This window comes from Eutrema salsugineum, unplaced genomic scaffold (genome assembly GCF_000478725.1).
Source record: "Eutrema salsugineum unplaced genomic scaffold, Eutsalg1_0 scaffold_8, whole genome shotgun sequence".
Classification (NCBI taxonomy): Eukaryota; Viridiplantae; Streptophyta; class Magnoliopsida; order Brassicales; family Brassicaceae; genus Eutrema; species Eutrema salsugineum.
In genome coordinates, this window is record NW_006256414.1 from 13,110,376 (window position 1) to 13,182,309 (window position 71,934).

The 71,934-nt window shown below is 42.5% G+C and overlaps 2 protein-coding genes and 1 long non-coding RNA gene across 9 annotated transcripts; all 3 read right to left on the minus strand.

Annotated features, from left to right (window-relative positions):
- Nucleotides 1-2,012: 2,012 nt before the first annotated feature.
- LOC18010253 (dehydrin HIRD11) lies at nt 2,013-4,524 on the minus strand. Of its 3 annotated transcripts, none has more exons than XR_002901014.1 (2): nt 4,153-4,523; nt 2,013-2,410 (listed from the first exon to the last, which is right to left on the minus strand). XR_002901014.1 is itself a non-coding variant. In XM_006392475.2 (2 exons), exon 1 carries the CDS (start codon nt 4,451-4,453, stop codon nt 4,154-4,156), a length of 300 nt encoding a protein of 99 aa, XP_006392537.1. In that variant the 5' UTR covers nt 4,454-4,524; the 3' UTR covers nt 2,336-2,428; nt 4,153. The 3 variants fall into 3 exon arrangements, 2 of the variants coding, with proteins under 2 accessions (XP_006392537.1, XP_006392538.1); XM_006392475.2 differs by having other exon boundaries at nt 2,336-2,428; nt 4,153-4,524; XM_006392476.2 differs by lacking the exon at nt 2,013-2,410 and adding an exon at nt 3,468-3,694 and having other exon boundaries at nt 4,153-4,524.
- Nucleotides 4,525-40,388: 35,864 nt separating this feature from the next.
- Nucleotides 40,389-45,758, minus strand: LOC112088924. Its single transcript, XM_024159446.1, has 2 exons — nt 44,463-45,758; nt 40,389-44,373 (listed from the first exon to the last, which is right to left on the minus strand). Exons 1-2 carry the CDS (start codon nt 45,756-45,758, stop codon nt 41,089-41,091), a joined length of 4,581 nt encoding a protein of 1,526 aa, XP_024015214.1. The 3' UTR covers nt 40,389-41,088.
- A 1,832-nt stretch (nt 45,759-47,590) lies between these two features.
- LOC18010245 lies at nt 47,591-50,153 on the minus strand. 5 transcript variants are annotated; one of them, XR_002900868.1, is made up of 6 exons: nt 49,605-50,153; nt 49,410-49,476; nt 48,960-49,000; nt 48,793-48,847; nt 48,634-48,660; nt 47,591-48,555 (listed from the first exon to the last, which is right to left on the minus strand). It is a non-coding gene; the product is annotated as an uncharacterized LOC18010245 (long non-coding RNA). The 5 variants fall into 5 exon arrangements; XR_002900867.1 differs by having other exon boundaries at nt 47,591-48,494; nt 48,960-49,476; XR_002900862.1 differs by having other exon boundaries at nt 48,960-49,476.
- Between the last annotated feature and the right edge of the window lie 21,781 nt (nt 50,154-71,934).

Consider the following 71,934-nt stretch of genomic DNA (forward strand, 5'->3'; position numbering starts at 1 on the left):
TAATCCTTACGACAATACATCAAATAAACCAAACTATAGCCAAAGCCCAATGTTTTAATAATTGTCTCGATAAAACCAAGAGAGTGCTTGTTTAAGAAAATCAAGCAACACCAATAAAGGAGGAGACGTTGCTAGCCAGCATGCAGTGGCGGATGTAAAAAAAAAAAAATTAAATTTACTTAAATTATTTATAAATAGTAGGGGACACATGACCCTGTGCCGCCTTCACTACCTCCGCCACTGACTGCATCATCTCAGAAGCTTGTCCAAGACAAGAGTCTCTCAGGCCGGGAATACGGATTCTGATAGTCACGTCAATGAGTATAAGAGGTGTTGAAGAACGGAAATGTTGACAATGGAACTGGGAGTTACGTTCAATCCAGATCAAGTATATCACACACTGAAACGTGATTCACACCAGTTTCTTTTTTACATAGATCCCTGAAGAGACCGCATAAGGTGCCAGAGAGTCCGACCTGGTTGGAGTGGGAGCAATGCAGCAGCGATGACTAATTCTTTCCTAAATTATCCAATTGAAGCAGCAATACATCAGCAACGACAAGGTTAAATTTATATATTTTTTTTCTATTTTTATTATTTTTATCGTCTTTTGACCTTTTTTGTCATTGTCATTTTCTCTAATTTTTTTTCCCAGTTTTTACTCATATTTTTTTGGATAAAAAATAATAATCATAAAAATGTGTAAATTGATTGAATCATGAGTTTTAGTGTTAGTGTTTTTCTCTTTTTTAAAAAAAATTAAAATAATAGTTTTTTTTACATCAAATGAAAATAATAGTTATTTTAAAGTTTATGAATTAATTGAATGATTTACTTTTGTTTTTGTTTTTTGTTTTATCTGCTAATATAGACACCCTAGATGTAGACACCCTAGATATAATAAACTTCTAGTTATTTATTGTTATATAACTAATTTTGTAATTAAAATATTATTTGATATAGAGTTGTGTTACCATAGGAGTATTTTTGAGTTTATAATGTCTAAAACAGACACTTTTGAGTTTTTTTTTAATAAAAATATATTTTTTTACTATTTGTGCACTGAAAAATGACTAAAAAATCTAAAATCATTAACACACAATTACTTATCTATATTTTTTATTTAATATTACATTAATATCCAACATCCTCCATAATTGTTTGTTGTTATTTATCTATTGTTTAGAGAATAATTGAATAATTATTTTGACACTCTAAATTATATAATTTTTTTCTTAATACCTTGATAGCCGTTTATATTTTTAACCTAAATTCTTTTATCGTTTAGTGATAAAGACATATGTATTCATATAGTAGGGTCCACGTAGACACAAATATATAGATATCTATGCAATTATATATATATATATATACACATATGTATCTATATAGTATCATACACGTGGACACAAATATATGAATATCTATGCAATTATCCACGTACATAGAGTATAGATAGATGTAACTATATAGATATATATATATATAAATATATTTACATGTGTATCCATAGAGTTGCATACATATTGACACAACTATATAAATATATATGTATACCCACATATATATATTATAGATGGATGTAACTAAATAAATATATATGCATATTTATATGTGTATCCATATAGTTGCATACATATAGGTGAATTCCGTGCGATTTAGTATGTGGAAGCTAATGAATCAAGGTGGGTCTCGAGCGATTTTGTGTGTGAACACTGATGAGTGAATTTAAGTGGGACGTTAATATTTTTCTGTAGGTAAATAAAATGTAAAATAGAAAGAATGGCAAAAAAGTCAAAAAAATGGAGCAAAGTAAGATAAGTGCCATATTTTTAAAAAGTGTCTTTTTTAGATATTACACTTTGAAAAAGTATCTCAAATGGTAATATTCTTTTGATATGTTATTTAGTTTCCTTTATTAGATTCATCAAGTTGATCTTTATTTAGAAACAAATTTCCAAATTAAAAAAAAACGTTTGACCCGATACATCAATTTTTATTAAGAGAAATTGCAGTTAATAACCAACAAAATTTAATATTTAAAAAATAACCATATGAAGATGATGGTTACTAACTTACTATATTCTACGTATTATATATAATATATACAAGTTTACCCTTGAACATTTTCACTCTTTCTCTCTTACAGATTTTCTACCTCTTACGTAAATAATAACCAACAATAATTCAATTATACTCACGCGAATGTATAAATCTTTTCCTAAACCTCTCATCTCCCTCTCTCCTACAGATTCTCTACCTCTCAATTCCTCACTGCTGCAAATTTGTTGCCACCATCGTATCGACAACCTCACGCGAACTTTTTTTTGGGTGCAGCTCCTCTCGCCAATAACAATAGTCTGCTATAGTCTCTCTTACCGAATCCACGTGGAATCTCATCGGAAATTAACTGAAATGAGTTCAATCACTGTTTTCCACATTAAGAGCCATATTAAAGAGTACCCAGATTCAAAAAAAAAAAAGAGATCAATTTAGACTTTTATTTTTCTATCTCCTTGTGAGTTTCACCTAATTTTCAAGTGTTAAATCGCCAACAGAGTCTTTTTTGGTGGAGTGTGAATTTTCACTCTTCGCTCTTTTGTAAATGTGTATAAAAGATCTAATATTTTATTGAATGTTTATATTTAAAATAATTTTAACATTGGAGTTAATATTAACAGGTCATTCAGATTGGTTATTCTCTTGTCTTGCCACCATTCTTCTCTTCCAGCGTCTTGTTCGATTGAAAGTTTAGAATCTCTATTTTTAAAATTTGTTTATAGAACGTCTATTTTTATAAATTTGATTTTAACAAAAAAAATTGATAAAAAATAACAAAACATGTAAAATATCATCTTTTGCAGTCTATTACACTTATCAAATCCATACTCAGTTGGAGATGGATGTAATATTGTAAATAATGGGTTAATATATAGATGAAAAAAATGCACAAAAGCTTCTATACATTTTTTTATAGACAGTTTATATTTTTAAATTGTTCGATTTGTTATCTCTTATATTATTTTTAAATAGTCATGCTATATTATTAATAAAAATAGAATTTTTATGTTATAAGTATCATTATTGACGTATGAATAAAAATACGGGTTTGTTTTCCGAAATTAGAACTATGTTAAACGTGAAGTAAAATCAATATTTTTTTGTATTAATATATGGCTTAAACAGTTAACAATATCTAAGTTATGCAAAAAATAAAATTTACGGGATAAATATATGTGTGTCAAAATAGATATTATTAATTGTCTATTTTTTCTTACTAATATCTGTTATGTTAGTGATTAGAGTGTCTTGACACACACGCTGCGCATCTGCGAAGTAATTCTCTCTCCAATTATCAATTTACCCATTCATACCTATAAGAATATTTTCATCTAAAAAAAACTCCACATTGTTACTTAGTTATCTGATTTTCATGGCTGTATTTTTCATCAATTATTAGATTTTGGTTATTCATTTAATTAACCTTTTATTAATATAGATAAGATACAAGAGTTTTTTTTTTTAATTTTTTGACAAGAAACACAAGTGGTAAAAATGAAAAAAAAAAAAAAACATAACAGAGACATATGCACTCTTCTCTTCTTCTTTTAAAAAAGTATAGGAATAGACAACACCATTAATTAATAGTTAGAAGCAGATCTGATTTATTTTAGCAACCTCCTCACTTCCTTACCTACAAATTAAAAAAAAATTATTCAATACAGACCGGCAGAATCATCTCATATATATAATATGTATACTTTCTTTTTGTTTTTTTCATTCCAAACTGTATGGATTTCGTTCAAAAATAAATTTAAAAACACGCTGAAAAAAATCTCAACATTCCTCACTCTAAGTTTTGTTAGGAAAGTTCAAAATACCATGTTTCATTCCAAAATTTTTTTACAGAAAAACAAATACAAATGAATAGGGAAAAACGCGTTTATAAAACTTAGAAATTCACTAAAAATTCGTTTCTATTTAATTATAATTAAAAACAGAGAGTAGAATAGAGAAATGAGGTTTATCCCAAAGTTGGGAGACAAAGACTCGAGTCTTCCAAAAAATATACGGTTCTCTACAGATTATTGATTTGGCTAAGTTTCAGTTCGGATCCCTGGCTATTGAAATAGAAATAATGAAGAAAAAAACCTTAATCGCTGTCGCTGTCACTGCTGCTGCTGAGGTGAGTCTGGTGACCATCGTCATGGTGTTTCTTCTCCTTCTTGTCCTTCTTCTTTTTCTTCTCACCGTCATGTTTGTGGCCGTCTCCGCCGCTGTGGCCTTCTCCGCCGTGGATCTTGTCTTTGATCTTATCAACGATACCTTCTTTGTGCTCTCCGCTCTTGTGCTCGTCCACGTGTTTCTTGTGTTCCTCTTTCTTGTGCTCGTCTTCCTTGTGGCCTCCTCCAATGTGGAGTGCATCTCCGATCTTGTTGATGATTCCTGCCATCTTCGATCTTTTTCTTTTCTATTAATTAAGTCTCTCTTTATGGATTTGGTTGCTTTGTCGATAAACTAGGATCTAAAGGGTCTCTATTTATAGCCTCGACTGGTAATTAATACCGTAATCAACCAGCGAGATATTTATTTTATCCCATTGAAAAACAAATGAGATAATGGCGTGGTGAAGATAAGATCTACTTTTCCCAAAAGCTTAACGGGTCCTACATGAGAATAAAATAATGTATAATTATTAGGGTAGATATATATTCCTTTAAAAAAAAGAAGAGAATTGTATTCTGTTAGATATTTTCAAGAGTCAATTAGGTGTATAATTTTGGTTAGACTGGACATTTCAGTCTAATTTGAGATTCCGTTCGAATTTGGTTTGGTGTGTATTAGTTTTGTTTAATTCGGTTTGGTTCAATCCAGCTGGTAAATGAGATGGTAGGCGTCAGCCCTTCATGATCTGTGCAATCCAAATCAACTTCTTAGTACCAAACGTCATTGATCTGTATTCGGCTTCAGGAGTACTGCAAACAACAATTGGTTCTTTCTTCAATCTCCATCAAACAAGCGCTTCTCCTATGAACATACAATATCTTAAAACAGATTTTCTTGTCTCTGGACATACCGCCTAATCAGCATCAGTAAACTATTAAAGAAAGATCTAAGATCAGAAGAGCAAAACAATCATTTGCCTATGGTATCCTAGAACTTTGTAGACAGCCTGAAATTGAACTTCACGAGGGGCAGAAGAGAATTGGCAGAGCTTGGTAACTGTAAAAGATAAATCTGGCCTTGTGTTACACATATAAAGTAGTTTACCAATCAATCTTCTATAAGATTATGCATCCTGTAACAAAGGAGTATCATCTTTGTGGAGTGACTGGTTTGGCTCTATAGGAATAGTAGACGATTTACAGCCAAGAAAACCAGTATCTGATAATAACTCCAAGACATACTTGCGTTGAAAAATAGAAATTCTTATTGAACATCGAGCAATTTCTAAACCCAGAAAGTATTACAACAAGTCACCCAAATCTCTGAGTTTGAAAAAAATTATGTTGAATCTTCAATGAAGGAATCACACTAGCATCTCTACCCGCAATAATTATGTCATCGACATAAATTATAATTGTTGGTGGTACGCTCCGCTCCCCGGTCCGGACCGGTTAAACACCGAGACCGGCCCAATTGACCCCGGTTTACGATGGTCTTAGCCGAAATGGGCCTGGCCTGACAGCGCGGCCCATTAGAAAGAAGCCCAGCGACGAGAGGCGGTGAGAGCTGAACGAGAAGCCTTAGAACGTCTCCTCGCTTGTGTACTATAAATAATAGAATTGTTACTGTAGAAGGGATCCTCTTTCGGACCCTGAGAATAGAGACCTGAATATTGTATCGAGTTCGCCGAGAATCCTCCGAACTGAACGAACTGTAACTGAGAACTTAATAATATCTGATCAACTTAAGACCTTTCGAACTTAAATTATCGGACCGACCTCGAATAGTTGAATATAATAATCAACAATTGGCGCCCACCGTGGGGACGGTTCGGTAAACGGCCAAGACGATATGACAAATGATGATAGACAACCGACCTCAGTCCAGGTCGGAAGTCAGATGACCTGTGCAGATGGAATCACCCAGGTCGGAGGACCTGCGGGCCAGGTCGGAAGGCCTGTGGAGGAATGCGAACGCAGCCCCGTACAACCCCAATCGGAAGCGCAACAAATCAGGACGGAGCCGAGCTCAAGCGCCGGGGCGCACCAGACCTCACCAAACCGAGCTCAAGCTGCCTTCGATCCAACTGCGCTTATGAACGCCTTCGCCGCGCAGATGCAAGAGTTGGTCAGAAGCAACGACGCGAAGTTCGCAACCCTCACCGCACAGATCTCCAGCCTACAGCAAGAGAGTCCGATCAGAAGACGGAACCTCATTAGTGACTTCCAAGAGGAGCGAGACCCGCAATGCACAGAGGCACGGTCAGTAGTTCAGCAGTACCAGCAGACAGAGAGCCCATCTCAGCACGTGCGAGCTCAACCAACAGCACGCGACCTGGAGATTGAGAGGATGCAGGCTCAACTGCGAGAGATCAGTTCAAAGTTTCACCAAGCCACCAGCTCGGCACCCGAAATCGACCGTGTAATCTAGGAAGCACATAAAACACCGTTCACTTCTCGGATCACCAACGTCCCCGTCCCAAACTTAGAAAAGTTTAAGCTACGATCGTACGAGGGGAACTCCGATCCAAGGCATTTCCTTACCTCGTTCGGTATCGTAATTAACAGACTGAAGTTTACCTCGGCCGAACAGAAGGACGCGATTCAATGCCAGTTGTTCGTCGAACACCTCGAAGGCATTGCTCTAGACCGGTTCTCAAGATTGGAGGCCGACTCCATCGACAACTACAATGAACTCTCGACGAAGTTCGCTAAGCATTTCTCGATGTTCATCGGGCAGAAAACTTGTAACTCCGAGCTGTGGGAGATATCACAGGGCGAGAATGAGTCGCTCTGAGACTTCATGGCACGTTTCAAACAGATCGTAGCACACTGCACAGTGGACGATGAAGCCGCTCTCGAGGCTTTGTATCAGAAAACGTGGTACCCTTTCACAAAGATCTTCGCAGGAACAAACCGCTCGCCCTCGAGGACGCGCTCTATAAGTCAAACATCTTCATCGCGGAGGAAGAAGAAGAAGCCGCCAAAGATCGGCAGTATTCAACGACGAAGCCAGGCCAAACGCCAACCCCTAAAGAGAGCTCAGATACAAAGGTCCAGCCCGGGAAACCGCGCGGAGTAGTAAACCAAGCAGGACCGTCGAACCAGAGAACAGGACGACCTCCAAAATCTTGGAACACATGGCACAAGGACGACGATACGCCACTGAGTGAGCGTTTTTGCGAGTATCACGAGCGATATGGGCATAGCACGGAGGAATGCCGACATTTGAGGGATTTCTTACTTCAACAGTTCCGCAAGGGCGAGATCGACACCACAGATTTGCCTAAACCAGGACCTCGGCGGCCGAACCCGCGACCAAACAAACCTGGCAATCAGGAAGCGGCCAAGGCAACCGACTCCGATGACGAACAGGTCGCTCCCCCTAAACGAGATCGCGAAGCACCTAATAGAGAGGCGAACGTGCCCAAAACCAGGAAGAAGGTCAATATGATTATGGGAGCCCTCGAATCATGCAACTACTCTGTCCGAGCTCTCAAAGAATACAGTCGGCAAGCGTCGAGTTCACAACCCCAGACAACGGTCACAACCGTACCACTGTTATTCACCGAAGCCGACCTGCGGGGAGTGCACATGCCTCACAATGATTGCCTCGTCGTCGAACTCCAGCTCGGAGATGTCGAAGTAAGCAGAATCTTAATCGACACAGGGAGCTCGGTAAACGTCATATTCAAAGAAACATTAAAGAATATGGATTTTCCGGACTCCGAGATCAAGCCCTACATGGAATCATTGACCGGGTTCACCGGAGAGAAAACAAGGACAGTAGGAACAGTGAAGATACCCATCTACGTCGGCGGGTCGGCTCGAATGATCAAATTCTTGGTCCTCAACAAACCGGCGATATACAATGCGATTTTGGGAACGCCCTGGCTGTTCGACATGAAGGCCGTCGCTTCAACGTTCCATCAATGCGTCAAGTTCCCGACCCCGTCAGGGATTTTCACCCTCAAAGGAAGCCAGACCGCGTCCCGATTATGCCATCTCACCGAGTGCAAGCTAAGAATGGCACGGACATGCGTCATAAGCCCCTCTCAGGACGGTCGTACGGCCGCAGAAAGCCAGTTTGGTCCACCCAAGCAGAGCCAGGTCGACCAAATCGGCATTGACCCAACAGATCCAGCGAAATGTGTCGGCATAGGGGCCGAGCTCGACAACAGTATCCGGGAAGCACTCATCAGTTTCCTCCAGAAAAACGTCTCCACATTCGCATGGAATATCAGCGACATGCCCGGAATCAATCCCGACATCACTTGCCACGAGCTAAACATCGATCCCACATATAAACTATCAAACAGAAGAGACGCAAGCTCGGACCCGAGAAGGCACGAGCAGTAAACGACGAGGTCGAAAAGTTACTCAAGGCCGGTTCGATCACAGAAGTTCGATACCCGAACTGGCTAGCAAACCCGATAGTCGTGAAGAAAAAGAATGGAAAGTGGAGGATCTGCGTCGATTTTACCGACCTGAATAAAGCTTGTCCCAAAGATAGCTTCCCACTGCCACACATTGATCGGTTGGTAGAGGCAACTGCAGGCAACAAACTGTTGTCTTTCATGGATGCCTTTTCGGGGTATAACCAAATCCTAATGCATCCGGATGATCGGGAAAAGACTTCGTTCATTACAGATCGAGGGATCTACTGTTATAAGGTCATGCCGTTCGGCCTCAAAAACGCGGGAGCTACCTATCAAAGACTCGTGAACCGCATGTTCGCCAGTCAGCTCGGAAAAACGATGAAAGTATACATCGACGACATGCTGGTTAAATCCCTGCACGCTAAGGACCATATATCGCACCTATCGACGTGGTTCGACATTCTGAACGAGTACGGGATGAAACTCAACCCCGCCAAGTGCACATTCGGCGTGACAGCAGGCGAATTCCTGGGTTACATCGTCACCGAGCGCGGCTTCGAGGCTAACCCGAAGCAGATATCCGCAGTTCTAGACCTACCTTCTCCGACTTCAAAAAGGGAAGTGCAAAAACTCACAGGCCGAATCGCCGCCCTGAACAGATTTATCTCCAGGTCGACGGATAAATGCCTGCCTTTCTACCAGTTGTTACGAGGTAACAAGCATCATACCTGGAGCGCTGAGTGCGAAGACGCCTTCAAGCAGCTGAAAACGTATCTCTCAACCCCCCCCCCCCATTCTAGCTAAGCCCGAGCACGGCGAGACGCTCTTCTTATACATCGCTATCTCCACATCGGCAGTTAGCAGTGTTCTAGTTCGCGAGGATAGGGGAGAACAGCGTCCAATATTCTATGTCAGCAAATCGCTAAGTGACGCCGAGGCCAGGTATCCGATCTTAGAAAAATTGGCGCTTGCAGTGGTAGTTTCTGCTCGGAAACTTCGGCCATATTTCCAGTCTCATTCAATTACGGTCTTGACCGACCAGCCACTCCGAACCATTCTACATAGTCCAAGCCAATCAGGTCGCCTCGCGAAATAGGCCGTCGAACTAAGTGAATAATTCATAGAGTACAAGAATCGAACCAGCGCGAAATCCCAGGTACTCGCTGATTTTCTGATCGAACTTCCCAAAGAGTTCGTCGTCGAACAGCCGCCTCGCGAACTATGGATTCTGCATGTCGACGGATCGTCATCTCACCGGGGATCAGGTGTCGGAATCCGCCTCAAGTCCCCTAACGGCGAGATCCTCGAACAGTCGTTCCGCCTCGAGTTCCCAGCATCTAACAATGAGTCTGAGTACGAAGCTCTACTTGCCGGGCTGCGATTGGCTGTCGAGCTCGGCGTACGACACCTTCACGCTTTCTGCGATTCGCAGGTCATCACAAGTCAGGTAAGTGGAGAATACACGACCAAAAACGAACGAATGGACGCATACCTAACAGCGACTAGGGTACTCATCGCCAAGTTTGAGACGTTCGAACTCACGAAAATCCCTCGCGGCGAGAACTCGTCCGCCGACGCGTTAGCCGCCCTGGCATCTAGTTCTGACCCGCATATGAAGAGAAGGATCCCGGTCAAAAGTATCTCAGAACCAAGTATCAAAACCGTGCTGAAATGTAATGTTGCTAACGGAACTACGACGAAAATCCGACCTCGGCACGTACGCAAAACAGGAAGTCGACCCGGACGAACAAGAATGCCGAGCAGGAACTTAAAGAAAACGCCGAGCACAATCCAGAAGACCTAGCCACCGATCACGACTTCGAGCACATAACCAAAGGACTCCACAGTCCATTAACCAGCGAAAGCCAGGAAAGCGAGTCCGCCGAAGATTAGACATCTGAACTGCGAGAGTACCTCCTCAACGGCAAAGTCCCCGAAGACAAATGGGCTGCTCGCCGTCTGAAAGTCCGGGCTGCCCATTACACAATGCATAAAGATAAGCTGTTCCGTTGGAGTGCATCCGGAGTACTCATGGCCTGCGTTTCCGGGAATGATACAGTCGAAATCATGCGCAAAATCCATGAAGGGTCCGGCGGCAATCATTCCGGAGGTCGATCTCTCGCTCTGAAAATAAAAAAAGCCAGCTATTTCTGGCCGACGATGAACGCGGACTGCGAGAAGTTCGTCATGAAGTGCGATAAGTGCCAGCGCCATGGCCCAATGATTAACATGCCGACCGAGCTGCTGCAAACCAGTACGGCCCCTTACCCGTTTATGAGGTGGGCTATGGACATCGTTGGCCCTTTATGCCGATTAACAAATCAAAAGCAGTATGTCTTGATTATGACCGACTACTTCACCAAATGGGTCGAGGCCGAAGCGTACTCGGAGATTACCGCACTGGACGTACAAAAATTCGTCTGGAAGTATATCATTTGCCGACACGGGGTCCCGCACGAGATCATCACGGACAACGGACCACAATTTATTGCGGGGACGTTCAATGAGTGGTGCACAAAGTTCAAAATCCGCCTTAGTTTCTCTACCCCGCGATATCCGCAAGGCAATGGCCAGGCCGAGGCAACCAATAAGACAATCCTGGACGGCATAAAGAAACGTCTCGATGCTAAGAAAGGTACCTGGGCAGACGAGCTCGACGGAGTCTTATGGTCGCACCGAACTACTCCCAGACGATCGACCGGACAATCACCTTTTTACTTAGCGTACGGACTCGAAGCCCTCTGCCCGGCAGAAGTGAGTATTCCAACCCTAAGGTACTCAGTGCTCCCCGAGGATCCCGATCTCAACGACCAGATGATGCTCAACAACCTCGATAACTTGGAAGAGCAACGCTGTTTAGCTCTCCTCCGAATTCAGAACTATCAAAACCTCGCTGCTCGGTACTACAACAAAAAAGTCCGAGGTCGGCACTTCGATGAAGGCGACCTCGTCTTACGCAAAGTGTTCCAGAACACTGAGGAGCTGAATGCAGGAAAACTGGGAACGAACTGGGAAGGTCCATATCAGATAATGAGAATCGTCAAGCCTGGGGTTTACGAACTCATGCAGCTCGACGGAACGCCGATCCCGCGATCCTGGAACTCAGCCAATCTCAAGCGATATTATTACTAAGTCCCAGCCAACATGTGCATGTGCTAAAAAAAAAAAAAAAAAAACCAGTCCGGCTCCGCCCGAACTCACCCCTGTAAACTGAAATACGAATGGCTTGATCCCTTGCAAAAGGGTACGTAGGCAGCTCGATTTCAAGTCCAGCTACAAATCCAATAAAAATCCTCTTTTTTCATTTCTATAACTAACTCCATAAATCGACTCCCCGGCCAGGAGATCGAACTAAGTATTCCCCATGAATACAATCTCAAAAGCCGAGATCCGTCTCACCCGCACCCCCACGGTGCCCACTATTCAAAGCCAGAGCCCAACCCGCACTCACTCTTTCGAACAGCAATCTGCCGACCGCGATTCAAGTTCGAAGAGTTCCCCGAGTTCGTCTGCATCGTCGCAATAACATCACGAACTCCAAATTTAATCAAAACAAGCCGAACTCCCAACAGTCCGCAGTGAAATATCAAAAGAAAATTCTAAGTATAAGTCGAGATAAAGGGAAACCATGTTCATTTCATAAAGATATCCGAGTTTGCCGAACTAGACGGAAACAAATACAACGCCTAAAAACGGCGGTCAAAATAAAACACTAAGTAAAAAACCCGAGCTACGCGGGCAGAAAAGTCTTTACAACATCAAAATAAAAAAAAAAGAAAAAACTGAGAGGATGATTCATTGACGGGCAACGGACGCCGGACTCTTGAGACTTGCCGCCCGATCAGCCGAGATCGACTTGGAGTTCGAGCCGAACTGATCCAAGCCCTCTGGAACCTGCGTCCCCGGTGGAAGCACAATCCTCGGGATGAGGTCGTCGTCGCTTGGGAGGAGGAAATCTTCGTTCTTGAACCGCGGAAGGGGGATGCCATCGACCTCCTTTGTGCAGTTCCTGATCCTGCGCTCATACGTCTCCACGATGTAGGACGGGACGATCATGTTGTGCTCCCTCTTGAGGAAGTCGCAGAAGCCGACCAGAGCGGTCGCCTGGTTGAGTTTGAGGAATGGCACTTTCCGGAGTTCGGACTTGTCCATGAAGTCCTTCATCTTGGAGAGCTTCCCCTCGCACTTGCCTCTAAGGGCGGCCAGCATCTTCCTGCCCTTCGACTCAGCGTCCCGATACCTCCGCTTCTCAAGCTCGCTTGTCTTGAACGACTTGGACAGAGCGTCCACGTCCCCCTCCAGCTCGACAGTTCGCTTCATCATGGCCTCGACTTGCTCTTTCAGAGCCGCGTTCTCCTTCTCCTTTTCGGTAAAGGCCAGTACAGCAGCCTCGTACCTCCCCTTTTCGTCCCGGTACGACGTTTCCAGAGACGCCCTCTCAGCAGCGACCTCAGCATTGATCTTCCTCAGCCTCTCGACCTCGGAGTCGTACTCGCGAACGAGCTCATTGGTATCGCAGACGAGCTGAAAATAGAACCCAAGTCAAAACACTTCAAAAATAAAAAAGTTTAAGCATTCAAGACAAAGGGAAACTTACAGCAGAGGCAGATTTCGCGACCCGAGCGTAAGACTTGGGGCGGAAGAGGTCTTTCGTCTCGGGCATCGGAGACGAGGCCGGCACGATCTGCCTGAAGAGCTCGGCGCAGGCAGACGAGTCGTCGAAGAAAGACCGGTCCTTGTTGTACTTAAGTCGGACCGAGAAAGAGGACGAGTCGGAAGTCCGACGCCTCTTGGACGACCTCGGGTTCTCCGTCTCGGCAGTCGGATCCGTTGGAGGAACCTGAGAAGCATTAGGTGAGTCATGAAGGACCAAAGTCCCCTCACTCGCAGCCGTCTCAGGCTCACCACCCCTCTTCCGAGACGACTTCTTCAAGGACTTGCCCTTCTTCTTGCGGGCACGGTCGGCTATGGTGAGCTCGTCTTCATCCTGCTCACCAATTTCCCCCCTCCTCCATTTGAGGCTGAGGAGTCGTCTCGGGAACACTAGTTCCCGCCACATCACCCTCCGGTTCCGCGACCGGGATCAGCGGGTCAACCGGGCCAACCGAGACGTTATCGACCTCAACAACAGCTTCGACACCGTCATCAGCCTCGTTCCCATCGAGACCAACGATGTCGATTGGGGCATTGTCGTCTTCCTCGTCAGCCCCAAAGTTCATGATTGGGATATCCGACCTATCGAACGCCATTCTCCGACGCTCTTGGTGCTTTTCCTCGATTTCTTCTTCTTCGGGACCGGTCTCGATGAACTGGGTTCCTCCTTATGTTTAGCTACAAAAAAAAAACAAGTGTCAGCCACAGTCTAAGTGATAGCAAATTCAAGATGATCCGAGAACTCATACCTCTGTCTTGAGCCCTCTTTACCCGGCGGTCAATCTTCTCCCGGTAAGCAATTGGCCAACGACGCTGTCCGGCGATACTCAATTGCTTCGCAAGGTCGGACGTGAGGGAGCGCTGAATAAATCCTGGGACGTGGCGATCTGCATGAGCATAAAACGTTTGTTAGTACCGACCAAAAAATAGAGGAGTCGACCGTGAGATATGTACCGAAATCGATACTCCAGTCAGTCCGGAACGTGCTCTCCGGATTCTCAGCAGATACCGAGTCCACACGGACAAAAAAGTAGCTTTGATCCCAATTCGGAAACTTGCTAGCCTTGTTCCCAGTCACCAGGTCGAACTTCGGGTTGCAATTCACCGACAGAAACCAACTCTTTGCCGCCGAGACCTTCATGATAAAGAGCTCCTCGAATTGAGCTACGTTGATGTGAGCCCGGATGTCGCGCCCGAGCTGGAGAATCCCAACAAAATTCACTATTGACGCCGGCTGAAGCTGCGAGATCGCGCACCCGCGACGATTGTAAGCAAACAACAAGCGAGGCAAGGGAAATTTCAACCCGGCCTCGCGAAAATAGGCTTCATAGACACAGATGAAGTCCTCGGGTGCGTCCCATGGACGCTCATCCGGCTCGGGGACCTGGATAATGATCCCGGGAGGGGTTCCGCTGATCAGCATAGCAGCCCGAACTGTCTCTGGAGATGACAGTGTGGATTTTACCGGAGCGCATATACACGGCCGATCCGCGATCGGCATCATATCGTCGTCATTAGGATCCTGTGCCCCTCCATCCCCGACCTCGCGCAATGGAGCGTCCTCGTCTGTCTTCAAGTCAGGTTCCTGTTCCGGTGCCAAATCGGCAGGAACTTGGCCCTCGGGTTTGCGGAGATTTGGATACATCCGTTCCGGAGCCCGAATCGGAACTCGGCTACCAGAGCTGACCTCGATGACCCGAGAGTTCTTCCGAACCAGAGAAGCATTTGAGGAATGCTCCGTAGACCCCGAGCTCGAGATCTCGGTAGAAGTTTCCTCCCTGAGGTGTTCGGGAAGGATCGCGACCTCGGAATTGGAAGAAGAGTCGGAAGACATCGTCGGAGAGTTCGAGAGAATGATCGTCGACGAGAGAGCACGGCGGACGGCGACCGGAAACTCTAGAGAGAGAAAGAAGAAAATTTAGAGAGAAGGGAGAGCAAATACCTTGGCAGTAGGAGCGAAAGTAGGAAATGGGGAGAGCTGAACCCTATTTATAGAAGAAGAGCGAATCATTGCGACTTCTCGAGTACCGCGCCTCGTAACGTCTCGATTTCCCGCCTAAACCGACGCGTCTTTTCAATTTCCCGCAATCGAAAATACTTAAGTACCCTTGCTAGGGCACCAGGGAAGACGAAGGATGTAAGCCAAGAACTCGACGTCGCCGACCTCGGCCTGTAACCGATCCAACTCTACTTCGGGAAAAGTCAGTCAGGTGTGTTTACCAAACTAGGGGGGGGGACATACTGTTGGTGGTACGCTCCGCTCCCCGGTCCGGACCGGTTAAAGACCGAGACCAGCCCAATTGACCCCGGTTTACGATGGTCTTAGCCGAAATGGGTCTGGCCTGACAGCGCGGCCCATTAGAAAGAAGCCCACCGACGAGAGGCGGTGAGAGCTAAACGAGAAGCCCTAGAACGTCTCCTCGCTTGTGTACTATAAATAGTAGAATTGTTACTGTAGAAGAGATCCTCTTTCGGACCCGGAGAATAGAGACCTGAATATTGTATCGAGTTCGCCGAGAATCCTCCGAACTGAACGAACTGTAACTGAGAACTTAATAAAATCTGATCAACTTAAGACCTTTCGAACTTAAATTACCGGACCGACCTCGAATAGTTGAATATAATAATCAACAATAATCATCACAAAAATGCCATCAGAAAACCTTGTAAATGAGGTATGATTTCCATAAGAATTTTCAAAACCCATTCCACACAGAATAGAGGAGAATTTAAAGAACCACTGACGATATGCCTGCTTCAAACCATATATCGACTTCTGCAATTTGCAGACTATTTTCCCTTTAACAACAACATCCGAAGGTATCTCATATCCAGGAGGAAGGTCTATATAAATCTCTTTATCTAAATCTCCATTTAGGAATGAATTTGACAATTCCAGCTAAGTCAAATGCCATCACAACTTGGCAGAAATTTCTAAGAGACTCTTTACTGTCCCAAACTTAGCTACCGGATAGAAAGTATCCACAAAATCATTTCCTTCTTCTAGAGTATAACCCTTGGCTACAAGTATAGCCCTATACGTTGATATACTCATAATTTCATAGGTTTTAGCATGCATTTACTTATCATATTGTGTATCATGCATGCATTCTTGTAATTTTCTTAGTTTTTTTTGTCCCAATTGTGTCACTATAGGTTTTGCATTAGGTCCTAGTGCATCTATGCATGGTTGGAGTGTTATTTGGTGCTTATGGAGGCTAAAGGAGACATAGAGACAATGGGGATGGAAATCTTTGTATGAAAAGCAAAGAAGATGGTGAAAATGATCAAGAAAACTCTGAGGGATTGTGTTCACACCGGAAAACACACCAGACCATTCATCAATTGATCAGTTCAGAGTGAGTGCAGCAGCATCTCAAATCGAGCAAGACGGATGGCTTAAAAACCGATTCAGCTTCAGAGCCTTTCATAAAAATTGTACACAATTGAGTCAGTGTTCTAATAGAGGTGGACTCGAATCATTCTAATAAGTGGTTTGAGAGATAAAATTATTCTAGCAAGCTCATATCCGCCTAGCACCAAGCATCCTGCAATGATAATGATAGCATAGATTTCTCTAGCGGAAGCATCCCATACTACTCCACCCAAACAATTCCCTACTATTATTGCTCTCGACTAAGGTATAAGGCTTTTCAACCCGTTCTCAAGCCGAGAGTTAGGTTAGCCCGACAAATCTAATACATCCTAGATGCTTCTCCTTAATCTCTAGACAACTTAGAACTATTTCCATAATAGACAAACAATTCCTTCTCTTCTCCTCATTCACTTAATCCCTCAGCCGACTTGATGAAAGTTTCATTGCCAAACAAAACGTGGGTGGACTACACTGATGTGGTCGTGCATGAGGGTGTCAAGTTTTACCCTAAATGAAATCAATAGCCGCAAGTGCACAGCTGATCGATTGTAGTACTTAGGGATCGAATCCACAGGGAAAGAGGTTATTTTCTGCAAAAGTCTTCGAAAGAAATGTGAAGTCAGGAAGTATAGAACCAGACGATTTTTGTACGGGTTTTGGTGGTGTCTTTAAAACGTAAAAACTAATCTTAACTGGAAAATACGAGAATTAAAATGACCTAATAACTAAACCTAATGAAATCGACTAAAAACGGAAAAACGGCTAGACCTAATTGCTCGTATGAAAATTGGCTGAATGAAAATCGGTTAGAACAATATAAAAGAGGCGCTGGGTTTTCAGGGAAAATTCCCTCCGGCGGATGAACGATTCAAAACATTGCTAAAAAGTAAATTAAAAGATCCTAGCTAAAACTTTTTAAACTCGAGTCACGAACGTATGAATACGCCACTGTCGTGATCATAACCAATTATCTATCGCAACCCTGTTCAGTAGGTTTCCACTCTGGCCCTTGAAGAGAAAAGCTGTAGTTTGCTTAAGACTCGTCAACATTCACAGCTCGCCCATACGTAGGTTTCCACTCCTATGGTTGATCTGCTTTTCAAACTAGATCTGACCCAGGATGAAAACTTTTGCAATGATGGTGTGACTTGATGTGGTGTGTCGAGGGTTGTCAAGTTTTACCCTAATTAAAATCAATAGCCGCAAGTGCACAGCTGATCGATTGTAGTACTTAGGGATCGAATCCACAGGGAAGGAGGATCTTTTGGTGCAAAAAGCCTTTGAAATAAGTTAAAGTAAGGAATTCTAGAACAAAAACGGTTTTGTGGGGGTTTGGTAGTGTGTTTAAAATGTAAAAACGAAATATTAAAAGAGAATACGGAAATTAAATGACGTAATAGCTAAACTTAACGAAAATAACTAAAAATGATAAAAACGGATATTCTAATGCTTAAATGAAAATGAACTAAAAAGGAAAGACAATATTGAACTAAAGCTTTAAAGAAAATCGGTGTAAAACAATGGAGAAGAAAGCGTTGGGGTTCAGGGAAGTTTTCTCAGGGGTACGAACGATTCAAAACATTGCTAGAGAGGAAATTTTGTAAGATCTTAGCTTCAACTTTTCTAACTGGAGTCACGGACGTATGAATACGCCACTGTCGTGATCATAGACAACTATCTCTCTCAACCCTGACCAGTAGGTTTCCACTCTAGCCCTGGAAGAGAAGAGATGCATTATGTTTAAGACTCGTCCTAATTCACAAATCGCCCATAGGTAGGTTTCCACTCCTATGTTTGTTTTGCTCTCCCAAACTAGATCTGACACCGGATGAACACTTTCGTGTCACCAAGCATCTGGATCAGATTGTAGTTCATGACGCTACTCTCATGCAATAAAAACGAATTCAAAAGAAAAAGTTCTAAGATTCAGCTCAATAGCCAATGGAATCCTCATCGAACATATAAATCCCCATCGAAAATCCCTAAATCCCAACAATAAAACTACTCAGACATAATAAACGAAATCAAAGACATAGTATTAAGAAGTAGAATAGAAACTGAAATTGAAAAAGAAAGAACAAGGGTTCAAGAGAACAAATCTCTCTCTCCCTAAAAGCTAAAGCAAAAACAATAAAAGTATGAAGTAATGATAGATGGTATTCGGTTCCTCTCTTCTAGGGCTCCTAAGACATGTATTTAGAGTGCTCAAGACCTCTCTGGACGTCACTTAGGGTTTCTCCAAATGTGGGCTTCAGAAATGGGCTTTTTGGGCTTGGAGTTGGCTTGCCGCGGTCGGGAGTGCTCTGACCGCGGGGAATGGGTGGTTTGCCGCGGTCGGGATGCTCCTGACCGTGGGAAATTGCTTGCTGGCCGCGGGTGGAAGTGCTCGCCGGCTGGTTTACGGGATATCTTGCTCTTCGCGTATCTTTTGATTGAACCGTTGGATTGCCAAGCTGTAAAGTGCACTGGAAAGCTGATACTTCCATCTTTAAGGTCTCCAAATTTGAGCTGGATCAGACGGTGAGAAAGCCTTCAATCAGGGGTGAACTTTTGACGGTTTGACTCTGAGCTGAAATCTGGTTTTCTATCTATTTTGTTAAGCTTTTCCCTAAGTTACCTGAAAAGAGTCTTGGAACTACAAATACTAGAAAAACGTAATAAAAGTACTTAAAAGCAATTAAAACATAGAAAAAGTATTTCAAAACGATCCATAAAAGTGGTTAAAATACGGTGTTATCAACTCCCCCAGACTTAAACCTTTGTTTGTCCTCAAACAAAGCAAAAGCCTAAACTGGTTAAGTGAAAACAAAAATAGGGAATGCACAAATCTCATAGACATGAACTCCTAAACTAGGACCAAAGATAGTGCATCAATCCACAACTTAGTCTAGAAAATTCTCACCAAAGCACAAGAGATACTAGTCCACTTTTTCCGTCATGCAAAACTTAAACAATATAAATCTTGATTCCAGTCAACTAGCTCTCTACATTCATTAAGTTCAATAGTGAGTTCTCATTAAAGACATCATCCAGGGTAGACGGCGTTTGGCATTAAAGGGCTATTTAAGTGGTGGAGTTAAAGTGTTTCGGATTACCTGAAGATCTGGAGGATGCAAGATAATATGCAAAACCGCAAGAGAGATAAGGACCTGTTGATGACCACAGTTTTCAATCACTTCTTCTTGCCAAATGTTGTGCATAATCTTTCCTCCTTTGTTGTAAACAGCTGTTCCCCCAGACTTAGATTCTTTCCGGGAATCAGAAAACAATCTCCTAAACTCCATAAAATCGAACTCCAGTTGCCTTGGGACTTAAAATTCGACCTCTCTAGACTCCCTAAGGCTTTTATTTCCTTTCTTTTCTTATTTTGGGATTTTTTTTTATTTTATTTTTTTTGAAAAGGAAATGCCTTTTAAAGAGAGAGAGACTAGAGGACGAGATTGTACCAAAATTTGAGATTTTTCTAAGGCAAACTGAGCTTCCTCTTGTGTTGAATCCTTCCGGGAACTTTTCCGGCAAATCGCAGGTCTCTGTCCTTGGTGACTGAAAACTGCGTCGTTCCTCTTTCTCTCCAACGTTTTTGCACTTATCTGCATATAAGATAATAGAAAACAAGAGTGCATGTGGTTTGAAAGAGGATTGGTTAAGGTGGGGAACTAGCTAAAGATGAACTAGCCATTCAGGATCAACAGAGAGTGGTAAAAGGATAAAGGAGTCCTGAATGTATGATTCGTTTCCCTGGTCTAATGCTTCGATGAGAAAATTAAGTCCAAATAAAACAGAGCTAGTGTATCCCTTCATCTAAATCGAAATCATTCAAATTCCTCTGGGGTACTTCGTTTCAAATGTGCTTAGCTACCGCCTAGTCTAGTCCTAAATCATGAATGAGCAAGTCACTAGGAACAATCTAAAGCACACAGTCAACTATCATTGATTCATGTTCACCATTCCCTTTTAAAATGTATTTTGTTTTGAAAACCGATTTTGAAAAACTTTAAGGAAAATGCAAAACGTGTAGATAATGCAAGACTCATGAAAGAAAGGTGGTTAGAAAGAGATGAAATCCTCCCCCAGACTTAAATCACACTGTCCTCAGTGTGAAACAAGTCGAGATTGGATGAGAAAGATGCATAAATAATCGAATTGGTAAGGACAAAGAGAACTTACCTGGATCCGGGATGCTGGTGGAGATGAACCGGATTCATTCGAAGGGGTTTGGGAAGGTGATTAGGTGGTGATGAAGGTGATGGAAGGTGATGAATGAGGTGGAGGGTGATTGGTGAGGTGAAATGGGGTGAAAGGGATGGTTTGGAGCGGGTTTGGATCTAAACGACCAAGTGCCGCGGTCAGGGGCTGCACGACCACGGCAATCAAGCACTTGGCCGCGGTCAAGACTACGCGACCGCGGCCGACAGTAGGCTTCCCGCGGTCCAAACACTTGCGACCGCGGGGGCTTATATCGCGGCCTCTTCCTGCTTCTCCTTGGTTCCTGCTGGGCCGAGCAGTCAGGTACCATCCTTCTTTTTGGTTTTTTCTGGTTTTTTGATTTTTTTTTTGGCTTTTTTGTTTTATAAGAAACACCTGCAACTAAGAAAAAGAAAAAGATCAAAAGAAAAAGAAAGAAAAATCCTAAAGAAAACAATACCTAAATGGGTTGCCTCCCATTAAGCGCTTTTGTTTTAAGTCGTTTAGCTCGACTTTTGGTGTTGGACGTGACTTATTCCAATGAAGAAGACCTTGTCCTGAGACAAGTCTTTTTCGACATCTCCTTGCTTTGCTTAGCAGGTTCTTCGTCACTCCAAAGTTCTTCTTCAAACTCTTCTGCTGCAGAATGTTTTTCTGCTTTGCTGTTGTATGGGACAGCTGCTGTGAAGACATCTTTGTCGATATTAGCAAATGAAATCCTCCGGTTTGACCAGTCCATTATAGCTCCGGAAGTTGCTAGAAAAGACCATCCCAGAATCACTGGATATGTTGCATCTCTCGTTTCGACAATGTAGAAGTCGACATGCACTATGCAATCTCCTATTCTCAAAGGAATTTCATGAGCTATTCCTTGAGGTGTTGCATTTGAATCATCAGCTAAGCTGATCTTTGCTCTAGTCCTGCGCAGGTGTCTAATACCAAGTCTCAAAGCAATTGCCTTGGACATCATGTTAAGACAAGCTCCAGAATCACATAGCACGTTTTTAAACATTTCTCCTATAATAGAACAAGAGATAAGAAACTGACCTATACCTTCTATTTTATGAAGTGTTCGAACAGGTTTACCTCTTCTGGCATGATTGAACAAGTCTTCTATCTCAGGGATTGATTCTTTGCTCTCACAGAAGTAGTGGCCTATCATAAAGTCCTTGCAAGCTCTGGCAAACGTGATTCCTTCAGGCAAATTTCGAACCACATCATTGAATTCATCGAGCTTTTCTTTGCTGATTTTGTTGGTGTAGTGGCTGCACTCTTCCGGTCTTTGGAGATGGATTGAATAAACAGCAGCATCAGGGGATGTTCTGGGGAAAGTCAGACGTCTGGCCCTCCCAAAATAGGTTCTGATATCCTCCTTTGTCTCCTTGTTGTACCTAAAGAAAACTTGCAAACAACCAAGATGCCATATATCATCGAAACCTGTGTAAAGAGGGATCGATTTCACAAACTTGTTGAATTCAATGAGCCTTTCTCTGGAGATTGGTGCTTTTAATTCCACCATTTTGTCTGGATTTCCTCCTTCTATGAACAGACGATACTCTTCATCTTCGAGGTAGTGCCCTTCATATTCATCCTCATATGCTAAGACTATGTTGCAAGGGAGTACCTCATTTTCTTCTTGAGATGTTTTGGAGTTGATAGCATACACCGTTTGCTCCTGAAGAGGGGTTTTGACCATCCCAGCAGATGTATCAGATGAGCATTGACCTGTAGGAGTGAAAAAGGGCTGAAAGGCATCTGAAGGAGTGTTGGCCGCGGGTAGAAGCTCCACGACCGCGGGTGAAGAGGGCTTTGCCGCGGTCAGGATGCTTACGACCGCGGCTGGAAGCTTGTTGGCCGCGGTCACGTGAGTTCCGACCGCGGGAATGGGGCTCCGAGTTGTTTCTTCAGTTTCGTCTGCTCCTCTGCCATCTGAACTGATTTCTGCACCTTCTAACTCCGTCTCCTCCTCTTTTAGGCTAAGATCTTTGATGAGAAGCGTCGAACCATTCGTTTCACATCCTTGCATAAGCTTTTCGACCTTCTTTTCGATTTCGTCGAGGGTACAGACTACTTCGTCCACAGTTGAGTCTATTGTCTCTGCTTTCTCTTGAACCTTGTGTACTCCATCCCAAATCTCTTCCACACAGGAATAGGTTTGGTTGTTGTGGTAGTTAATGGTCTCTTCTGCTTCACCAAGTTTGATCTCTAAGGTGCGGATGCTCCAACCGGCTTTGCGAATGCGAACTTCGTGTGCTCTGACTCGTTCTTCGATTGCTTTCATCCTCTCCTGGACGGTTTCAGCACCTTCGTTTAGCTGGCTTTCGACGGTTTTGACTTGAGCTGAAAGATCTTCAAGCTTTCTGTTAAAGCGTATTGACAAGTCGTCAATTCTCTCGTCAATTGTGGATCTGGCTTGAACGTCGAGTAAGTGCGAGACCGCCAATTCTAGTAGCTCCAATCGGTGAATGGGTTTGACATTTTCATTCTTGTGAGGCAACCGACGAGCAGGTTGTTCAGGGTTGGCCATTTGAGGTGCGCAGGGTTCCTTCTGGGATGTTCTGTTGTCTTCGCTTTGAGTTTTTTCGTAGAGATCGCGTAGATGCTTCTCTCTGCGTCTGGTGGCTTGAGGAGTGTTATAGAAACCTTCCTCATAGTGTATATTTTGATTTGTAGGATCCATATCTTCTGAAATGGAAACAAAATAACCGAAAAATGGAAAGTTGTAGAAAAGGGGGTTCTACAGTCGATTTACTAACCTTTCTCGGGGTTTTGCAGAAAAGAAAACGCGTGCCTTCCCCGGCAACGGCGCCAAAAACTTGATGGTGTGACTTGATGTGGTGTGTCGAGGGTTGTCAGTTTTACCCTAATTAAAATCAATAGCCGCAAGTGCACAGCTGATCGATTGTAGTACTTAGGGATCGAATCCACATGGAAGGAGGATCTTTTGCTGCAAAAAGCCTTTGAAATAAGTTAAAGTAAGGAAGTCTAGAACAAAAACGGTTTTGTGGGGGTTTGGTAGTGTGTTTAAAATGTAAAAACGAAATATTAAAAGAGAATACGGAAATTAAATGACGTAATAGCTAAACTTAACGAAAATAACTAAAAATGATAAAAACGGATATTGTAATGCTTAAATGAAAATGAACTAAAAAGGAAAGACAATATTGAACTAAAGCTTTAAAGAAAATCGGTGTAAAACAATGAAGAAGAAAGCGTTGGGGTTCAGGGAAGTTTTCTCAGGGGTACGAACGATTCAAAACATTGCTAGAGAGGAAATTTTGTAAGATCTTAGCTTCAACTTTTCGAACTGGAGTCACGGACGTATGAATACGCCACTGTCGTGATCATAGACAACTATCTCTCTCAACCCTGACCAGTAGGTTTCCACTCTGGCCCTGGAAGAGAAGAGATGCATTATGTTTAAGACTCGTCCTAATTCACAAATCGCCCATAGGTAGGTTTCCACTCCTATGTTTGTTTTGCTCTCCCAAACTAGATCTGACACCGGATGAACACTTTCGTGTCACCAAGCATCTGGATCAGATTGTAGTTCATGACGCTACTCTCATGCAGTAAAAACAAATTCAGAAGAAAAAGTTCTAAGATTCAGCTCAATAGCCAATGGAATCCTCATCGAACATATAAATCCCCATCGAAAATCCCTAAATCCCAACAATAAAACTACTTAGACATAATAAATGAAATCAAAGACATAGTATTAAGAAGTAGAATAGAAACCGAAATTGAAAAAGAAAGAACAAGGGTTCAAGAGAACAAATCTCTCTCTCCCTAAAAGCTAAAGCAAAAACAATAAAAGTATGAAGTAATGATAGATGATATTCGGTTCCTCTCTTCTAGGGCTCCTAAGACATGTATTTATAGTGCTCAAGACCTCTCTGGACGTCACTTAAGGTTTCTCCAAATGTGGGCTTCAGAAATGGGCTTTTTGGGCTTGGAGTTGGCTTGCCGCGGTCGGGAGTGCTCTGACCGCGGGGAATGGGTGGTTTGCCGCGGTCAGGATGCTCCTGACCACGGGAAATTGCTTGCTGGCCGCGGGTGGAAGTGCTCGCCGGCTGGTTTACGGGACATCTTGCTCTTCGCGTATCTTTTGATTGAACTGTTGGATTGCCAAGCTGTAAAGTGAACTGGAAAGCTGATACTTCCATCTTTAAGGTCTCCAAATTTGAGCTGGATCAGACGGTGAGAAGGCCAGGGGTGAACTTCTGACGGTTTGACTCTGAGCTGAAATCTGGTTTTCTATCCATTTTGTTAAGCTTTTCCCTAAGTTACCTGAAAAGAGTCTTGGAACTACAAATACTAGAAAAACGTAATAAAAGTACTTAAAAGCAATTAAAAACATAGAAAAAGTATTTCAAAACGATCCATAAAAGTGGTCAAAATACGGTGTTATCATGCAACACTAAGGACCTAGATCAGATTGTAGTTCATGACGCTACTCCCATGCATTAGAAATAAATTTAGAAAAAAAAACTCTAGGAGATTTTGGCTTCAATAGCTAATGAAATCCTCATCAAACATATATAGCCCCATCAAAAATCCCATAAACCCAACAATAAAACTACTCAGACATGATGAAAGAAAGTAAAAACATTGTATTGAAAAGCTGAGCAAAAATCAATATTGAAGAAGAAATAAAAAGGGTTCAAGAGATAGATCTCTATCTCCCTAAAAGCAAAGTATTGAAAAACCTAAAAAGTATTATAAAACATAAAAAACATAAAAGATAATACGACTTAGGGTTCCTAAAACATGTATTTATAGTGCTCAAACCATTTATGGGCTTGAAAATGGGCTTCGGGGTCGGACAGACCATTCTCCGCGGTCGGGAAGGTTGGGACAGGTGTGAAATGGTTGTTGACCGTGGGTAGGAATGCTTGCCGGCTAGTTTACGGGACATCTTGCTCTTCGCGTAACTTTTGATTGAACCGTTGGATTGCCATTCTGTAAAGTGTGCTGGAAAGCTGGTAGTTCCATCTTTAAGGTCTCCAAAATTGAGTTGGATCAGACGGTGAGAAGGTCTTCATTTGGGGGTGAACTTCTGATGGTTTAACTCTGAGCTGAAATCTGGTATTCTAACCAATTTGTTAAGCTTTTTCCTAAGTTTCCTGAAAAGAGTCTTGAAACCAAAAATACTAGAAAAACATAATAAAAACACTTGAAAGCAATAAAAATTTATATAATTAAAAAGCATTTCAAAACGATCCATAAAAGTGGTCAAAATACGGTGTTATCAAACTCCCCCAGACTTAAACCTTTGTTTGTCCACAAACAAAGCAAAAGTCTAATCTGGTTAAATGAAAACAAAAATAGGAAATGCACACATCTCAGAGACATGAACTCCTAAAATAGGACCATAGATCATACATCAATCCACAACTTAGTCTAGAAAATTCTCACCAAGGCACAAAAGATACTAGTCCACTTTTTTCGTCATGCAAAACTTAAACAATCTAAATCTCGATTTCAGGCAACTAGATCTTTACATTCATTAAGTGCAATAGTGAGTTCTCATCAAAGACATCATCAAGGGTAGACGGCGTTTGACATTTAAGGGCTGTTTAAGTGGTGGAGTTAAAATATTTTGGGTTACCTGATAAATCTGGAGGATGCAAGATATTATGCAAAACCGCACGAGAGAGAGTGGACCTGTTAATGACCGCAATTTTCAGTCACTTCTTCTTGTCCAATGTTGTTGCATAATCCTTCCTCCTTTGTTGTGAACAGTTGTTCCCCCTGAATTAGATTTTTTCCGGGAATAAAAAAGATGATCTCCAAAACTCCATATAATCGAACTCTAGCTTGCCTCGAGGATAAATTCGATCCTTTTAGACTCTCTAAGGTTTTATTTCCTTCCCTTTCTTATTTTTATTTTCTTTTTCAGATTTTTTTATTGAAAGGGGAAATAACCTTTTAGAGAGAGAGAGTCTAAGGGAAGAAAATGTACCAATGTTTGGCAATTTTTCTGAGGTAAACTGAGTTTTTTCCTTTGTTGAATCCTTCCGGTAAAGTTTCTGGTAAAATCGCAGTTCTTCGTCTTAGTGACTGAAAACTACGTTGTTCCTCTTTCTCTGCGACGTTTTTGCACATATCTGCATATAAGACAATGAAAAAAAGAGTGCATGTGGTTGGAAAGAGGCTTGGTTAAGGTGGGGAACTAGCTAAAGATGAACTAGCCATTCAGGATCAAAAGAGACTGGTAAAAAGGGTAAAGGAGTCCTGAATGTATGACTCGTTTCCCAGGTCTATTGATCTAATGAAAAAATTAAGTCAATGTTAAGTCCAAATAAAACAGAGCTAGTGTATTCCTTCATCTAAATCGAAATCATTCAAATTCCTCTGGGGTACTTCGTTTCAACTGTGCTTAGCTACCGCCTAGTCTAGTCCAAAATCATGAATGAGCATGTCACTAGGAGCAGTCTAAAAGCACATAGTCAACTATCATTGATTCATGTTCACTATTCCCTTTAAAACGTATTTTGTTTTGAAAACCGTTTTTGAAAAAATTTAAAGAAAATACAAAAAGTGTAGATAATGCAAGACTCATGAAAGAAAAGTGGTTAGAAAGAGATGAAATCCTCCCCCAGACTTAAATCACACTGTCCTCAGTGTGAAACAGGTCGAGATTGGATGAGAAATGTATAGATATATCGAATTTGGTAAGCCAAAGAGAACTTACCTGGATACAGGATGCTGATGGAGATGGACTGGATCCATTCGGGAAGATGCAGGAAGGTGGTAAGTGGTGATGGGAGGTGGTGGGAAGTGATGAATGAGGTGGAATGGGACTTGGTGAGGTGGAATGAGATGAAGTGGGTGGTTTGGGGTCGGGGGTCGTTTGAACGACCATTGGCCGCGGTCTGGGCTCATTCCAGGGAACTAGGTCTGTGGATGAATGTTTTGAGGAGTTTGAGAAGCTAGTGAACCTGTTGGAGCTCGAGGAGACTGAGGAGGCGTTGATGGCTCAGTTTATAGATGGTTTACAAAAGCGTATAGCTCATAAAGTGAAGCGATCTCAATATAGTGGGATGGACGAACTGTTGCACCTGTCAGTGCAAGTGGAGCAGAAGATCAAACGCAAAACAGCCATGTCAAACAGGAATCGTGCCCTCAAACCTGGAATGCAAGTAGCTCTATACCGGTGGACAAAGGAAAGTCTTGTGTGATGTGGTGCCGATGCAAACCGGGCATCTTTTGCTAGGGAGGCCTTGGCAATTTGATCTAGCCACCTTACATAATGGGCGCACCAACTTTTACTCATTCACACACCGAGACCATAAGTACAACTTAGCTCCATTCTCACCCTCCGAGGTGCATGAGTTACAAGCTAGAATGAGCAAGAAGCACCAGGTAAGTAAGACCAACTTATATCTCACTTCTTGAGCCGTTTCAAAAACTTTAAGTGCCAAGGGCACAGTGCTACTAATGGTCTACAAACAATGTTTGAGCACAGGAAGCAAGGAGTTAGATATACACCCAGAGATTCAAGCTCTCATTGACAGATTCAAGGATGTGTTCCCTGATGAGATACAAGCTGGCCTGCCTCCCATTCGAGGTATTGAGCATCAAATAGGCCTCATTCCAGGCACAACATTGCCCTACAAGCCAACCTACAGAATGAACCCCGAGGAAAGCAAAGAACTTGAGAGGCAAGTAAGAGATCTGTGGACAAGGGCTATGTGCGAGAGAGCCTCAGCCCGTGTGCGGTCCCTGTGTTGGGAGTACCTAAGAAAGATGGCACTTGAAGGATGTGCGTCGACTGTAGGGCTGTTAACAACATAACAATCAAGTATAGACACCCTATACCTTGTGTTGACGACATGCTTAATGAGCTAAGTGGTGCAACTATCTTCTCAAATGTAGATCTCAAGAGTGGGTATCACCAAGTGCGAATGCGTGAAGGAGATGAGTAGAAAACCGCATTTAAGACCAAACAAAGTCTTTATGAATGGCTGGTGATGCCATTTGGGCTGACAAACGCTCCCAGCACCTTCATGCGTCTAATGAACCAGGTTCTAAGGTCTTTTATTGGTAAATTTGTTGTAGTGTACTTTGATGATATTCTCATATATAGCAAGAGTTTACCTGATCATCTCATGCATCTAGAACTAGTTCTTAAAACACTTTGAATGGAAGGGCTCTATGCCAACCTTAAGAAGTGCTCATTTTGAACTAACAAGCTTGTGTTTTTAGGCTTTGTTGTCAGTGAACAGGATTTACAAGTGGATCAAGAGAAGATCAAAGTTATACAAGAATGGCCACTCCTTCCACCATCAGCCAAGTTTGGAGTTTTCATGGCCTAGCCAGTTTTTACAGCCGGTTTGTGCGAGATTTCAGCACAATAGCTGCCCCACTCACGGCTGTTATCAAGAAGAACACACCGTTCACTTGAGGAGCCGCCCAAGAAACAGTTTTCAACTCCCTTAAAACTCGTTTAACTTAAGCACCTGTTTTAGCTTTACCTGTTTAATGTAACTTTTGAAGTTGAGTGTGATGCTTCAGGTTTAGGGATCGGAGCCGTGTTACATCAGAGGCAGAGACCAGTGGCTTACTTCAGTGAGAAGCTAAGTGGAGCCACTCTGAATTATCCCACATATGATAAAGAGCTGTACGCGCTTGCGAGAGCATTGGAGTTTTGGCAACATTATCTTCTTTCCAAGGAATTTGTGATACACACGGACCATGAGACCCTCAAGCACCTAAGAGGACAAACAACCTTAAAGAGGAGGCATGCCAAGTGGATATAATTCATCAAGACCTTTCCCTACATCATTAATTACAAAAAGGGAAAAGACAATGTGGTGGCCGATGCATTGTCTCGGTGACATGCTTTGATTTCAACCATGGAGGCCAAGGTCTATAGATTTGAGCACATCAAGGTTCTATACGAAGAAGATCCTGACTTCTCCGAATGCTTTAAGTCAAGTGGGAAAGAATTTTTTGGAGCATATTACTTGCACGATGGGTTTTTGTTCAGAGACAAGAGGCTGTGCATTCCACAAAGGATCCATGCGAGACTTGCTAATGAGAGAAGCTCATGGTGGTGGCCTCATAGGTCATTTCGGCGTAGATAAGACTTTAGATGTTTTGGTGGATCATTTGTTTTGGCCACACATGAAGAAAGATGTGGAAACGTTTTGCTCAAGATGCATCACATGCCACAAGGCAAAGTCCAGGTTACATCCCCATGGCTTATACATTCCTTTGCCTATTTCTAATGCCCCTTGGGTGGATATTTCCATGGATTTTGTACTAGGTTTACCCAAGATCAGGCACAATGACTCTATATTTTTAGTTGTGGACCAATTTCCAAGATGGCACACTTCATACCTTGTGCCAAGGTGAATGATGCCACACAAACAGTCGATCTATTCTTTATAGAAGTGGTGCGTTTACACGGAGTCCCTAGAACCATTGTGTCTGATCGAGACACCAAATTCTTGAGTCACTTCTGGAAGACACTTTAGAGGAAACTAGGCACCAAACTGCTATTTTCCACCACATTCCACCCTAAAACGGATGGGCAAACCAAAGTGGTGAACTGCACACTCTCGACCTTACTCAGAGCCACCATCGGTAACAATTTAAAAAATTGGTTAGAGTGTCTTCCCTTTGTTGAATTTGCTTATAACCGAGCCACACACTCTGCTACTAAACTGTCTCCTTTTGAAGTTGTATATGGATTCAATCCATTAACCCCTTTAGATCTCTCACCACTGCCTGAAGTGGAACAAGTTAATCTAGATGGCTTAAAGAAGGGAGAGTTCATCAAGAAGCTTCATCAAAAGGCAAAGGAGAACATAGAGAAAAAAACTGAAGGGTACAAGAGGAGAGCTGACAAGGGCCGCAAAGAGCTAGTCTTTGAACCCAGAGAATGGGTTTGGCTTCATATGAGGCCTGAGCATTTCCCACACAAGAGGAACTCCAAGCTAGCACTGAGGGGAGATGGACCATTCCGTGTTTTGGAGAGGATAAATGACAATGCCTACAAACTTGAGCTGCCAGGTGAGTTTAACATTTCACATAGTTTCAATGTAGCTGATTTGTCCCTTTTTGATGCAGGTGAACCAGTTTTGAGGGCAAAACCTCTTGAAGAGGGGGAGAATGATGAGGTCATCGAGCACCCTAAGGAGGATCCCAACATCCCAACATATCAAACAGGTCCCATGACTCGATCCAGAACCAGGAGCCTGCGTGAAAAGATCAACTTAGCCGTGTCTAAGTTCATACAAGCACCCAAGGAGGAACAAGCAGAGGACACGGCTTAAACTCAACTGAACCAGCCCCAGTCCAGCAAGGAAACAGGAAAGAAATATCTCTTGACTGGACAAGGAGTCGAGACCATCAAAGAACCAGAGGAGATCATCACTCAAGAGTCGAAGACAAGCAGCACCAAACACTTAGCCGTTAGCGATCAACCTGAGTTCTCACAAGAGACACTAGCTGAGGATGAGGCTGCCAAGGGAGGGATTCACGCCTTTGAAACAAGCATCATCAACACTACCAAGACCACAGAAGACCACTTGAAGATCGCCTCAATCTACGTCAAGAACAACTCACTTCTCTCATGGCCACTTGATGTTGTGGTGTGTTGGGGGTGTCAAGTTTTACCCTAATTGAAATCAATAGCCGCAAGTGCACAGCTGATCGATTGTGTTTAAAATGTAAAAACGAAATATTAAAAGAGAATACGGAAATTAAATGACGTAATAGCTAAACTTAACGAAAATAACTAAAAATGATAAAAACGGATATTCTAATGCTTAAATGAAAATGAACTAAAAAGGAAAGACAATATTGAACTAAAGCTTTAAAGAAAATCGGTGTAAAACAATGGAGAAGAAAGCGTTGGGGTTCAGGGAAGTTTTCTCAGGGGTACGAACGATTCAAAACATTGCTAGAGAGGAAATTTTGTAAGATCTTAGCTTAAACTTTTCGAACTGGAGTCACGGACGTATGAATACGCCACTGTCGTGATCATAGACAACTATCTCTCTCAACCCTGACCAGTAGGTTTCCACTCTGGCCCTGGAAGAGAAGAGATGCATTATGTTTAAGACTCGTCCTAATTCACAAATCGCCCATAGGTAGGTTTCCACTCCTATGTTTGTTTTGCTCTCCCAAACTAGATCTGACACCGGATGAACACCTTCGTGTCACCAAGCATCTGGATCAGATTGTAGTTCATGACGCTACTCTCATGCAGTAAAAACGAATTCAGAAGAAAAAGTTCTAAGATTCAGCTCAATAGCCAATGGAATCCTCATCGAACATATAAATCCCCATCAAAAATCCCTTAATCCCAACAATAAAACTATTCAGACATAATGAACAAAATCAAAGACATAGTATTAAGAAGTAGAATAGAAACCGAAATTGTAAAAGAAAGAACAAGGGTTCAAGAGAACAAATCTCTCTCTCCCTAAAAGCTAAAGCAAAAACAATAAAAATATGAAGTAATGATAGATGGTATTCGGTTACACGATTTCTAGGGCTCCTAAGACATGTATTTATAGTGCTCAAGACCTCTCTGGACGTCACTTAAGGTTTCTCCAAATGTGGGCTTCAGAAATGGGCTTTTTGGGCTTGGAGTTGGCTTGCCGCGGTCGGGAGTGCTCTGACCGCGGGGAATGGGTGGTTTGCCGCGGTCAGGATGCTCCTGACCACGGGAAATTGCTTGCTGGCCGCGGGTGGAAGTGCTTGCCGGCTGGTTTACGGGACATCTTGCTCTTCGCGTATCTTTTGATTGAACCGTTGGATTGCCAAGCTGTAAAGTGCACTGGAAATCTGATACTTCCATCTTTAAGGTCTCCAAATTTGAGCTGGATCAGACGGTGAGCAGGCCTTCAATCAGGGGTGAACTTCTGACGGTTTGACTCTGAGCTGAAATCTGGTTTTCTATCCATTTTGTTAAGCTTTTCCCTAAGTTACCTGAAAAGAGTCTTGGAACTACAAATACTAGAAAAACATAATAAAAGTACTTAAAAGCAATTCAAAACATAGAAAAAGTATTTCAAAACGATCCATAAAAGTTGTCAAAATACGGTGTTATCACCACTTTTGCGTGTAAACTAAGTAAGTTTTACTTATGAGTTTTGTGCAGGAACAGGTGACCAGCCCAGTGGTGATTAGTCTAAGGGGAGACAGAGACACCAGAGTCCAAGTCTCGCCCAAGGCTTAGTAGTTTATTTCTTTTTATTTCATTTAAGTAGAATTTTCCTTATTTGTGTACAAATGAGACAACTCACTGTTTACTTTGTTTTCTTTGCCGTTTTCTTTTGTTCTTTTGCAAGTCCTATGGTTTTTGAGACTTTTCTTTTCATTTGAGTCGAACCCTAGAAGGTTCAAGCTGACGGACTGTTTATAAAGTCCCCTTGCTGCTTTGTAGTTCGATACCCTTTGCTTATCAATAAAATAACGCTGTTTTCTTTGAAGCTTTTGCTTGAGAGAGTTTCTTGCCTTTCCGTGTGTGTGATTCCACTCAAAGGCTAGTGTTTGCTGTATCAGAGAGTCTTTCATCCTCTCTGTGGTGCCATCGATCCACCCTCACTTCCCCTGAACCGATCCAACAAGAGAGAGTGAAGGACAGCTTGTTAGATCTCCATCAACTTGTGAGACACTCCTCCGAATCTTACACCATTTGGTGTCAGAGCCGAAAGGTTCTGCCATCGGGTGATATATATCCATCTCTAGTTTATCTTAATTAGTTGTTGTTTGCTCTATTTTTGTTCTAAAAAAAAATATATAGATTGCTTTTTGTTTTGTTTTAGGTTGTTAATCATTCGCATCATTCAACTGGTTCCCTTTGTTGTTGCCTGTGATTTAGTTGTTATTTCATTCTGTTAGAGTCCTTAGTTGATAAAAAGAAAAGAACTGAGACAGAAGTTTTCCATCTCCCTCATTTGTGCTATTTCCTTTTACTTAGCTTTCACGCGTTTTGTCATTTGCAACTTTTTCTTTTCACATTCTTGTGTCTTTAACTCTCTTTTACGAGGTACCATGATTCCTTTTTGTTTCATTGTGAGCACAGGAACAACTTCGATACACTATGGCCGAATATCCCGTATCACAAGAAGCACTAATGTAAATGCTTACGGCAATGCGAGAAGAGATGAGGACGATGAGGCAGGAGTTTGGGGATCGTGTTGGTCGTTTGGAGCAGCCACTGTTGATATATAATATCACACTAAGGGGTAAAACAGTAATATTCAAATCAAAAGTCTCGTTTATTAGAAGATAGTTCGGAAAAATACAACTTGAGTTAAGGTCGTCGTAGTTCCGACGACCTCGTTAGCAAAGGGAGAACTCGAAATAAAGTTGACGATCTCAAAGTTCTTCAAAGGTCTCTCTGTGGTGTTGATTTGCGGATGCCTTGAATGAATGAAGCTCTCCCCTATTTATACGAATTCTAAGGCGGTTTGAGAAGAACTTTCCTTTTCCTTCTTGATGTGGGATTTAACATTTTCTTCCCCGATATTTCCGGAAATCCTCCGTGAAATTCGGGAAAGTCGGCCAATTTCGTAAATTGGACTTTGATGGACCTTCTAGAAAGTCATACGTCGGCCCAGCCGATTTAACCTCGATTTCAATTTTCGTAAACCGAGGTCTTTCCGAACCGGTCTCGATTAATACCGAGTTAACCGGGGGTGCGAAGTACACCACCAACAGTAGGTCCCCCCCCCTCAGTTCATCGAAGGAGTTTTTTTTATATGAGTTCGGCGAAATTCATGGACTCTTTTAACTCGGTTTGGATCAAGACCGGAAATAACTTGGCGAAAAAAAATCTCTTACTGCTTTTATCTTGTGCTACTTGGCATAACCTCCATCTTTTGACTGCTTCCTTGTACGGACTTTATTTAGACCGGGCTTCCTAACGGACCTCAATCCCTTATAAATACTCCTCTTCATTTTCACTTCTTTACTTCTTCTCCACCATTTTAAGGTATAAAGCTCTACCTTCTCTCTATAATTTTCTCTCTCTATTTCTCTTTTTTTTTTTCTTTTAGTTCGTTTTTCTTCAAGTTCGGCAATTTTAATTGTTAGTATCACAACCCAAAATGGGCGAACTGCCCCATTTTCTTTTAAAACTTAGTGGAGCTCATTTTGTGAAGCTCATTTTGTGAAGCCCACTTTGTGAAGCCCAATACCGAAATGGCTGACCTTCATTATCAGCGAACTTAAAGCCCAATACTTCCATCCGACCTCCATTTTGTGAAGTCCACTACGTTGAAGCCCATTTCTTTTAATTATGCTGAGCTCTTCTAAACATTATTATATCATTACTTTTTCTTCAATGTCGACATGAGCTGTCCTCCACTTCCACTTTCTTTCTCCTTTTTCTTTTTTACAGAGACTCAACTCCTTTCTTCAATAATGATGGCGATCTTCTTTTTTTTAATTAGTGTCATCCTTCTTCTTTCCTTTACCTAAGTCGCCTTTTTCTTCAAGACCAGATGTCCTTTTTCTTTAATGTCGCCGACCCTTCCTCCCTTGTTCGCCGAGTCTCTCTTTCATCTTAATTAAGCTCACCTGCTTTCATTGAGGTCAAAGTAAATTATCCGACCTACTCATCGCTGCTCTTTTTTAAAGTCGCCGGCGACCTCTTTGGAGCAGATCTGCCTTGTCCGTTTTTGAGATCTCTAATTACAGACCGACCTCCGTTACATTCAGCTGCTGCGGTTTGACCTGCTATCGAGGTAGATGCTTATAAATTATATTTTCTCCTTTTGTATGTTCTTCCAAACTTTGCTGAACTTGCTCCTATATCTGACCTCTTTATTTTTTTTTTTTTTACTTATCCGAGCTTGAATCCATCCGATCTGTCTTCTGTTTTGAAATTGATTTGCTCAAGTTTCTAAACTGAACCAATCCCTTATCGCTCTTCGCTGTTAAGCCCACCTTTGATCTTGACACCCCTTTGAGTTCCATTTCGCCAAAGTTGATTTGTTCATATTTCCAGAACTCTCTTCCTCACCAGCTTATGGTCTCCATTTTTTTGTCGACCTTGTTTCTACTTACCCCGAACTACTGTCCAGTGAAATCTTCTGATGTTTCCTCTAAATTTCATTCATCGATTCTCACAGATGTCTCCAAACTCGACCGATTCTACCAGTTCTTCCAGTTCGGATTCTTCAAGCTCTTCCAGCTCGCCTGATTCTTCGCCGAGCCAGAGTGATCCTACTGAAAAACGAGTGGCTTCTCCTGCACCTGCTCCATCCGATCCGACTTCGTCTAGTTCCTCCAATTCTTCTCAATCCTCGCTGAGCCAGAAAGATCCGAAAGGAAAACATGTGGCTACCTCGGGTTCACCGTCCTCGTCTAGTTCTTCCTCGACATCTGAAAAAGATTGCCGTAGAGAAGAAAGCAGCTGCTTCAAAGGCAACCTCTGAGTTGCTGATAGTAGGAATTTTTCAATCCTTGATCAATTCCTCAACTACTCATGTCATTGTAGCACTTGAGGTATCAATCCAAATGGAGAGATTCTAGACACTAGAACTATGAGGATCAATTCTTAATCCAAGTCTAATAAGCAGATGAGTTGGTAACCAAGATTATCTAAAAGCATATAACAAAACAAGCAAGAACAAACAGTAATTAAGAATTAAACAAGCAAGAGAAACTAAACAAACACTCAAATTCAAATAAAAAGAAAGCTAAACCTCTAGATGTGATCATTGATTAGGGTGCTTTAAATGTGAATTCATGATGCTAAGCAAACAATGCAACACTTGCAAATCTTTAGTCTAGACTTCCAATTCAGATTAATTCATTCTCATGACAGAAATCCCTTTGTTAATTACCAATTCAAGACTAATTCTCATTAGTGAATAAGCAATTAACAAGCATAAGGTTCCAAGTCTAACATGACCAGACAGCCTCTTTGTGCATCAAAATAAGAGCCAAGAAAGACTGAATCTTATACAGAAAGATAAAGCAAGCATCACATGATCTCAAATTCCAATTAACTTAGAACTCTAATCTAGATTAATCCTCTCATGAAGGCACTAACCTCTACACTAATCCATTTTCAAACCAAATCATCATTTGTGAAATATGAATCAATGAGCATTAAGAAACAGTTCTAATATGCCATTCATGCATTTAACAATCATTCCCATGACATTAATGCATAAACCCTTAGTTAGCTTTCATTCAGGCATTTCATCAAACACTTTTGGTGCATGAAAAACCCAGATTCTAGACCCAAGTGATGTGCAAGGATCTAGCATTAGGATCAGCTAACTAAGGAAAGGAGAAGAGAATCTAAGCTTAAACAATCATTAATCTACATCTAAGCACCCTAATCTACACACCTAGAAGCTTAAAAGATGACTACTCACTAATCATGAAGAACACATCTAATCTTTTGCAAGAGATGATGTTAATCATGATTAGAAGCAGAAATGAGATGATGAGATGATGAGAAACAGACTTAGATTGATTAAATCCTTGAGATCTCTCTTAATCAAAAACGTTTTTACACTAAAAAGGAAAGAAAACTAGAGAGAAAACTAAGAGAGAAGATGATCCCCTTGGGTTTTTCTCCCAAAAAACTATATATACCTAGTGCTAATGGACCGGGTCAGCCCAGGACAAACTGGGTACTGACCCGGCTCAGTTGGGTCAAGTGGAAATCCTGCGGGTCAGTCCAGTATGTCCCAGGTCGCACACCTAAGTCGCAGTAGATGAAGACTTGTCTTGTGAAGCCTGAATCGCCTTGTCTTAGCCGCACGCCTAAGTAGGAGTGTTTTGCGAGTGTTGCTGCGGCTTGGTCTCCTTCCTCTCCAACTCGCAGGGCTAAGGCGGTTTCTGGGGAATGTACAAACTGTGCGGGTTGGTCTCTATTGCACCTAGGTCGCAGGCTCAAGTCGGAGTGATTTGCGAGTGTTGCTGCGGCTTGGTCTCCTTCCTCTCCAACTCGCAGCATCCAGAGCAGCTTAGACCACTTCGCATTCCGGAGAGTGTAACTCCTATGAGACTTGTCCGAATTGAATGATTTCGGTTGCAGAAGACAGAGGACTCATTTATCTCCAACTTTGGTGAAGAAAGCTTCGGTGCTTGGGAAGTGTAAGGCTTCCTGGAGGGCACATCTTTGCAGTGCATGTACACGACCAGAGAGAGGCGTCTAGACATGTGTCCATTCCGGAGACTGTATCTTTCTGCTCATAGATCCGAATTGAATGCTCTTGGACGTTCTGGAAAGAAGACTCAAATTTCTATGGTTCTCATGAAGGACCCGGAAACTAAATCGGCCTGGAAGTGCACCGTCCTTCGCATCCTTTAGAACTGATCTGCTCGGTCAGGAATACCTGCGAGACTGGGGTTCCTTCCGACAAGCTTATCTCTCTGCTCACGCGTCCGAATTCCACGATTCTACTTGCTAAGAGACCGTGATGCAATGCTCTCCAACTTCTATGAAGCACCCGCCGTCTGAATCGGACCGGAAGGCTCCCCGGACAGGTGATCATTCAGGGGTATCGGATTGCTCCGGAATGAGTGGGAGACCTGTTCGTCTTCCGATTACCATATCTTTCAGTTCTATGGTCCAAATGCCTTGATTCCAACTGTTATGAACTCTTGACTCAATTATCTCCAACCTTTATGAAGACTCCGATAGCTGAATCTGACCGGAAGGTTCCCCGGACGGGCGATTTCGGAAACGTGTCTGCACCCGGAGATTTTGGCCGAGAGACTTGATTCGCGGTACATGAAAATGGCCGGTAAAGCTTCCCGCGGTACATGGAAATGGCCGGTAAAACCTTCCTGGCCAGCGAGAATGGCCGGTAATCTCCCAGGACCCAATTTTCCACTTTTTTCAAGCTTTGCTCACCATTCCACCTCCTGGATTCATCTTTTCAGCTCCATATTCACCTGATAGACACTCAAAACATGCAATATACTCATTGGGACCTAATGCATCTCCTAAGTTCTAAAACAAACCCTAAGGACCTAAAATGCATGAAATAAAACATAATTTGGAATGATTTATGCAACCTAAATGATGCAAATTATGAACATATCAGTTGCAAACCGAGATTTCTGATCTCAAGGGACAGATTGTCGAACTCGACGCCAAACGAGATTTGCTATCAAAAGAGTTGAAGGACGAACAAACGCGGCTTAGAGGGGCTCGGAACAGAGCACTTCGAGGGTGGAAAATGGCAACTGAAAAGTGCCAAGTTCGAGTCTAGAAGTCGAACAGGCGCCAATCCGAGATTGAAGCGCAAATGGAACCATATCTCGAGTATAACCAGCTTTGCGGGATTCTTGGTTTCTGTGATGAATACGGTCTGAAAGGCGGTGCGATTTCTCCATCTGTTATCAGCAAGCTTGAGAGGCGCAAGGCACACAGCGAGCTAGGTTCAAGTCGCTCTCTATGACCGAACTTGAGCCTGATGATACCCGTGTTACACCGTTTCGTGACGACCTTTACCCAGGGATCGATCAGGTGATTGGATTTGATGTTCCCGCAGGTCTGGACATGTTTGGATCTAACTCTGAGGAGATATCGGATAGGCAAGCTTCTGACATGAGGAGTTGAGCTTCAGACTGATCTTAGTTTTTTTTTTAATCTTTTGTTAGACTATTTTCCTGGTATTATATACATTGCCTGAGGAGGCTTTTAAACCTTGACTTGTTTGCCCGGGTGGGCTTTTGACGTGTTATGTTATGAGGTCGGATTTTCTAGAATCTTGTATTTTTCATTAAATACTTGTGTTCGAGGAAGATTTGACTTTGCGAACTGTGAGTTCGGCTTATTTTGCAAGTGTTGAAAATTTGGCTTACATTTTTCGAGTGTTGAGAACTTGGCTTATATTTTGCGAGTGTTGAGAACTCGGCTTATGGTGCGAATCTGAGGTGTTCGGCTTAATTTTTGCGAGTTCAATGAACTCGGCTTGAAACCCAAGGGAGTTCTCTCGTGATGGAAGGACGGAGTTCGAAAGAAGCGTTTCCTTGTAAACACACGATGAAACTCCAGGTTTCCTAGATCGAATCGGAGTATGCGGGATGAGCCCGGCTTATTGTTCTCAGATGACCTAGGAATAAGTAATGCGGGACTGGCCCCGGCTTTAAAAATTGTGGATTCTTTCACCACGACGCCATGTGGAGGCTTGCGAGACAGATCTCGGCTTTTTGAGGTTGCATTGTTGAGAAATGCTATCGAATGTCTGGCCAGGACATCGATGTGAATACCGATGAGTTCAGTTACGACTGCGAACATAGGAGTTCAGCTTAACAGATACTTAGAAAAATTAAAATTTATTAATATACCAGCTGAACTCTTGACGAGCTGCCTACGTACCCGCGAAGGGATCAAACCATTCGTAGTTCATGTTACAACGTTTAGAGCTCGTAGAGTGTTCCTTTTTTTTTTTGATCGGGTTACTGATCTAATAGTAGACCTAATAGTAGTATCTCTTCATACTCATCGAATTCCACGATCTCAGAATTGGAGTTCCATCCATCTTCATGAGTTGATAAACACCTGGTTTTACGACCTTCATTATCTGATACGGGTCTTCCCAATTGGCACCGAGCTTACCAGCGTTTTTTTCCTCTGTATTCTGAAACACTTTTCGGAGAACGAGATCACCGTCTTCGAAAAACCGACCTCGAACTTTCTTGTTGTAGTATCGCGCCGCCATGTGTTGATAATTCTGAATTCGGAGTAATGCTTGGTCGCGTTGCTCTTCTAGTTCATCAAGTTTGTCGTACATCATTTGGTCGTTAGTTTTGGGATATTGAGTGAGCATCGTCCTTCTGATGGGCGGAATTGAAATTTCAGCTGGGCAAAGAGCCTCGACACCATATGCTAAGGAAAAGGGAGATTGTCCTGTTGATCTTCGAGGTGTTGTTCGATGCGACCATAATACTCCGTCGAGTTCGTCAGACCAAGTTCCTTTCTTTTCAGTGAGCCGTTTTTTTAGGCCGTCTATAATAGTTTTGTTTGTCGCTTCTGCTTGACCATTGCCCTGAGGGTACCTAGGTGTAGAGAAGTTCAATCGAATTTTCCATTCAGCGCAAAAGTCTTGAAAAACGGCCGAAGTGAACTGAGATCCGTTGTCGGTGACAATCTCATAAGGAATCCCGTGTCAACAAATGATGTTTTTCTAGACGAATTTCTTGACCTCGTTTCCGTGTATTTCTGGGTAGGCTTTGGCTTCGACCCATTTGGTAAAGTAGTCCGTCATGACGAGGACGAACTGCTTTTGAGTTGTGGATCGGCAAAAAGGGCATATGATGTCCATCGCCCATCGCATAAACGGGTAAGGAGCTGTGGAGGTTGTTAACAGTTCAGTAGGAAGGTTGATCATTGGGCCATGCCTTTGGTACCTCTCACACTTAGCGACAAATTTTTCGCAACTGAAACCATAGTAGGCCAGAAATAGCTTGCCTTCTTTATCTTCAGGGCGAGAGACCGACCTCCAGAGTGATTCCCACCTGATCCTTCGTGAACCTTCTTCATAATTTCCTTAATCTCTTTGCCGGATACGCAGATGAGAAGAATTCCTGCTGCGCTCCATCGGAATAGGCCGTCCTTGATCATCATATACCGAGCCGCACGCATTTTTAGTCGGTGTGCTTCCCATTTGTCCGGTGGTAGCTCTTCATTCGCTAAGTATGCTATAATTTCTTGCGTCCAATCTGGAGGTACTTCCTCATCGTTTTCGTCCACATTTAGTGGGTCGTGACGACCTTCGGAAGGAAGTTCAGCATCGTCTTCGTTCTCTTGAACGAGGTCGGTCTCGTCAATCCGACCATCAAAATTGAGTGGCAGATTTGTGTCACCCAATGTGCGCCTTCGACGTCGTAAAGGTGGTTCAAGATTCGGTTCCGCCTCATAATCTCTTCGTCGGGTAGTAACGTTGCAATCCTTCATAGTTTTGATACTGGGTCGTGAGATACTTTCAATCGGGATTGTTCGTTTGAGATGTGGATCCGAATTTGATGCGAGAGCTGCTAAGGCATCGGCAGGCGCATTCTCTCCTCGAGGAATTTTCGTAAGGTTGAATGTGTTGAACTCTGCTGCGAGTTGCTTAACTAGTTGTAGGTAGGCCTCCATTCGATCATTTTTGGTATCATACTCCCCGCTGAACTGACTAGCAACGAGCTGAGAATCGCAGTAGGCGTGAAGATGTTGTGCGCCGATTTCCTTTGCAAGACGGAGGCCGGCGATAAGTGTCTCGTATTCGGCTTCGTTGTTAGACGCTGGAAAGTCTAAACGAAAAGATTGTTCCAACAGTTTGCCGGTCGGTGTTTTAAGCTGAATACCAATTCCATATTCTTTATAGGATGACGATCCATCAACGTGAAGCACCCATTTTTCAGCTTCGGTTAAGTCAGCTTTGATGAGTTCGGGTGAAAGTTCAATAAAAAAATCGGCTAACACTTGTGGTTTTGCGCTAGTCCGGTTTTTGTACCCAATGTCGTACTTGCTTAGTTCGATAGCCCACTTCGCAAGACGTCCTGACTGGCTGGGATTGTGCAAGATAGCGCGGAGCGGTTGGTCGGTGAGCACCGTGATGGAGTGGGACTGAAAGTAGGGTCGGAGTTTTCGCGCCAAGGTGACAACAGCCAATGCCAATTTTTCTAAGGTCGGGTATCGTGACTCCGCGTCGTTGAGTGCTTTGCTTGTGTAGAAAATTGGCTTCTGCTCGCCACGATCTTCTCTGACAAGAACGCTACTGACAGCCGAGACAGATACTGCAATGTACACATACAGGGTCTCGCCGTCCTCTGGTTTGGCTAAAATCGGAGGAGTAGACAAGTATTCCTTTAATTGTTTGAATGCGTGTTCGCAGTCGTCGTTCCACTCAAGATGCTTATTGCCACGAAGGATTTGGTAAAAAGGTAAGCATTTGTCCGTTGATCGAAATATGAATCTATTTAGTGCAGCAATTCGTCCTGTAAGCTTTTGGACTTCGCGCTTCGTGGTCGGGGATGGAAGCTCGAGGATCGCCGTTATCTGTTTTGGGTTAGCTTCGATCCCTCTCCGAGTCACAATATATCCGAGAAATTCACCGGACGTAACTCCGAATGTACAATTAGTAGGATTTAGCTTCATGCCATACTGGTCAAGTATCTCGAAACAGGTTTGGAGATGTCGAACATGATCTTTGGCGAGAAGAGACTTGACGAGCATGTCGTCAATGTAGACCTCCATGGTTCGGCCGAGCTGACTGGCAAACATTCGGTTAACAAATCGTTGGTAGGTCGCCCCAGCGTTCTTTAGCCCAAACGGCATGACTTTGTAACAATAAATTCCACGATCCGTGATAAAAGAAGTCTTTTCACGGTCTTCTGGATGCATAAGTATTTGATTATAACCGGAGAATGCGTCCATAAACGAAAGAAGTTCGTTTCCTGCGGTCGCCTCTACCAGCCGATCAATATGTGGTAAAGGGAAACTGTCTTTGGGACAAGCTTTATTCAGGTCGGTGAAATCAACGCAAATTATCCATTTCCCGTTCTTCTTTTTGACGACGACGGGATTAGCAAGCCAATCTGGATATCGAACTTCAGTGATAGATCCTGCTTGAAGTAGTCGCTCGACTTCGTCATTAACGGCTTGTGCCTTTTCAAGTCCAAGTTTGCGTCTTTTTTGTTTGACGGGTTTGAAAGTAGGGTCGATATTGAGTTCGTGGCGTGCCACCTTTGGATCTATGCCCGGCATATCGCTGATCGACCATGCGAAGGTTGTCACGTGCTTGCAGAGGAACTGAAGTATATCTTCCCTGATTTCTGGATCCAGGTCGGCACCTATACCGACCTGTCTTTCAGGGAAAGTCTCGTCGATGCTGACCTGAACTACCGTTTCTTGTGGTGGCTTCTGCTTTTGAGTTATTGGGTCGGACTTCGCTCTGATGGCACACGATTGATTAGCAATTCGGAGCTTGCATTCATTAATGTAACATGATCGAGCTGTAGCTTGATTTCCACGAAGTGTATAAATTCCTCCTGAAGTTGGAAATTTGACGCACTGATGATAAGTAGAAGCTACTGCCTTCATTGCATGGAGCCAAGGCGTTCCGAGGATGGCGTTGTAGATTGCTGGTGTCTTCATGACGAAGAACTTAACAGTTTTTGCAACACCCGCAACGTAGATCGGTATTTTGACAGTACCGACTGTCATGGTTTGCTCTCCCGTGAATCCTGTTAACGGTTCGATGTCCGCCTTACTTTTTTCCTTAGGAAAATCCATCTGCTCGAGTGTATCTCGGAAGATGACGTTAACCAAACTGCCAGTGTCGATCAAGACTCGACTTACTTCGACATCGTCAAAGAGTAGGTCGACTACAAGAGAATCGTTGTGTGGCATTTGGAGACCGATTGTATCCGCTTCTGTGAATGCAATGGCTGGTCCGCTCGTCGTTGTTGCGCTGAGTTTTGACGCGGTAATCGCCTGTCGACTATACTCTTTTATCCCCCGAACTGAGTAGTTGCACATCTCGAGTTTGCCCATGATAAAGTTGACTCGTTTCCTAGGTTTTGGTACATGGGTGTCTGTGTCGTTGTTTTCCCGACCTTGTTTTTGCTGCTCGGGTCTGGCTGGTTGTGGGTTATCTGTTTGGTTGTACCAGCGGTGTCTTGGATCCTTTCGTTTATGACTGTATTAGGTTGCTCTTGCTTTTCATTGTTGCATCGGAAAGGAGTTCGGCGAACATCGTCCATTGAAATTGATACTTTTCTGAATTGTTCTAGGAGGTAATCTTTCAAGTGTCGGCATTCTTCGGTGCTGTGTCCTTTACGGTTGTGGAATTCGCAGAACAATGTCTCGTCTTGATCGTCATTACCGCAAATCCATTTGTTGTTCCATGGTCGCTGTGGTTGAGCCGAGTTGACATTGTTACTTGTGAATTTTCGTCGATTGTCGAATCCTCTATCGTAGGTCGGACGTGACTCGTTATTATCATTTTTAGGTCTCTCTTTTGGGTCGACCTGCTTTTGTGAAGATTTGCTCTGATCGTAGGCGGCCTCCTCTTCCTCCTCTGCAATATATGAGTTCGACCGATGGAGTGCGTCCTCGAGTGTAAGCGGTGGGTTGTGTTTGATCGCTTTGTGAAAGGATGACTTAATCCGAGTTGCCTTGTGCAAACACTCGAGGGTGGCCTCGTCGCTGACCGTGCAATGGACGACAACTGACTTGAAACGTTTGATGAAGTCGCGGAGACTCTCGTTTTCTCCCTGAACCATTCGCCATAGTTTGGCATTTCGCGTCTTTTGCCCGATAAACATCGAAAAATGTTTAACGGACGCTGTTGAGAGTTCGGCAAAACTGTTTATGGAGTTCACTTGAAGTCGAGTGAACCAATCGAGAGCAACTCCTAGGAGATTTTCAACGAAAAACTGACACCTCACTGGATCTTTTTCTTCTGTCGTCCGGAACTGAAAGCGGTTCATGACGATGCCAAAAGATGTCAGAAAGTGCTTTGGGTCGGAATCTCCTTCGTAAGTTTTGAGTTTTAACTTCTCAAGGTGCCGAACAGGAGTGTTAGCGATTCTAGGAGTGAATGGCGTCTTTTGTGCCTCTTGGATAACGCGATCAATTTCGGGAGCTGCACTGGTTGCTTTGTGAATCTGTGAGGTGATTTCACGAAGTTTGACCTTCATGGCTTCGAATTCTTCGTCGCGATTGAAGGTGGATTGAGTGGCTGGGTTGCCAGTAGATCCTAAGGCTGTAGATCGGACTGTTCCAGTTGGGGGTTCCTCTGAGTTGAGGTCGCCAATTAAGTTACGACCTCGCAATGGAGTTTGCGTTTGACTGAGTTCTGCGATTTGGGACACCATGACGTCCAAACGTTCATTGTTATGTTTTGTTATTTCTTGAAACTGAGCTGTTATTGCCTGAAGAATGGCGTTTTGGTCAAACTGCCCAGAGTTTGCTGGAGTTTCCGTATTGTTCGGGTCAGTTCGGTTGGGATTTTCCGGAGTGCTATCGTTGTCGCCATTCCTTGTTTCGGAAGCAGTTAGGTCTGCCATTGCCAAACTTGTTCTTCTTTATCGAGCTAGATTGAAAATATTACTGTAATTCCCCACGGATGGCGCCAATTGTTGATATATAATATCACACTAAGGGGTAAAACAGTAATATTCGAATCAAAAGTCTCGTTTATTAGAAGATAGTTCGGAAAAATACAACTTGAGTTAAGGTCGTCGTAGTTCCGACGACCTCGTTAGCAAAGATAGAACTCGAAATAAAGTTGACGATCTCAAAGTTCTTCAAAGGTCTCTCTCTGCTGTTGATTTGCGGATGCCTTGAATGAATGAAGCTCTCCCCTATTTATACGAATTCTAAGGCGGTTTGAGAAGAACTTTCCTTTTCCTTCTCGATGTGGGATTTAACATTTTCTTCTCCGATATTTCCGGAAATGCTCAGTGAAATTCGGGAAAGTCGGCCAATTTCGTAAATTGGACTTTAATGGACCTTCTAGAAAGTCATACGTCGGCCCACCCGATTTAACCTCGATTTCAATCTTCGTAAACCGAGGTCTTTCTGGACCGGTCTCGATTAATACCGAGTTAACCGGGGGTGCGAAGTACACCACCAACAGCCACTACCACCACCGGCTGCTGCAACTGCAGCTGGAGGAGCTCGAGAGGCCCGACGAAACCCACCACAACCAGAAGAGGAGATGCCCATGTTGGAAGATGATGTTCCATCCGATCCGTTAATACGTCAACAAGCTCAATACCCCTTGAGAAGACAGAACGCGAGACAAGACGAGCCTAGAGAGGGTAACTTATATGTTAAGCTCACTCCTCCAACTTTTGCAGGCAAGTCGGACCTTGATGTCTACCTGGATTGAGAGAGAAGACTCGAATACATCTTCGAGTGTTACGGTTACTCTGACTGCAGGAAAGTGGCACTAGCTGGTGCCCAACTTACCGACAACACCTTAGCTTGGTGGGACAGAAACGTAGCGGACAGGAGGAGAAACCGTTTTGCACCGGTTACAACATGACGAGACATGAAGTTATTGCTCCGATCAAGGTATGTACCTGATCATTATCACCGGGACTTACAAAACTGTTTTAGAAAGTTGTCGCAGGGAATTAGGTCTGTGGATGAATATTTTGAAGAGTTTGAGAAGCTAGTGAACCTGTTGGAGCTCGAGGAGACTGAGGAGGCGTTGATGGCGCAGTTTATAAATGGCTTACAAGAGCGTATAACTCGTAAAGTGGAGAAAGCTCAATATAGTGGGATGCACGAACTGTTGCACTTGTCAGTGCAAGTGGAGCAGCAGATCAAGCGCAAAACATCCATGTCAAACAGGAATTGTGCCCCTCAAACCTGGAATGAAAGTAGCTCTAAACCGGTGGACAAAGGAAATGCCATAGAAATAGCTGGTTGTCTCCTCTTGAATTTCTCCAAAAGCTGGATCAGATGGTGAGAAAGTCTTCATTTGAGGCTGAACTTTTGACGGTCTGACTCTAAGCTAAAAATATGGATTTCTTCCATTTTGCCATTTTTTTCCTTAAGTTTCCTGAAAATAGCCTTGAAACTACAAATTTAGAAAAATCATAATAAAAGTTCCTAAAACTGATTAAAACCTTTAAAAAAGCATTTGAAATCAATGGTGAAAATGGGTACAAATACGGTGTTATCAACTCCCCCATATTTAGACTTTGTTTGTCCTCAAACAAAACAAGATCCATTATGGAAAATGTATGATATGTTCATAAAATACATCATTTAGATTGCATATTTCATTCTAAATCGTGTCTTATTTCATGCATTTAAGGTCTTTAGGCATTGTTTTAGGACTTAGGAGTTTGCATTAAGCCCAAGTGAGTCTTTGCATGGTTTGTAGTCTTAAACATGTAATATTGAGGACATTTGGAGTGAAGAGAGTGAACCAGATAAAGAAATAGAGTTTGGAGGATCATAAATGGTGGAAATGGTGTTTTTGGATCCATCGGCAAAGCCATGTACCGCAGGCTACAATTTCTCGGCTAAAATGCTTACCGGGTGGAGTTTTCATCGGCCAAACACTGTATCGGAACAAAGGAATCATCAGTTAAAACTTTATGCCAAAATAACTATATTATGACAAAAACATTTCGTCACAATAAACATAATTTCGTAGCAATAAAATTTTTGTGACGGAATTGTGACGTTTTTTGGACATCACAATACAGTCGTCACAAATTTTTTTTCGTAACAAAAACGTCACATCTGTTGTGACGAATATATCTAGTAACTGCTTCGTCAAACTGCTTCGTCATCAATGGTGACGAGAAATAAAAGTTACAAAACTGTATCAATTGGAGACTAAAGAAAATGTCTCAGACCATCATATTTTATGACTGTTATAATGTCTCAAATCTGTCACTCATTTTGACGAAATTTTAGTTCTAAATCGTCATAAATAATGACTAGGGAATCGTTGTCTATTCGTTATACTTACCTACTATCAATTATGTAACTTATTTCGACGAAAATTTAGTTGCAAACACGTGTAATGACATAAAGAACATTGGCTATCGATCTTAGTTTGCAACTATTTTTTGTCCTAATTAACTAATGATAAACTGACCATATTAAAAAAAGCTATATTTTCATAAATGAAACCATGATACATATTTGTGAATAAAGGATAGGTTGCTCAGCATCGTCCTCGGATCTCAAGCTTGACCTTTCTCGCCTTCAAGAAATCTCAAACTTGCTGTTTTCTTTGCCCGAAGAAGCTTTCATCTGGTTTACAACTTGCAAACCTGGCTCGATACCCATTTTGACCATATATGAGTTGGAACAGAAACCACCAACAAATGAAATCTGTAAATTTTTCCATATGAGATTGCTGTTGAAAAAAACTTTATGCTGAAGTACCTTATTAGATGATTTCATAATTACCTCAGATGTTATTCCTTCTAGTGCAGGCTTCATATAATCAGGTGAGCAAATCACGTATTGTTTTAGTAAAAAAGAAAAAAAGAAAGGCAGGTCATTTTCCAGTCTTTTAATTTTCAAATTGAGGAAGAAACAGAATGCGTTTTTGGATTTTGGGAGTACCTGATGCCAGGTTACATCCTCGACCCATGAATTATGCAAAGTAGATCATCCAGACCTAATAACAATGCAAATACTAAGGTTACAATATGTAAATACATTATGACTAACAAAGCAGATTTAAAATAAAAAGGACTGAAACTCAAAAGCTGGTAATGATACACAAATACCTGCTAAGACTAGATACGGAGAAACCTTGTCTCGGTGCCTCCTTGCAGATATGAGAAGCAACATAAAAATTTCCTCCGAAAACCAATATATTCATTCTAGGACAAAACAATCTTAAAACCAATTTGATAGGTTCAGAGAGCAGAGAGAGGGAATATGTGAACAAATTTTGTTTTTTAATTCACTCCTGATATATTGCGACCAACAAAAAACAACACAATTAACCAAATGATATTTGTCAGTTACAACAAACACAAAATGAGAGTATATCAACGAGCAGTCTCAGCTCTCCATAAGCCCAGAGGCTTCCACAACATCTAGACGCATGATAACAGCACCTAACTCTTGTCTAAACTGATTACATTCTTAACTAAATTGTTGGTTTAACAATTGGATTTGATGAACTCTTACCACAATGTCTCATCAAAATCAAAAAGCAATGAAAAAGGTACCTTATCTCCTGGATGTGAACCTGCAGTTTTAGAAAAAAGCCTTCCATTTCCACTCCGGGTGATTGAACTATCAGAAAAAGAGAAGATCATCATAAACTCAGAAAAGCAAGCACTTTCGTCGAACACATTGTGTGCGCAAAATAAAGCATATAAAATCTGCAATGAAAGGTGAAGGAGCATCGCAGAGTTAATTACCACAGGAACGATAGGAGTTGGGATCGTCGGCTACCATGAGGAAATCAGGGTCATAGAGAACTCCTTCTCCACTTGATCCAATCCCCCCTCCTCCTATACCTCTTTTGGCACACAGGTTCTATTGCATCCTCTTGTGAGCACAGCCACGAGGCTTGTATATTTGGGGATTTTCGATTGCTCTCTCCAAACTGCCACCACCAAACTCTAATACAGATCTGTTTCTCCATCTAAAGCACAAAAACGTCGGAAAAGAGCCAACCAGTTCGAATCCTTGGCGTGAAGCCCCTTGTCTCCGACAAAGCTCATACCCATACCACCACCAGTCGCCGATAAGCTCGGGAAAGGAAGCTTTGGATCTTGACGGCGCTGTTTGTTTAGGATGAAGTCACACCAAATACGAGAGAGAGAGAATCGTTTTGAGAAGAGGAGGAGATGAGAAGAGGAAGAAAAACTTAAGAGAGGAAATCGTGTTTCGTGAGGAGGAAGGGAAAAAGAAAAATTAAAAAGAGAGAAAAAAATAGAGAGAATCGTGTTGTGTGAGGAAGAGGAAAGGAGGAAAAAAAATTATTTCTGTCAAAACCCTAAAAAATTTGGGGAAAACATTTCACCAAATTTAAAATTTTCCTAAGTATTTAGCGCCCATGACAGAAATTAGACTCCAAATAACTCAATCATTTATTGCTTCTTTTTTTGTAAAATTATGGTTTAGCATTAGTAAAGTGCTATAATAGAGTATTTGAAGTTTATGAGTTTTTATTTGTCAACAGCTTAGATACCTAGAACAGTTTAGTAATCCAAACTTGAAGTATCGAGTTTACATAATTAATACCGTGAGGGTAGATCTGAACACTCCATGCTAGGTTATTCGCCTTCATATTCTTCGTTCGTGAGATATGTTTTTATGAGTTATTTACTTTTAAATAAATATTTTTTATATTTTTCAGTTTATGAGTTATTTATTTTTCAAGTAAATTTAACTTTTTCATTTTAAATGTTTTTAAGTGATTTGCCATGATTAAATATTTTTTAATTATGAAATCGCCGAAAACCTAAATCTTAAACCCTGTACCCCAAAATCTATGTCTTACACCCTTCTACATACCCTATACCCTATACTTTATACCATTAAACCTACACCTCAAATCATATGCCATAAACTATAAATAAAAGATTCACCAACTTTTTCTTCTTATGTATATTGTAATAGTTTTTTCTATTCTATTTTATGCTCTTATTATGAAACAATAATTTATTGTATAATTTTTTATAACCTGAGAAATAACAAAGATATATTACAAGCGTGAATCCCTAAACTCTAAATCAAACACTCTTTAATCCAAAAAGTTATTAAATTTCTGTAGTAATAAAAATATAAAAAATATATTTCAAATCCTATATCGTTTTATCCTAAACCCCAAATTTTACACTTATTAACTTTTTGTTTTTATTTTGTATTTTGTAATAGTTTTTTCTATTCTATTATGTATTCTCAGAATAAAACAATATTTTTTTATGTTTTCTTATTTCAATTGAAATAAAAATAAAAATAAAATTTATACCCTAAATTACACATATTAGTCAGTAAAAATTATTATATTTCTATTATTAAAATACTACTCACTCATTGGGGATTTGACATAAATTACTTTTCTGTTCATAAAATCTTACCCAAAACTTTATTAGTATATTTAATTAGTAATGCTAATGATCCAAGATGTTCAACAAACAATAGCATCTTCGAATTCTATAAATCCGCAATACACATTGTTTAATTTCTTCAACAACACTACGTCAGATACAAGTTTTTAGATAAAATAAAAATAGAATAGAATAAGAAATTCATTCAATTGGGTTTTTGGATGTTTATCTGAATTAAAGCTATTTTCTTATTTATTTTTAAATAAACTTGTGATTTAATCTTGCACAAAGTGGTAACAGTTATGTCATAAAGTGGTAACAATTATGTCATAATCTATGATCAAACTTAAAAGTGACTAAAATAGTAACTAATTGTGATGATGTACTTACAAAACATTTACAAAACATTTGTAACTTTGAGTGACTTAAGTTTAGTCACAAATATCGTATAATTTAGTTACTAAATTTGGTCGCAAATCTGTAACAATATTTGTTGCTATATATTATGTAACAATTACGTCACAATTAGTGACAAAAGTTTGCTACATTTAATTTGGTCACAATATTATGACGAAAAGGTAATGCTTTTATGACTAAATAATTTTGTCACGGTTTCATATGAAAATCATAACAAAATTGTTACAAAAAAATTTAGTCACAACTTTTCTAACAATATTCATTTTTTTTTTGTAGTGCCAGGTTCTAAGGTCTTTTATTGGTAAATTTGTTGTAGTGTACTTTGATGATTTTCTCATCTATAGCAAGAGTTTACCTGATCATCTCATGCATCTAGAACTAGTTCTTAAGACACTTTGAATGGAAGGGCTCTATGCCAACCTTAAGAAGTGCTCATTTTGTACTAACAAGCTTGTGTTTTTAGGCTTTGTTGTCAGTGAACAGGATTTACAAGTGGATCAAGAGAAGATCAAAGCTATACAAGAATGGCCGACTCCTTCCACCATCAGCCAGGTTCGGAGTTTTCATGGCCTAGCAAGTTTTACAGCCGTTTGTGCGAGATTTCACCACAATAGCTGCCCCACACACGGCTGTTATCAAGAAGAACACACCATTCACTTGAGGAGCCGCCCAAGAAACAGTTTTCAACTCCCTTAAAACTCGTTTAACTTAAGCACCTGTTTTAGCTTTACCTGATTTTAATGTAACTTTTGAAGTTGAGTGTGATGCTTCAGGTTTAGGGATCGGAGCCGTGTTACATCAGAGGCAGAGACCAGTGGCTTACTTCAGTGAGAAGCTAAGTGGAGCCACTCTGAACTATCCTACATATGATAAAGAGCTGTACGCGCTTGCGAGAGCATTGGAGTTTTGGCAACATTATCTTCTTTCCAAGGAATTTGTGATACACACGGACCATGAGACCCTCAAGCACCTAAGAGGACAAACAACCTTAAAGAGGAGGCATGCCAAGTGGATATAATTCATCAAGACTTTTCCCTACATCATTAATTACAAAAAGGGAAAAGACAATGTGGTGGCTGATGCATTGTCTCGGTGACATGCTTTGATTTCAACCATGGAGGCCAAGGTCTTAGGATTTGATCACATCAAGGTTCTATACGAAGAAGATCCTGACTTCTATGAAAGCTTTAAGTCAAGTGGGAAAGGATTTTTTGGAGCATATTACTTGCACGATGGGTTTTTGTTCAGAGACAAGAGGCTGTGCATTCCACAAAGGATCCTTGTGAGACTTGCTAATGAGAGAAGCTCATGGTGGTGGCTTCATGGGTCATTTCGGCGTAGATAAGACTTTAGCCGTTTTGGTGGATCATTTGTTTTGGCCACACATGAAGAAAGATGTGGAAAAGTTTTGCTCAAGATGCATCACATGCCACAAGGCAAAGTCCAGGTTACATCCCCATGGCTTATACATTCCTTTGCCTATTCCTAATGCCCCTTGGGTGGATATTTCCATGGATTTCATACTAGGTTTACCCAGGATCAGGCACAAGGACTCTATATTTTTAGTTGTGGACCAATTTCCAAGATGGCACACTTCATACCTTGTGCCAAGGTGAATGATGCCACACAAACAGTCGATCTATTCTTTATAGAAGTGGTGCGTTTACACGGAGTCCCTAGAACCATTGTGTCTGATCGAGACACCAAATTCTTGAGTCACTTCTGGAAGACACTTTAAAGGAAACTAGGCACCAAACTGCTATTTTCCACCACATTCCACCCTAAAACGGATGGGCAAACCAAAGTGGTGAACTGCACACTCTCGACCTTACTCAGAGCCACCATCGGTAACAATTTAAAAAATTGGTTAGAGTGTCTTCCCTTTGTTGAATTTGCTTATAACCGAGCCACACACTCTGCTACTAAACTGTCTCCTTTTGAAGTTGTATATGGATTCAATCCATTAACCCCTTTAGATCTCTCACCACTGCCTGAAGTGGAACAAGTTAATCTAGATGGCTTAAAGAAGGGAGAGTTCATCAAGAAGCTTCATCAAAAGGCAAAGGAGAACATAGAGAAAAAGACTGAAGGGTACAAGAGGAGAGCTGACAAGGGCCGCAAAGAGCTAGTCTTTGAACCCGGAGAATGGGTTTGGCTTCATATGAGGCCTGCGCATTTCCCACACAAGAGGAACTCCAAGCTAGCACCGAGGGGAGATGGACCATTCCGTGTTTTGGAGAGGATAAATGACAATGCCTACAAACTTGAGCTGCCAGGTGAGTTTAACATTTCACATAGTTTCAATGTAGCTGATTTGTCCCTTTTTGATGCAGGTGAAACAGTTTTGAGGGCAAAACCTCTTGAAGAGGGAGAGAATGATGAGGTCATCGAGCACCCTAAGGAGGATCCCAACATCCCAACACATCAAACAGGTCCCGTGACTCGATCCAGAACCAGGAGCCTGCGTGAAAAGATCAACTTAGCCGTATCTAAGTTCATACAAGCACCCAAGGAGGAACAAGCAGAGGACACAGCTTAAACTCAACTGAACCAGCATCAGTCCAGCAAGGAAACAGGAAAGAAATCTCTCTTGACTGGACAAGGAGTCGAGACCATCAAAGAACCAGAGGAGATCATCACTCAAGAGTCGAAGACAAGCAGCACCAGACACTTAGCCGTTAGCGATCAACCTGAGTTCTCACATGAGACACTAGCTGAAGATGAGGCTGCCAAGAGAGGGATTCACGCCTTTGAAACAAGCATCATCAACACTACCAAGACCGCAGAAGACCACTTGAAGATCGCCTCAATCCACGTCAAGAACAACTCACTTCTCTCATGGCCACTTTTGCGTGTAACCCAAGTAAGTTTTACTTATGAGTTTTGTGCAGGAACAGGTGACCAGCCCAGTGGTGATTAGTCTAAGGGGAGACAGAGACACCAGAGTTCAAGTCTCGGCCAAGGCTTAGTATTTAAGTTGAACTTTCCTTATTTGTGTACAATTGAGACAACTCACTGTTTACTTTGTTTTCTTTGCCGTTTTCTTTTGTTCTTTTTCTAGTCCTGTGGTTGTTGAGTCTTTTCTTTTCATTTGAGTCGAACCCTAGAAGGTTCAAGCTGACGGACTGTTTATAAAGTCCCCTTGCTGCTTTGTAGTTCGATACCCTTTGCTTATCAATAAAATAACGCCGTTTTCTTTGAAGCTTTTGCTTGAGAGAGTTGCTTGCCTTTCCGTGTGTGTGATTCCACTCAAAGGCTAGTGTTTGCTGTATCAGAGAGTCTTTCATCCTCTCTGTGGTGCCATCGATCCACCCTCACTTCCCCTGAACCGATCCAACAAGAGAGAGTGAAGGACAGCTTGTTAGATCTCCATCAACTTGTGAGACTCTCCTCCGAATCTTACACCATTGGGTATCAGAGCCGAAAGGTTCTGCCATCGGGTGATATATATCCATCTCTAGTTTATCTTGATTAGTTGTTGTTTGCTCTATTTTGGTTCTAAAAAAAATATATATAGATCGCTTTTTGTTTTGTTTTAGGTTGTTAATCATCCGCATCATTCAACTGGTTCCCTTTGTTGTTGCCTGTGATTTAGTTGTTATTTCATTCTGTTAGAGTCCTTAGTTGTTAAAAAGAAAAGAACTGAGACAGAAGTTTTCCATTTCCCTCATTTGTGCTATTTCCTTTTACTTAGCTTTCACACGTTTTGTCATCTGCAACTTTTTCTTTTCACATTCTTGTGTCTTTAAGTCTCTCTTTTATGAGGTACCGTGATTCCTTTTTGTTTCATTGTGAGCACAGGAACAACTTCGATACACTATGGCCGAATATCCCGTATCACAAGAAGCACTAATGTAAATGCTTACGGCAATGCGAGAAGAGATGAGGACGATGAGGAAGGAGTTTGGGGATCGTGTTGGTCGTTTGGAGCAGCCACCACCAGCACCGGCTGCTGCAACTGCAGCTGGAGGAGCTCGAGAGGCCCGACGAAACCCACCACAACCAGAAGAGGAGATGCCCATCTTGGAAGATGATGTTCCACCCGATCCGTTAATACGTCAACAAGCTCAACACCCCTTGAGAAGACAGAACGCGAGACAAGACGAGCCTAGAGAGGGTAACTTATATGTTAAGCTCACTCCTCCAACTTTTGCAGGCAAGTCGGACCTTGATGTCTACTTGGATTGAGAGAGAAGACTCGAATACATCTTCGAGTGTTAAGGTTACTCTGACCGCAAGAAAGTGGCACTAGCTGGTGCCCAACTTACCGAAAACACCTTAGCTTGGTGGGACAGAAACGTAGCTGACAGGAGGAGAAACCGTTTTGCACCGGTTACAACATGACGAGACATGAAGTTCTTGCTCCGATCAAGGTATGTACCTGATCATTATCACTGGGACTTACAAAACTGTTTTAGAAAGTTGTCGCAGGGAACTAGGTCTGTGGATGAATATTTTGAGGAGTTTGAGAAGCTAGTGAACCTGTTGGAGCTCGAGGAGACTGAGGAGGCATTGATGGCTCAGTTTATAGATGGCTTACAAGAGCGTATAGCTCGTAAAGTGGAGCGAGCTCAATATAGTGGGATGCACGAACTTTTGCACTTGTCAGTGCAAGTGGAGCAGCAGATCAAGCGCAAAACATCCATGTCAAACAGGAATTGTGCCCCTCAAACCTGGAATGCAAGTAGCTCTAAACCGGTGGACAAAGGAAATGCCATAGAAATAGCTGGTTGTCTCCTCTTGAATTTCTCCAAAAGCTGGATCAGATGGTGAGAAAGTCTTCATTTGAGTCTGAACTTCTGACAGTCTGGCTCTAAGCTAACAATATGGATTTCTTCCATTTTGCCATCTTTTTCCTTAAGTTTCCTGAAAATAGCCTTGAAACTACAAATATAGAAAAATCATAATAAAAATTCCTAAAACTGATTAAAACCTTTGAAAAAGCATTTGAAATCAATGGTGAAAATGGGTACAAATACGGTGTTATCAACTCCCCCATATTTAGACTTTGTTTGTCCTCAAACAAAACAAGATCCATTATAGAAAATGTCTGATATGTTCATAAAATACATCATTTATATTGCATATTTCATTCTAAATCGTGTCTTATTTCATGCATTTTAGGTCTTTAGGCATTGTTTTAAGACTTAGGAGTTTGCATTAAGCCCAAGTGAGTCTTTGCATGGTTTGTAGACTTAAACATATACTATTGAGGACATTTGGAGTGAAGAGAGTGAACCAGATAAAAAAATAGAGTATGGAGGATCAGAAATGGTGGAAATGGTGTTTTTGAATCCATCGGCAAAGCCATGTACCGCATGCTACAATTTCTCGGCTAAAATGCTTACCGGGTGGAGTTTTCATCGGCCAAACGCTGTACCGGAACAAAGGAATCATCAGTTAAAACTTTATGCCGAGAGAGTTCAGTTTTATCGGCTAAAAAGCTTACCACGGGAACAGTCTATCGGCCAAATCCCTGCATCAGTACATGAGCCCTCGGCTAAAATTCCCTTGTCCCAATATGTTTTAAAGATCACTCGTACGGGGAGCTTTACCGTCCGATTTGGCTTCCAGGGTCTTCATCAAAGTTGGAGAGGATTGAGTCGTGTTTCCATAAAAGTTATAATTATTGGATTATGATCAGTGAGCTGAGAGTTATGGCCAACAGAAGACACATCTGTCTCGCTTGCATTCCAGACCGATCTGATGTGCTTCAAAGTTTACGCGGGACGAAGCCCTTCTTCACCGATTTAGTTTATGGAGCCTTCATCAAGATTCAAGAGCTTCGAGTCCTATTTCCAGAACGCTTGAGATCACACGATTTGGAGCTTTGAGCTGGGAGATAACGTTTCCGGAATAAACACGGGTTCTGAGGCCTTTTCTAGAGCATTCCGGTGTACTTCAAAGATCGAACGTCTGGGAGACCTTCCTCTCCCCGGATGCAGATATTCCCTTCACCAAAGTTGGAGCTGAGTGAATTGTATTTCAACTGGAGTTGGAATATTGGGATTCTGAGCACTGAGCAGAAAGTTATAATGGTTTAAAATCACTTGACAACAGTCTATCGGCCAAATCCCTGCATCAGTACATGAGCCCTCGGCTAAAAACTCCTTGTGCTGATATGTCTCAAAGATCAGTCGCCCGGGGAGCTTTACCGTCCGATTTGGCTTCTGAGGTCTTCATCAAAGTTGGAGAGGATTGAGTCGTGGTTCCATAACAGTTATAATTAGTCGATTAGGATCAGTGAGCTGAGAGTTATGGCCAACAGAAGATACACATGTCTCGCTTGCATTCCAGACCGATCTGATGTGCTTCAAAGATTACGCGGGATGAAGTCCTTCTTCACCGATTCAGTTTCCAGAGCCTTCATCAAGATTCAAGAGCTTCGAGTCCTATTTCTAGAACGCTTGAGATCACACGATATGGAGCTTTGAGCTGGGAGATAATGGTACTGAGTACTGATCAGAAAGTTATAATGGTTTAACTGCTGAGAGGTTCCTGGCACCAAAATGAACACTGGAAATACTGACCTTGGTGTTAGACACACTTTGAGGATCTTGTTACATTGACCATGACACTGAGGTCCACACCGAGATATCCTAGCCCGGAGTAGGTTATGTAATATGAACCTCCCTGAATTTGGCACTCACTAAACTGGATCTGAAGAGATAGCATTGCAAACAAGTGAGTTGTGTGTGAGCCAAAACTCGCACAACCAAAAATTTGTTAAGGAAAACTTAAGGGATCCGAAATTTCTAGGGTTTATCGCAAGAACAGTAAGATCAAAAGAAGGTTTTTATTGCTTTGAAAAATGTTTAGTCTTATTGTTTAGGATCGTGAAAAGTTACATAATGAATCGTGTAAATCTCCTATTTATACTAACTTCTTAAACCGCCTAGCCGAGAATCTCGGGAGAGATTTTTGGAATATTTCCTTATCGCTTCGTGCGGCCACCGCCACAATGCATTGCCTAGGGCTTTTATGGGCTTTTGTCATTCAAGACTTCAGTTCGGCCCATCTAGGAAGAATCAGCTCGGCCCAATTGCGAAAGGTAACGGCTCGGTTCATTCTTCTTTGCACAGCTCGGCCCATCTCCACTTGTGTATGGCTCGGCCCATTTTCTCTCGTGGGCGGCTCGGCCCATCTGAGTGTCTTCTTCACGGCTTGGTTCACTCATCGCCTCCTCACGGCTCGGCCCATCTGCAACGTTGGGTACAACTCAGCCCACTCCTCCTATGTGGGGGTTCGGCCCTTGCCGAATCGGCTCTCCCGATGGTTAATTTATTCTTGAAATAGTTTAATCCAGTTGCGATGAAACCGACCCCAACAGTTAGCCCCCCAGCTCGTCAGTTTCGGAGGTGAGAGTGACGAGATTTATCATTCCTAGTCGCAGAATTAACCATCGAGCTGAACCTGTCGTGGGATGATTACATGCGAGAAGTATCAGGAACAAGTTTGCCAAGCCGTTATGGAGGCGAGGTGACTGACATGAGGGACAATGCCGAGCTGTTTTGGCTGAGGCGTTCTGGCGTAGATAACGCCGAGCCATGCTCCAAGGCGTCGGCGAGGCGTTTTCGTTAGTAACGCCGAGTCGTGCTTCAAGGTACGACGAGGAATTTATGTTAATAATGCCGAGCCGTGTTTCAAGGTAACGACGAGGCGTTTATGTTAATAATGCCGAGCCGTGTTTCTAGGTACGACGAGGAATTTACGTTAATAATGCCGAGCCGTGTTTCAAGGTAACGACAAGGCGTTTATGTTAATAATGTCGAGCCGTGTTTCAAGGTAATGACGAGGCGTTTATGTTAATTATGTCGAGCCGTGTTTCAAGGTAACGACGAGGCGTTTGTGTTAATAATGCCGAGCCGTGTTTCAAGGTAACGACGAGGCGTTTTTCTAAGAAAGTTGCCGAGCCGTTTTGTGTTAATGATAACGACGAGGCGTTCTTATGAAATTGTCGAGCCGTATCGACAAAGCATGGTTCGGTTCACACAGCTTGATGAGATATTCTCAGATAACCATAGCTGTGTTGTGGGCTCGGTTTACCTGGACAGCTCCATACGGGAGGCGTTTAGCAGCTGTTAGTTTTCTCCAAGGCATTTTGGGTGTTGGCGCGTATGACGGACGCGCCAGGAGGTTACGCATTCACCGCGGACTTCACGCGGACTCCACGCGCTTCATCCCGAGGTCTACGCGGACTCCACGCGCTTCGGTTGTTCTATAAATAGGTGAGCTCCTTCGTTCCTTCTCATAATCTTCAGATCTTCTCGTTTTTAATAAAAGGTAGCTCTCCCTTCTCTCTTCTTTCTGTCTCTAGTTTATTTATTTTCCGGCTAGGGTTCCGAGGTCTCCGCCGCTCCAGATCTTTTCCGACGAAAGTTCGCCGAGTAGCATTGTAATTCCCGTACAAGCTATAAATCATGTTGAACCATTCCGACGATTCGTTGGATTTGCTTTTAACTACGAGCCGAGCCGCGTAGATGTCGAGGTGAGAGGTATAACAGGATCTTCCGAGGGGTCTGTCTCGCCGAGCCCTTCCAACCGTTCATCTGAAGGTGACAAGGCGTCGAATCGTTCCAATCCAAAGGTGCTTGCTCTCCAAACAACGAGTCGTCGGTTTTGACGAGCCGCCCTCAGGGTCCTGCTTATAACGAAGATGTTGGTTATGCCGCAGTGAAAGCTGAGGAGGAAGCCTTTCCCTTTGATCTGGTCGAGGCGAAACTTGAACTAGAACGCCTCATGGCATCCCGAGGTGCTTCTTCGTCTGGGCTAAGGAAACAAAAACGAGTGAAAAGACAAAAACCTGACCCGCTCGGCTCCACGCTCTCCTCCCCCGACTCGCTCGAGGCGTTGAGAAGTCGTTTCGGGATATCCGAGGTGGTGGAATTCGTCCTTCCAGAAAAGAATGATCGAGCTGACAAACCCCCTGAGAATCACTTTACTCTGTACGAGGCGTTCTTCGAGCTTTGTTTTCTCTAGTTTCCGATCCCTGGAGTTATCCTCGAGTACCTCTGGAAACATGGGATCTCGATCGGGCAGATTATGCCGAGGGGTTTGCGACACATGATTGGCATTCTGGTTCGAGGCTTTGAATGCGGGCTCGTTATCAAACTGAATCATTTGCTAAACTTGTTGGAGATCAGAAAAGCTCCGAAGGGAGATAGATTTTACATCTCCAACAAGCCCAATCGCCGGATCATAGGTGGTTTTCCAAGCAAAGATCAATTTTGGACCGAGCGCTTTTTCTATGTCTTGGTGAACGAGGCGTCAGTTGGCGAGGATTACGTTCAAAAAACCAAGACCTCTTGGGGACCACTTGGTAGCCGGTCCGAAGCTTTGCCTCGGCTCGGAACTGTTATGGTATAATTTTTCCTTACTGAGCTGGTTGTTTTTGTGTTGTTTTTGCTGCTCGGAGCATTCTTCCCCCAATTCCCGACGATCTCTTTGTTGTTCGAGATTCTCTTGCGGCTCGGAGAGTTAATTGGAGGAAGCATTTTACATTTGAGAGAGTGGAAAGAGCGCGAGCCATTCTTGCCGGAGTACCTGTTAGCTCTTCGTCTTAAAATTCTCCAGGGGATACAAGGGAGAAAATGGTGATCATCACTCTTAGAGACAAAAAGAGACGTGAAGAAGAAGAGGCTGCAAGACGAGCTGCTGAGGCGGCTCAAACGGAGGCCGAGGCTGTCCCTCAAGACGATCCGCCGAGCCATGAGGAGGTAGACGCGAACCGAGCCGCGGACGCGAATGCTGCCGAGGTGGCTGTGACAGGGGTGGCGCCCGAGGTGGAGCCGGGCGAAATTATCCCTGAGGTGTCCAGAGAAGACTCCGCAGTTCCAAGCAAAACACCATCTAACTCGGCTATCTTGGCCCTGCCGCAATCGTCGAGGCCCCCGGCTTCGAGCCTGCTGAAGCACGATGCTGGTCGAAAACGATCAGCTACCGACAAAGGAAAAGGAGTGGCCGAGCCGCCCAAAAAGAAAACCAAGCCGACGACAGGCGAACCTTAATCGCGCAAACTGGTCGTCGACGATCCGGACGCTTCCGCGGTGATGTTCGCGCGTGTTAATAATGCAAACACGCGTCTTTGACAGACAAGACTTTATGGGTCTCAGGGCTATCAATCCCCTCGTCAAAGTAGCATAAAAGAGGTTGTCAATCCAAGAATGTGGTGATAGACATTAAGCTATGTGATCAGTTTCTCAATTCAAGTGAACAAGTGAGGCTTTGATTGATTAATGATAGCGAAATACTTGAAACAGGATTAATGACTAAAGAAGTGATCAAACAAGAACTAAGCAATGACAAATGATGTAAATATGAAATGATGGAGGCATGAGATTCTAGACATGATAGTTGGCTAGGGTGCTTTGGTGCCAAACAAGGAATGCTAATGACAATGATGAGACATGATTCAAATGATTAAGAACTCTAATCTAGATTAATCCTCTCATGAAGGTATTAACCCCTACACTACACTGATCCATTTTCAAACCAAATCATCATTTGTGAAATATGAAGCAGTATGCATTAATAAACAGTTCTAAATGATCATTCAAGCAAATAACAATACATCACCATGCAGCAAATGCTTAAACCTCTAATACAGCTCTTTCAGGAATTTCATCAAACACTTTTGGTGCCTGAAATTCTCAGAATCTAGATCTCAAGTGATGTGCAAGGATCTAGCCTAGAGAACAGTTGTTTAGAGAGATGAATCAATGAATCTAGCCCTAAGCACTCCTAATCTAACATTTTAGCACCCTAACCTACACATCTTGAACCTCATTAAGGTGACTACTCACTAATCATACTAATCTCTCTTAAACATTTGCAAGTTGAGAAGATTGGCATGATTAATGATGAGAGATGGAGATGGGGAAGATGGATAATGATGGGTTTGCAGCTTTAAACACAAAGATCTCTCAAACTCCCTTGATTAAACACTTAAAAATCGATATTTCTCTTCTTAAGTGGAGTCTTTTCACAAAAAGAGGCAAGAGACAAAGGGAATAAAGCTTAAGTTCTTTGGGAAAAAACCCTAAAATCTATATATAGTTCTCTAAAAACAAACCGGGTCAGCCCGCAACAAATCGGGTCCTAACCCGGCTTTAGTGGATAAGGATGATGTTTGCCACGGTCTAGCAGGTTTTGGTCCAGCCGTGGCATGTGACCGTGTCAATTCCCGAAGCTTCTGTTCTTGGATGGATCTTGGTGCCACGGGTTCCCTCTGGTCGTGATGCATGGCCGTGTCAAACGCCGAAGGAACGTATAAAGTTGCCACGACCAAGTCTAAAGCCGTGGTGTGTGGCCGTGTCAAGCGCCAAATGTCTGAAGGATCACAAGTGTTGTCTTGCCATGGTCAAGTGTAGACCATGGCGTTACCTCGTGGCAATTCCCGAATGCAAGTAAGATCCTGCCGCGACCAAGTTTATCTTGACACGGTCAAGTGTAGACCGTGGTGTGGAGACCGTGTCAAACCCCGAAGAACTGCAATCAAGTGCCACGGTCAGATGTGGACCGTGGCCTTCCACCGTGCCATCCTTCCCTTAGCATAATTTCCATGCCCTTGATGCTCGCAAGATGTGTGTGTCTCTATTCTTACGGAACTCACGCCTCGCAACTCCAAATGGAATGATCTCAACTGTTCAGGAAAGAGGACTCAATTATCTCAAATCTTGATGAAGGGCCTGTAAACTGAATCGGTCTGGAAATGCATCGTCCTTCGTAATCTTTGAAGCTCGTCGGGTCGGTCTAAAATGGCAGCGAGACAAGAGTGCCTTTCGACGAGCTTAACTTTCTGCTCACATCTCCAAATGGGACGATCTCAAGTGTTCCGGAAACTAGACGTAATCCTCTTGATTCTTGATGAAGACACCGGAGGTTGAATTGATAGACAAGACTTTTTAAGGTCTCAGGGCTATCAATCCCCTTGTCAATGTAGCACAGAGAGGTTTATCAATCCAGATGTGGTGTTAGACACTAAACTATGTGATCAGGTTCTTAATTCAAGCAAACAAGAGTGATTTTGGTTAACTAAAGACAACTACAAACTTAAACAGGTTTAAAGAAAAATGACAATGACGAGTGATGTGAATATGATATGATGGAGGCATGAGATTCTAGACATGATAGTTGGTTAGGGTGCTTTGGTGCTAAACTAGAAATGCTGATGACAATGATGAGACATGATTCAAATGATTAAGAACTCTAATCTAGGTTAATCCTCTCATGAAGGTAGTAACCCCTATACTAATCCATTTTCAAACCAAATTCCCATTTGTGAAATATGAATCAATATGCATTAATAAACAGTTCTCAATGATCATTCAAGCAAATAACAATACATCATCATGCAGAAAAATGCTTAAACCTCTAATACAACTCTTTCAGGAATTTCATCAAACACTTTTGGTGCATGAAATTCCCAGAATCTAGATCTCAAGTGATTATCAAGGATCTAGCATAGAGAACAGATGTTTAGAGAAATGAATCAATGAATCTAGCCCTAAGCATTCCTAATCTGACACTTTAGCACCCTAACCTACACATCTAGAACCTCATTAAGGTGACTACTCACTAATCATGATCAACACACTAAATCCTTTGCAAGATGTGTTGTTAATCATGATCAAAAGTTTGATTTGATGATAAGAAATGATGAATAAGATGGAAAGAAACTTCAAAATCGATAATAAGCTCTCTAAAACAAAGTGTATTAAGTAGGTTTTCACCAAAGGGGAAAGAAAACTAAAAGTAGATTAAAGATTCTCTACAAATTAGGTCTAAAAACCTTATATAGATGACTTGGGCGAACCGAGTCAACCCGGAACAAACCGGGTACTGACCCGGCCTTGATGAGCAAAGATGGGTTTGCCACGGTCTGGTGTGTTTTTGGTGAGACCGTGGCAACCTGACCGTGCCAAAGCCTTCACTTGTGTTCTTGGTTCCTTTTGATGCCACGGTCTGATCAAGCTTCGTCTGAAACCCGTGGCAAGTCACCGTGTCAAACGCCGAAGATGTGTAAAAGTTGCCACGGTCAAGCCCCCAGACCGTGGCATTCAGACCGTGCCAAAACCCGCATGCATGTGAAATCCTTCCCAGCCAAGTATTTGTTTGCCACGGTCAAGTCTCAGACCGTGGCATTGAAACCGTGTCAAAACTCGAAGCTGTGTAAAAGTTGTCTCCAGCCAATTGTTCATTTGCCACGGTCAAGTCCCAGACCGTGGCATTCAGCTCGTGCCAATCGCCGAAGGTTGCAAGAAGTTGCCACGGTCAAGCCTCAGACCGTGGCATTTGGGCCGTGTCAATCGCCGAATGGTTGCAAGAAGGTCCTCTCAGCCAAGTGTGTGTTTGCCACGGTCAAGTGTAGACCGTGGCATGAAGATCGCGTCATTCACCGAGGGTGTGCAAAAGTTGCCACGGCCAAGTGTGGACCGTGGCATTCCATCGCGGCATATTTAACTTAGTCATTATGGGCTGTCTGGACCATCTCGCATTCCGGAGAGTGTAACTTCCTGGAGACTTGTCCGAATTGAGTGATTCCGGTTGCAGAAGACAGAGAACTCATTTGACTCCAACTTTGATGATGGAAGATTCGGTGCTTGGGAAGTTTAAAGCTTCCTGGAGGGGTCATCTTTGCAGTGCATTTAAACGATCAGAGAAGGCCGTCTATACATACGTCCAGTCCGGAGACCGTATCTTTATGCCCAAAGCTCCGAATTGACTGGTCTCGGATGTTCTGGAAAGAGGACTCAAGTGTCTATGTTTCTCATGAAGGCCCCGGAAACTGAATCGGCCTGGAAGTACTCCGTCCTTCGCATTTTTCAGAACTCGTCGGCTCGGTCCAAAACAACAGCGATACAGGGGTTCCTTCCGACTAGCTTAACTTCCTGCTCAGGCGTCTGAATTCCGTGATTCCACTTGTTATGAAACCGTGATCAAGTCCTCTCCAACTTCTATGAAGCACCCACCATCCGAATCGGACCGGAAGGTTCCCCGTACAGGCGATTTCTGAGACATATTTGCAACCAAAGATTTTGGCCGATACACTTTGCTCGCGGTACATGAAAATGGCTGGTAAACTCTTCCCGCGGTACATAAAAAATGGCCGAGAAAAGCTTCCTGGTCAGCGAGAATGGCCGATAACCTCCAAAGATCCAATTTTTGCCACTTTTCAAGCTTTGCTCACCATTCCACCTCCTGGATTCATCTTTTCAGCTCCAAATTCTCCTGATAAACACTCAAAACATGCAAAGACTCATTGGGACCTAATGCATCTCCTAAGTTCTAAAACAAACCCTAAGGACCTAAAATGCATGAAATAAAACATGATTTGGATTGATTTATGCAACCTAAATGATGCAAATTATGAACATATCAACTTCCCCACACTTGTCCTTTGCTTGTCCTCAAGCAAAAAGAGCAAATTGAGAGAAAGAGGTTGTATGCAATGGGAGTTCACATTTTCTTTTTGAGAGAAGTGATCACAATGAGAATTCAAGTTCATGCTCAATTATGCAATGCAAAGTCATACTCAGATATATATCAACTCAGCAAGGAATCTCCACAAGTTCTTCTCTCTCTCAACTCGTTCACATTCATTAAGTTTTTATCAGGTGAACCTCATGATGCAATGTTTAAACAAGCTGGCTTGGCTAGGGAGAGGCTATGAGATTAAAATGATCTCATCAGTGTTCAAGTGGGTCAAATGCAGCAAAGGGATCTCTCTATGAATGATCAAACTTTGGCAGAATGCTAAAGGTAAAAAGCAACCTATGCATACAAGGGCAAAGACTCATCACTCCCCACCCTCCACTCAAAGCTTCCTCACTTGCTCAAAGACCTCACTTTTCACACTTATTTTCCTCTCACTAGGGGATTTACTCTTCACTTTCACTCTCAAGTCTTGGAACTCAAACTTTACACAGCTTTTCTTCTTTTTTTTCTTTTACAACTTCTAGCCTCTTCTTTCTTTCTTTTCAAAACGTTTGAGCCTTTTGGCTTCTTTTCTTCCCTTTTTTTTTTTTACTTAGAGGCTAGACTCTTTCTTTTCAACAAACCAGAGCTCACTTTCTCAAAACACCAAGACTGATTTCTTTTTCTTTCATTCCCCTAGCTATTTTCACTCTCTCTTTCCCACTCATCTCACCTTTTTCCACTCACCAACAAGTCTTTTCCCCCACACTTATTCCTCGCCAAAACTCTCAGTTCCTTGATGTTGGAACACAGCACTCAATGAGACCTGCCCTTGTCGCTCTAAACCTAACACTTTCTGCTAAGTTTGATCCAAGGTGGCCTTTCAATTCACACACAAACATTGGCTTGAAAGAAGGATGGGTTCAAGGTATGGGAACTGATCCATGATGTGGATTCAGCTACTTGAGCTAAGGAAAAGAGTGGTAAAAACAATGGTTCTAGCTCAAGTATGTATATCGGTATCCACAAGCTTTTTCAAACAATGCATCACAAGATATTTTCAAGTCAAGTTCAAGGTTCCCACTTAATTAGAGTTGAGTTCAATTCAAACTTGCTTCTCAGATTCAGATCATTTCAGACTTTGCAAGCACAGAAAAAGATTCACAAGCATATTCAGTTCAAGTTCTCAAAGTGATGTACTTTCTAGAAAACCTATCATTACTCCCTGCAAGATGCAACTTATATGCATATGCAATCTAGACTCAATCCTAAAAATGAGAATGCAACTACATGATTATTTTGTTTTTTTTTGTGAATTTTTTTTCAGATTTTTCCATTTTTTTTTTTTTGGTTTTTATATGCACTTAGATGAATATGCAACTAGAATGTGACTCAAGACTCAAAGTGTAAAATAAGAAAATAGAAAACATGATTAGTAAAAGATGAAACTCCTCCCCCACACTTAAATAACACAGTCCCTTGTGTTATAAAAGTATGAGAAAGAAGTGAAATCAAAGCAAACAAGTAAAATGCAAAAGAAAAAAAAATCTACATGCTATTTACAAGGTTTTGAGTGTTTACCTCAATCGCTGAGGTCTGATCCCAAGTAATGGGATGGATTGGAGGTTGAACATGATGGAGTGGAGTATCTGGGTGGACTGCTCTCAGGTGAGTCTGGTTGGAACGCTGTGGCCGGGTTCACCCAATCTTCTTTTCCTGGTGGTAGCACAAGGTCATTAGCAGCTGAGCTTTCTCCCACCTCTTCTCTTGGGTCTCGTTTGGGTGAGGTGGCCGGAGCTGTGAGCTTCTTAACCTTCTTCTTAAGCTGCCTAACACAATCAACTAGCTTGTTTATCGTTTTGTCTTGCCATTTGCACCATTTCTGAAGGGTGTTAACTCTAGAATACAGCTTCCTTGTGTGATAGTCAGGCTCACCCCAAAAGTAAGGATCAAAGTGATACCTCCCTGCCCCCATCCTTCTTTCAAAATCTCTTGGCTCCTCATTCTCACAACCAGCGGTCCTAGTTGTGTCCTCCTCTTCAACTGGCTCTTTACCCTTAGAACTAGCGGTTCTCTTGCATTTGGGAATTGGAGGGTGAATGGCTGGGTTGTAGAGCTGATCTTTTAGGACAATAAAGGAGACATTGTGCCTTTCTGTGAGAGTGGTGATGTCTGGGTGTGGCAACAGAACATGAACCTTTTCATCTTGTAAGAGCTTGAAGGTGTACAAGAAGTTTTCACCATTGCTTGCTTTTAAAAACCCAACCTTGGTGAGGGTAGCTTCATCAATCAACTCAGGCCTGACCTCAACATCATCAAAGACAAAACCTCTTGCTTTCAGAATCTTTGTCACTAGCCATCCATTGTGCAACTTAGTGAGCTTCTTTCTTTTACCCTCACTCCAAGCTATGTCCTTGTAAATCAGCATTTGGCGCGCTAAGAATGCACCACTAGAAGGGATGTAATGTGGGAGGCGAAACTCTCTCTTGCTCTTTAAGTGACTGATGAGAGGATGAAGACCCATACCCAATAGCTCCATGTCAGCTAGATGCACCACTCCATCATTGTGCTTGGTAAAGAACATTTGGCAAAGCACCTTGTGAGCATATCGGATTGCTGGGTTTCTTATCCATGAGCTCTTGCATCTTCCTCCTCTGAAGCTCCCAAAAGCAATTGTATCCCACAAGTCAGTGATCATGTGATCAGGGTATGTGAACTTCACTGTCTCTTCTTGTGCAGGTCTTGGAAAAGCAAAGATCTCATCAAGTTCCTTGAAGCTTACATGGTGTTGTGCACCATCTATTGTGAACTCTATGTGCCCAAGACCATTTCCCTCTTTGATTCTTTCATCTCTTGGGCCATACCCACAAACTTGAAGGGATGCAAGAAACTCTTGTGTAACACCATCATGAGCCACATCTCTCATCTCAAAGAATCCACCAAACCCCATGTTGTTGAAAATGAGCTGAACCTCTTCAAGAATTCCCATCTTCCTCAGCAACTCCATATCAGGGAACTTGGTTTGCAGCACTTTTACACCCCTGAACATAGCAAAGTAGTCATCAAAGGTTGGTTCACTGTCCTCAGAACTTGTCTTTGCTTTCTTAACCCGCTTCAATGCTGTTTCAGGATCACTCTCTGTTCCTTCTTCATCCTCAGCGACAGCCACCTCTTTTCCTGCCCTGTGAACGACCTCAATCAATGCCAGCTCTTTACCAGAAGTTTTTGAAGTAGAGGCCTTTGTTTTCTTTGGTGCAGCAACCTTCTTTGTTGTCTTCTCAGCTGGATCTTTTGGCTTTCTCTGCCTTTTCTGTTTCTTGAAAACTTTGTGTCCAAAAGGCAGAATCTTATCCTCTGAAGTCCCAGCTTTCTCCTTTTTGGCTTTGTCCATGGCTGCTTGTCTTTTTGTTCTTGCCATCCTGCATTTTCTCAAACAGTTGTAAGCACCAAAGCAAGAGAACAACAAAAGTTTTTCAAAAATTCACCAAGTTCATGAGCAGCACCAATCGATTTCTCTTTAAAATAAGGTATTTCAAGCTGATTAAAAACTCATTAAACTCAAAGCAATGGCAAGAAGCAATGCACACAAAGAGTTCAACTTGAAACACAATTTCTAAAAAAAAACGATTTACATGATGATTTTCAAGAAAATTTCTCAAAAATTCCAAGAACAGGTTATTCTCAAGCAAGATTCATGAAACCCCCCTATCCATTCTACTTGCACAATACTCACAAAATGATTCCAAGGTATCAAGAAGCCCATTAAAATCGATTCCATTTGTTTTTCTCTGTTCATGAACAGTACTCTAAAGCATGGAGAAGGTGAGTTTTAACAGGTTAAATACCTTGGAATCTTCAAGTTTCGAGTGTAAAACCGATGTTCAACAAGAAACTAGACAGGATTACGAGTTCAATGCAGTTGGAATTACTCAATTTGATGCAGTAACGAGAGAGATATGAACGTTTAGAGTTCAAGAATGGAGAGAAAAGAGCAAACTCGCGTGAAGAAGAAGGAGAGGTGGGGAACAGCTGGCTTGGCGCGTCTGTTGACCGGTCAACGTCCGTACGGTCAACGTCCGTACGGTCAACTGAAATTCAAATTTTTGATCGCGCCTCTTTGACCGTGGCACGTGCCCGTGTCTACAACTCGAGAATGCTTCCTCTTTGCCGCGGTCTAGGCTTGGCCGTGTCTTCAGACCGTGGCAAACCCCGAACTATGCACATTTTATCTTCATTTTGCCACGGCCTTAGCTTCTCCCCGTGGCAATGTCCTCCTGTCAAACCCCGAGCATTGGACATACCATCATCATGTTGCCACGGCCTGGTCTTGAACTCGTGTCTTGTAGCCGTGGCAAAAACCGAATAAAGACTTAGTTCTCTTTTCTTTTTGCCACGGTCACCTTCCATCTCGTGTCATTCCCACCGTGGCAAAGCCCGAACCAGGTCTTCCTCTTCTTCTTCTTTTCCTTCTTTGCCACGGCCTTCTGTGTCCCGTGCCTTTTACTCGTGGCAATCACCGATCATGTGCTTCTTTTGCCACATCCGCATCTTCAGTCCGTGTTTTGTGGCCCGTGTCAATCACCGAACAAAGGGCGTTTCTGTTTACTTTGCCACGCTCTGGCTCCTTCCCGTGGCAATCCCAACCGTGGCAAACCCCGAGCCTTGTCCATTCTTCTTTTTCTTTTGCCACGGTCGCCTACGTTCCATGTCACAAGGCCGTGGCAATCACCGATCATGTGCTTCTTTTGGCACGGCCAGGCCTTGAGACCGTGATCATCTCCCCGTGGCAATACAAAGAGGCTTGCCACGCCTTGTTCTTGACCGTGGCAGGTGCCCATGTCAAAGGCTGAGCACAAGCTTGTCTCCATTCCTTCATCTCTTTTCATTCTGCATTCACTTTCCAAAGGTTCAGACTCACACCTAACACCTGTAGACACTCAACAAACCCATCAAAACATCCTAAAACATAAAAAGAAAGGAATCAAAAGATCAAAAGCATATTTACAAAGGATAAGCTTGGGGTGTCTCCCAAGAGCACTTTGTTTAAAGTCTCTAAGTTTGACTTTGGAAACCTGATTAACATGCTGGTGGATCAAGAAGGGGAACTGATGTAGCTTCCTCCTTCCCTTGTGAAACTAAGTAATGCTTGATTCTCTGTCCATTCACCACAAATTCCTGACCATTCTTCCCTTCTAAGACAATGGCACCATAAGGCCTCACTTCAAAAACTTTGAAAGGTCCAGACCACCTAGACTTAAGCTTTCCTGGAAACAACTTAAGTCTAGAGTTGAAAAGCAACATCAAATCACCATTCTTGAACTCTCTTTTCAGAATCTTTTGATCATGCAGAACCTTGGTCTTCTCCTTATAGATCTTTGAGCTTTCAAAAGCTTCAAGCCTAATCTCCTCAAGTTCATGGAGTTGCATGACCCTTTTCTCTTGAGCTGTCTTGATATCAAAATTCAGCAACTTCACAGCCCACATGGCCTTGTATTCCAGCTCAACAGGAAGGTGGCAGCTCTTCCCATATAGTAGACTGAATGGTGATGTCCCAATTGGAGTTTTAAAGGCAGTCCTATAAGCCCACAATGCATCATCTAGCCTTTTGCTCCAATCTTTTCTGCTTGAGCTAACAGTCCTCTCAAGAATGGCTTTGATCTGTCTATTGGATACTTTAACCTGGCCACTAGTTTGAGGATGATAAGGAGTAGCTATCTTGTGTTTCACTCCATGCTTTCTCAATAAACCTTCCAGAGTCTTGTTCACAAAATGAGATCCTCCATCAGAGATGACAACCCTTGCGACTCCAAACCTTGGAAAGATAATGCTCTTAAACAGCTTCACTACAACCTTGGAATCA

Coding starts and splice junctions, on each gene's coding strand:
- LOC18010253 (XM_006392475.2), bottom strand. CDS start 4,453: ATGGCAGGAATCATCAACAAGATCGGAGATGCACTCCACATTGGAGGA.
- LOC112088924 (XM_024159446.1), bottom strand. CDS start 45,758: ATGGCAGACCTAACTGCTTCCGAAACAAGGAATGGCGACAACGATAGC. Junction 44,374..44,462: donor TCCTAGAACAATTCAGAAAA/GTATCAATTTCA, acceptor CATAAACGAAAG/GATCCAAGACACCGCTGGTA.